General features: G+C 42.3%; 5 protein-coding genes across 10 annotated transcripts; 3 read left to right on the top strand and 2 right to left on the bottom strand.

Annotated features, from left to right (window-relative positions):
- Window positions 1–29,854: 29,854 nt before the first annotated feature.
- LOC105277468 (vacuolar protein sorting-associated protein 28 homolog) lies at window positions 29,855–34,220 on the bottom strand. Of its 2 annotated transcripts, XM_026968304.1 has the most exons (5): window positions 32,771–34,220; window positions 32,481–32,708; window positions 32,391–32,429; window positions 30,917–31,139; window positions 29,855–30,812 (listed from the first exon to the last, which is right to left on the bottom strand). In XM_026968304.1, exons 1-5 carry the CDS (start codon window positions 34,120–34,122, stop codon window positions 30,393–30,395), a joined length of 2,262 nt encoding a protein of 753 aa, XP_026824105.1. In that variant the 5' UTR covers window positions 34,123–34,220; the 3' UTR covers window positions 29,855–30,392. The 2 variants fall into 2 exon arrangements, with proteins under 2 accessions (XP_026824105.1, XP_019886612.1); XM_020031053.2 differs by lacking the exons at window positions 32,391–32,429; window positions 32,481–32,708; window positions 32,771–34,220 and adding an exon at window positions 31,411–31,568.
- Window positions 34,221–35,663: 1,443 nt separating this feature from the next.
- On the top strand, window positions 35,664–55,677 carry LOC105277473 (organic cation transporter 1). 4 transcript variants are annotated; one of them, XM_011335847.3, is made up of 10 exons: window positions 35,664–36,819; window positions 41,564–43,331; window positions 43,795–44,166; window positions 51,543–51,801; window positions 52,044–52,135; window positions 52,687–52,890; window positions 53,085–53,328; window positions 53,502–53,633; window positions 54,378–54,735; window positions 54,957–55,677. In XM_011335847.3, exons 2-10 carry the CDS (start codon window positions 43,206–43,208, stop codon window positions 55,213–55,215), a joined length of 2,046 nt encoding a protein of 681 aa, XP_011334149.1. In that variant the 5' UTR covers window positions 35,664–36,819; window positions 41,564–43,205; the 3' UTR covers window positions 55,216–55,677. The 4 variants fall into 4 exon arrangements, with proteins under 4 accessions (XP_011334149.1, XP_011334147.1, XP_011334148.1 ...); XM_011335845.3 differs by having other exon boundaries at window positions 35,666–36,819; window positions 54,954–55,677; XM_011335846.3 differs by having other exon boundaries at window positions 35,668–36,819; window positions 54,381–54,735; window positions 54,954–55,677.
- A 906-nt stretch (window positions 55,678–56,583) lies between these two features.
- Window positions 56,584–59,902, top strand: LOC105277471 (tubulin beta chain). Its single transcript, XM_020031045.2, has 5 exons — window positions 56,584–57,104; window positions 57,231–58,670; window positions 59,123–59,231; window positions 59,474–59,719; window positions 59,782–59,902. The coding sequence occupies exons 1-2, from the start codon at window positions 56,599–56,601 to the stop codon at window positions 57,838–57,840; spliced, it is 1,116 nt and encodes a 371-aa protein (XP_019886604.1). The 5' UTR covers window positions 56,584–56,598; the 3' UTR covers window positions 57,841–58,670; window positions 59,123–59,231; window positions 59,474–59,719; window positions 59,782–59,902.
- Window positions 59,903–59,959: 57 nt separating this feature from the next.
- On the top strand, window positions 59,960–61,437 carry LOC105277470 (tubulin beta-2 chain). The gene is made up of 3 exons (XM_011335842.3): window positions 59,960–60,139; window positions 60,224–60,458; window positions 60,866–61,437. Exons 2-3 carry the CDS (start codon window positions 60,270–60,272, stop codon window positions 61,190–61,192), a joined length of 516 nt encoding a protein of 171 aa, XP_011334144.1. The 5' UTR covers window positions 59,960–60,139; window positions 60,224–60,269; the 3' UTR covers window positions 61,193–61,437.
- Window positions 61,438–61,443: 6 nt separating this feature from the next.
- On the bottom strand, window positions 61,444–68,608 carry LOC105277469 (tubulin beta chain). 2 transcript variants are annotated; one of them, XM_011335840.3, is made up of 5 exons: window positions 68,275–68,606; window positions 67,039–67,301; window positions 64,389–64,497; window positions 62,731–63,304; window positions 61,444–62,533 (listed from the first exon to the last, which is right to left on the bottom strand). In XM_011335840.3, exons 4-5 carry the CDS (start codon window positions 63,234–63,236, stop codon window positions 61,903–61,905), a joined length of 1,137 nt encoding a protein of 378 aa, XP_011334142.1. In that variant the 5' UTR covers window positions 63,237–63,304; window positions 64,389–64,497; window positions 67,039–67,301; window positions 68,275–68,606; the 3' UTR covers window positions 61,444–61,902. The 2 variants fall into 2 exon arrangements, with proteins under 2 accessions (XP_011334142.1, XP_011334141.1); XM_011335839.3 differs by lacking the exon at window positions 67,039–67,301 and having other exon boundaries at window positions 68,275–68,608.
- Between the last annotated feature and the right edge of the window lie 2,582 nt (window positions 68,609–71,190).

The following is a 71,190-nucleotide window of genomic DNA, read 5'->3' on the forward strand; positions in this document are numbered from 1 at the left end:
TTTTATAATCCACCCCCTTGCCATCGCTTCCCGCTATAATGAGCAGATAACGATAATAGTGATAATAAACGTAATGGTAAGGAGCAGGTTTTTCATTTTCTTGATACGCTAACACGCCGTCGCGTTGGATGTCACTAATATTTATGACGACCGAAGATAAATGCTGATCGCATGCAAGAAGGCTCGCTTAGCGCCGTGTCTTAAAACAACCCTAATCAGATGATTCCGCACGCACTTATGTTCTTAGCAAGCAATTATTGCTTCAACTATTAAATTTAATACTCCGTTGGCGCATATATAATGCGTCAATTTTACGATCGCGATTAAATTAACAGAATATACTATGACGCGTTGGTGCGAATGCGATGGCGAATTATATACTTACCCGTGCATGAATTTATTTGGATCATCAAATACATTAACGATGTCATCAGAATCGCGATGCTCCCCGTAAAATTAAATACTTTGTTCCCCGAGAATCGCGTCGGTTTAATCCTAAATACTGCCGCCCGCGTGCGACTCCATTCGCGAATTGTGAATTATCGTCACAAACGGTGGCTCTGGCTCAGCCCAAATGAGACTCCACTACCGGGAATGCCAGCTTCACACAAGTTCATCCCGCGCGCCAAGTTCACGTAAACGTAGTTAGCTGCTATGATTACGGAACCATTGTCGTAACGCCACGCAGTTAATATTCGTACTCCGACATGTCTGTCCGGACATTATCGTGCGCGGAGGCTGCAGCGAGTGCTCGATAGTGGTTTACCTTTGACCGACGTACCGGGCGGAATTGGCTCTAATTACGTAGCTCTTATGCATTACTTCCTTGGCAGTTGCGTCACGTTTTTCGCCGGTCGGGGCCGGCTACATTTCGCTACGAGCGAGCGATCTAATTTATCACGACGACCGGTCGGACAGTCGTGAAATTGCATTCTCGCGAATGCATGCCTGACGTAACAGCCCTATATCACTGTTGGAACTTGCGTTCATCACTCGCAAATCGCATTAACGTTACGCATAATAATAATAAAAATTATTATTATTACTGCTGTTTTTTATTATTAATGCTGTTGCTGTGCTGCTAGCTTTTACCAAGCTTTTATTGTCGTCTGACGTGACACATCATCGATTATATCCTCGAGAATTTGCAGTACTTTGCTCCTCACGTTCGTGAACTCACGTGAATGAGGATAAAGCAATAGGGCTTTTAATTTAGTTACCGACAATATTGAAAGAAGAAAAGGAGACAAGAATATTCTTAGAAATGAACTTTGACCTCGCTTAACACACATTGTTCGTGCGCCTCGCGCGCGTTCGGCAGATTTACATATTTTAACGAAGATTTATGAGCGCCACGCGCGATTTTGCTCGCGCTGGTTTATATTCATTAGTCTGCCCGTGAAATAAGACACGCAATAACTTTAGCGCGGTCCGTTTAGAAGGCGCTTTATGAAAGGGATCCGCTCGTATTTGGCGTAGGAAAAAAACACGCCCGTGCGTGAGTTAAATGGAGCTCGTACGACGTGGCGTGCAAAAGTCTTTCTATAATCTGATTTATCGTCGTCTGGATATGAAACATCGGACGCACGAGGACTCGCTTTGCATAATTCGTTCTGTTGTACGGTGCTCGTTTCGTGCAGCGATCGCTCGCGGCCTTGCCTAGCTTGAACTATTTTATAAATTACTTCGCGGCTCGTAAACCGGTGCACGTCGTTTACATGTAACAGACTTTGACGTTTAGCTTAAACTTCGGTTTACGGCAAATAAATTTCGACCGTGTGCAGGAACGCGCCGAAATTTCGGTGTGACGAGTGTCCATGTTGTTTCCGAGTAGACGAGAGTGTTGCGTCACATGAATTTTGCACAGAATAAGCATATTTAATTTATGCGGGTATTATGCATAATCACCGATTATCATTAATCACCATATTTAATGACGGCTACGGTGTTAGTAGAAAATTATACTGCTACGTTCCGCTGCACTTAATCATTGTAATGATACGTGATAAGTTGATGCTTTCTCTCGTTGAATTATATGCATTTTAATGAATTTCGTACTACTGCGTACTGTAAAAAACTCTTGATTGTGCTCTTTACGTCATACAGCATCGCGTGCTGTTTGTCCTCATAAATGCCACTGCAATTTTATAATCGCACAATACTCTGTTATTCGGAATTATCAATTTACATCGCTGTCACTTGTAGCGTTGACTATATTGGACTATAATCTAGCGGTATGTTGCATCGCGCTATCGTTTTCGCTTTGCTGCCTTCGCTTCTTTTTCTCATGGCGGTTATTATCGTTTATTCCCGGCGGCCGTCATACCCTTCGCATGCACTTCGCGCAGAGTTCACCACACCGGCAGCACATTTCGCTGCATTCGCGCTGTCTGATTTATGACCGCGACCGGCCATGCAGTTTATGAAACTGCAGTCGTGAGCGCGGAAATACTCCACTCCGGTTACAGATAATACATCCCGTCGTCATCTCTTGACTTCTCCACGCCGTCCCATCATCCGCGCGACAATGCGCGTAATGCCAAAAGCTGGACCGGTGATGGCAGTCAATTCGAGAGCGCGATAAATCCTACGTTTATTCCCACGATGGCAACGAGATTCGATCGATCCTGAAACTCGAGTCGAAATTTTCGCGACGACGGCGGAATTTCCCAACACATCGGGGCACTCTCCGCTGCCTCTCCGCACCAGGGAAAATATTGTTCCAGAGCGATGGAAGATCGCGCAAATTTCGTATATCGATCGTCCCGAAAAATTGACTGTTACTTTATGCGCGGTCGCATACTCGTCCGGTTGTTATGCGGCAGTGTAACCGATTGTAAATAACTCCGGAATTATGCAAAGTATTTTGCATAATTTCCACGATAATGGCGATAATAACGGCTGGCAATGAGCCTGATTAATTGCACGCTCTGTCGACTCTCTCGATTTTCAGCGATTCGCTTTTCGCTTGTTTTTCGTTATCCGCGATGCGATCATTTGCTGTGTTACGGCCCGCGGGCGCGTCGTCGTTTCACGGGCTCGTATACGGCGTGCAAAACGTCCCCGTAATCTGATTTATCGTTACGGACGGCGGAGCAGTTTATAAAACTGGGTGCGCTCGGATACTTCCTATACGGCGTACAGGCTGATTCAGTTAGTACCTCTGTCAAACGTAACCGACTCTGTCATAAAGCTCGCGTCCAGCGATCTAACCGATTAACGAAACCGACGATTGAAATTCTCGTATCGCGAAAAAGGAATGTCTGACCATAGACCTCCCGTATCTCCTGCTGCGTTCGCTTTCGCGCTATACGCGTACCACCATACGAAAACATATCGAATAAAAAAGTAGTAACAATCGCGGAACGTGATAAGTGAAGCGCATTTGGCAACGATACGTATTCCGCGTGCTAGAGAGTCTGCATTTCGAAGGATTCATTTGTAATTATTCATCTGATCTGAGAAATATGCTAAAAGCGCGCGATGGTTTATGCATCCCCCGTATGAATCATTCACGGAGCGTCATGCTTCTATTTATTGCACGTTATAATATTAAATACCATTTTGTGTACATTATACATATCGCAATAATTATTATTCTCGCTGCGTAACGTATTCGAATTACGTGGGAACGGCTGCCTGTGCGTTAACACGCCGCACTGACGAAATTGCGTTCGTCGTTTAACGACAGCTCGTGCCATTGGAATAACTTGCATCCCCACAATCCTCGTTCCCGCTTTCCGTGGCCCCTTTTCTGCCACTCGAGCTTATTTTTCTCTTTTTCTTTTTCTCGTGTTCTCCCTCTCTCTCTCTCTTTTCATCGCGCGAGGCATAGTGCACGATCTCGCGCGGATTTCACGGTGGTGTACGGCGTGCGAAATGTTCGCGTAATCTGATTTATTGTCGCGGCCGAGAGGGGCGAGAGAGGGCAGTTTATGGAAATGGGTCTTCTCTCACAGGGATGTACACTTTACAGAGGGTGAGAACTCAAAGTCACACCAATGCACATTATCTTGGTTCGCGGCGGGAAACCACGCTCTTCTTAATCTTGTTTTTTAATAATACTTCATTTTACCCTGTTACATAAACTGCGTATACTCGTAAAAACTGTAACGTTGCCGCGCGATGATGAACGAGCATTTATTTGGAAAGAATTGAAGCCCTGCCCATAGAAGTCAGGCAGATTAGATTAAAAGTTTTTTAATTCAAAGCTGTCGGTTCCAGTGAAATTGTCGGAAGGAGAAAAGAAGCGGTAAATGAAGAGCGCCCTTGCAGACGCGCATAAATCGCGCCAAGATCTCGCTTTTCGTGGGATCTTCGCTTCGGAACGGGCCGCTTTAAAAGCCGATCGCAGACCGCGGTTCCGATTCCGCGCGAGTTCTGGAATCCTGCATTACCGTTCGCATTACTCCCGAAATGAATTTTCCGCAACCGAGGGCGGAAACGGCGCGCGTCCTACCGCGCGATTCGACGTGCATGCCAATTAACGAGAGGCAGCGACCATAACGGACAAATTCGCCCATGGACGGATCGATCGCAACCGGATATTTACGATCGATCAAACCATGGAGCGCGCGCGCGCGAGCAGTATGGAATCTCGTCTAAATAAAATGACCGGTATTATGAGAGCGCGGAACCCGCTCACGTTACATTCGCAATGAGTTCGTGACGTGAGAAAAATTTATGACACAACGACTCTGACTCGATAGATTTATTATTATTATGCCAATCAACCGTTAAATTATCTTTAACAACGTATCGCATTGACCCGAAAATGCTTTTCGGATTCTTAGAGAACTTGAGACAGTAGCATTACGTAACATAGTATTAGTTAAGTAGTGTTAAAAATTATACACATATAATAAATATTTAAAGGCATGTATCGTAAAACAGTTAGAGAGGCCGCATGATTATTGCGATCGTCATTTCCGCCGGCGACGACGACCGACCACGACGGAATACCGTGGACATTACGGGGTGGGTCGTCGGCGTCGCGGGCGCCCTTCCGGGCAGGTACAGGTGCCGATAAGGGACTATTAGGAGACGCGTTTGGAATCTCGAGCACCTAGGGCTGATCACTAAGGAGCATTATCACTTGCGATCAAGTTCCCTCCGGGATGTACTCGACGCCGGCGAACGCACACAGGGACCATATGCACGCGCCTCCCTGTCCCTCTCCCTCTTCTCTAGCCCTGCAACCCGGAATATGATCCGTATCGTTCACTCACACGCGCGAAACTTGCGCGAACGCTACTAACGAGCTGGCATTTCTTGCGTGTTTCAGCTGCTGGAGCTCAGGCGGAATTCCGTATAAACGAACATTCCCGCGCGAATAAAAGAGGAATATTGCGCGGGAATCGCGCTTATTCGTCGCGAAATAAGGCGCAATCTCTCGACCCGCGAGGTCGAAATATAATACGCGTAAAGCTGCATTATTAATCTTCTTTTTTTTCAAATTTTCTTCAAAATCACTTTATCCATGCACGCAAAGGGAAATTTTATTTATTTATGATTGCTAAATCGAGCTCGGTTAAGATTAAAATTCACCTTGCAATCATCGTCGTTTATTGCGATATGCACGATTTATATGACATATTTAGATGAGATATCCAGAGATGGAGACACGTGGTATCAATAACTTCTATTCTAAATATCCTATTTCGCTTTTATCCTATTTCGTCGAGCGCATCTGTCCTCGGTGGATCTTTATGTATTCAAACTCAAAATTGAAAATATCGCTTCAAGCTGTCGAGTTTCATCATTGTTTGCAGCGGATCCCGTCGCGGTATGCACGCATGTGGATCGCGTACCAGCGTACGGGACAATATGCGATACTGCACGTCGTATAGTTTAGCATATTGATCGCACAACGGCCGCATAACGGTCGAAATTATCTCCCACATATCTGTACAATGGCTGTCCCCCGCTGATCAAAATATTTGCAATCAAAAGCATATAACATGCGATGTTTCAGCCAAGTATTCGACAAGTATCGACGACATATTATTTCCCCTTGTTTCTCCCTCCCGCGCTTGCCCTTCCGCCCGATCGCCGTTTAATGAAAGTTTCGATCGAAATTATCCGTGATTCCGCATAATCATCGGTCCGCGATATACCGCGTAACGGAAAGTATTATATTTGTAGCTACTATGCGTGCAATATTGGCAGGTATTCATTGTCAGAGGTATTATTTTCCGCGCGCGATAGTTATACACATCGATCGAGCTTTCGATAGATATTAGTACCGTGATATCGCACGATAGCTGTTCCTGGATGATTAAAATATCGGCAGCCATAGAATGTAATATTAACAAATGGCTGACAGAACGCACGACCCGTTATCAAGGATATTATTCTGTGCACCAGCGGATATATTGTTCGAAGTTTCGACGGAAGTTACTCCTGATGTTTCGCAGGACCTGTCTTCGGGATGATGAAAACACCCGACAGTCTCGGGACGTAATTGATGTTCGAACAACAGATATTGGGTAAATTTTAACAACGATTATTGCCACCATTATTTTCCATGGGGGTTGCACAAAAGTTACGAGCAGCAGTGCATTTGTGATTCATGCTTCCAAATGACGCATGTATTAGCGCGCATGTAGAGAACGCAAAAATATTAAAAAACAACATTGATATACTAGTTGATATCATTTCTCGTTGCAAGTCGTCAGTGGAGAAAAACGAGTGTAAAAACACGCAATTTTTACGACATTTGTCGTAATAGAAGATTGCAGAACGTAATGCGATATTTCAGAAAAAAGCACCTGCGTGTAATGAAAGATATTGGTACTATTTTTTCATTAGCGGGAACTCCATTAAACCTGAAATCAGCAGACGGCCTGCTCATGCAGAATCCGATACTGCTGGACCGTGAATTTTCGACGATACCCATGCGAGGAGAGCGTTGAGGGTGGTTTTAAATCGCGATTTATTCGCGCGGTACCTTCCGGCGGAAATGTTATCCGTCGAACTTGAAGTTATCATGCTGTATTAAAGTAACCACGAACGTTATGGGTTTCCAGGGCATGGTTTCATTTCTTAGATGTCGTTTTCTTCTTGAATAACTTTCTTCCTAATCTCATATCCGCAATCTATGATTGAAAATGTCGATTTTATATTATCTTATTTTATTGATTACCCTGTCTCATGAAAATTTTAATGCTTAAGTTAAATACTATTTTTTTAACGACGTTCCCTATTATTATTATATTCTATTTTGTTTTCGAGATAAGAATAAATTTATTAAGCACACATTAATTTTCTGTGCTGCACTTATATATTGATCTTTACTGATCATTGCATTCATTGAGTAATCTCCTGATGATTTACTATGTACTCGTATATTCTATCCTAGTATCACCCTCGTGCAAATCGTATATACGTGAATATACAACCCATAAATGGACCGAATGTTGTATGTCGTCGCGATGCAACACTTCGGCAGCTATTCCGAGTGTTAAGTAAAAGGCCATCAGGCTGATGGAGGGCTCGGCTTGCATCCAGCTCGTATTTCGCATTTGCGCTTACAATTAAGCTCGAATTTACATCAGAAATGTAATGTTTACGTGCGGTCGGTCAGTTCCATTTCCTTTAGTTTATCTGTCTGCGTTACGTCATGCAAGTCAAGACCAAATATGTGCATTCATGTGCACATGCACTCGATTACTTAAATCAAACAGGAAACCTAACATGTTGAAAATTATTAATACATATTCTATTAATTTGTTTTCTGCTAAAAAGCATTCATCTATATTTTTCACATTGTATTTCAGAGTTTTTAATTCCTTTTTACTTCATTCCACAATCTATAAAACTCATCTACCTAATGTTGATATACATGGGTTCCAATCTCTGATATCGTGATCTTGAAATCTCAGACCCAAATATATTAAATAAAATATGTAGGGCTTTTCCGAAACCCACTGATATCGCGGCTAATGTCCTGGCTTCGTCACGCTACGTGCGGGCATTAAGTAAAAGCTATCAAACTGATGAATGCGGGTGTTCATGGTCGGCAGAAAAATTCACGCTGTCACCTCGTCGCTGCCGGCTTTTTGCGTTGGCGGTCGCGAATTTTTCACGCCGTTGCCCGGTGCCGCGAAACCCCGTCCGCGTGTGTAAGCTGTGCGAGCGCATGCACGTGCACCCGCACGTGGTAGATAATAGACGATGCCAGAATACGGGCTGCTTATAAAAACCCTGGAAGCGTGCGAGCATTAAGCAAGAGCCCGCGCTGATGAGCCCGGCTATCCGAGCACTCATCCCGTGTCGAATAAATACTAATGAAATGCGAGTACAAGGCAAGAACTCTCCGTTATCCGCGAAACTTGCCTGCGCTGTAAATCTCGAGTTTGCAGTTGTTACAAACGACCTGTTCTCACGAATCAACAACAGCTTTCAACAACTTTTTCATTCTTCTACGCTTGCGGATGTTATATTTTAATGTAAAGAAATTCAAAGAAAAATTGGGGAGGAAAGTTTTAATATTTTTGCGAAGCTACGCTTTATTTATAGATTATTTTTAAGAAAATACAAAGAAAATGCATAATGCAGTTTGCTAAAAGGATTCAATGGGAAAGCAGCAGGTAATGGAATCGTGTCATCCTAGGCGCGACACGGCAGGTCTCCCGTTATTTACTCCTTTGACGCAGCCTGGAAGCCAGGAAAGTGGTGCAACAGTAGACTCGACGCGGCGTTTCATCTTTCACCGCAAAACCGCGCCGGCAGGAAGTAAAGCCCGTCTTCGGAGTGACTTTAAAAGCCGACCGAGTGGTTTCACCATGATACTCTGGTCTCCTGATATTGTTTCTTCTTCCAGCCTTCCCTTTCACGATTCTCTTCGGGCCTGTAAAGCATCAAGAAATTCAATCGTAGTAATTATCTGAAGATAATGAAATGTATAATATAGAATATTTTTTGTATCTTTACGATAAGAAGTATAAGAATAATGAAGTATTAATGCAAACGGACGACAGCATAAATTCTTTATGATTGAGCGCTATGCAAAATAATTCGAGAAAACGATGAAAATTCAGCATGCAACGACAATAAAAGCGTCATCCCTTTTTTTACGATTTGCGGGATCAGAAGCATAATTGACGGACGTAGCAATGGACGCGCAAATCAAACCTCGCGAATTCGCGACATCCATCGCAAATTGATTCCCCTTCAATCACGGAAAAAAATTCTAAGCGAGATGAATGTTTTCGCAATATCGCGAAAATCATTTTCCATCGTGGAATTTGAACCAGCCGTACGCGTTTCCCGGCTACGCAAATATTTCGCGAGTGAAACGGAATAAAAGTACTCAAACAATTTATAATCCGTGCGATTTCGACGTGACTGCTGTCGTTCGACACGCACGTGGCATCTGCAAAATGCTAAAAATCGTAACATCCTTCATGAAGATCCCAGCTTCATCATCTGTCGCAGTACATAACGCGCCCGAGCGATCACGCGCACGTCGATCGAGTTCCATATTAGCGGCAATCCCGCTGTCGTGTCATTACGAGATAACAGATAACGATTACGAGATTGGGTTTCAAATAAATGAGAGAATTAGCTGGGCAATTAGGGGAATGCACGTTTGCGGAGATGCGTCAATGAAACCCGATTCGCTGATCTCTCGAGCGCTGACACGCGCGAGAAGAGATCCCCTCGGTGTCTGATTTCGTCGACGATTGCTCGGCGGATTGTCAGACCAGTAAAATCACACTTTCAGACATGGATATACGTACCGAGATATTTTCTGTAAACCAGATTTAATCACTGCACGTCATTCAAAATTTTACTTGAGTAATTTCCGATAAAATATAATTTCCAATAAAATATACGAATCTTCACTCTGTGCAATATTCTTTTCGCAAATTCCACGGTTCTCGTGTTCTCATGAAATGTTTATTAAATGTTTCTGCGAATCGGAAATTGATTACAAGAAGAAATATTGACAAATACTGATGTCGTCCATAAAGGAAGCTCAAGTTTTATTTTGCACAAATGCCGTACTCATGTCGATGTCAGATGCCGTGAAAAGGTATCGACACTATCCATCAACAGAGTGGTATCAATAGCAGAAGCGTCCACAACTGGTGTCCAAACTGTCGATATCATCAAAGTATGTCGGCAATATATTGGCCACATCTCTAATCACACACACACATGACCGATTATTGCACGATGGATTGGATTCGTCCCGTGGCGTTCCTTTTCAGAGCTTTCCAGAGTTGGATTACCGATTGCGATGCTCTGTCGCCGATCCTAGCCGGGATTATCAGATCTCCGTGTGCGAATATTCGAATATCCGGGCGACTGGATTTACCCGCGTGTTCGATTAAACGCGGCGACGCGATTGGCGCGGATTTCGCGCGGACGTGGCGAAAAACGCGAGAGATCGCGCGGTCTCATACCTTTTTTCGAGAACGTCGCGGTCATTACTGCTTATGGGCTCAATCGAGTGATATTCCCCGTCGGCCGTTAAATTTGGATTAATTAACGATATAAAATGTGATTGAGTCTGAATATCATTAATCGTTTGAACAAATACGTACGTATATTTGTGACTTTTACTAATAATTAATAATTCTATATTCGAAAAGAACGAAAAGTAGACGTATATATTTTTCTCTCTCGTATGTTTATATAGCAAATAAAAATGTTTGCAAACTGATTGTTGAATCACAAGGAGAATAAAACGCAACGCTATACTGAAATCATGAAATCGTCATCGAAGAATCTGGGAACGCGAAAACGCGGATTTTGAGGGCTCCGTAGCATCGGTCCTTCTCCCCTTCATGAAACGCTAGGGAGAATCACGATGGCGGAGCGCGTTTTCCTTCGGGAATAACCCCGGTGAATTTCGGGGGTTCGAAAGTTCGCGTTCGGGGTCGCGAAGGATCAGAGTACACTGGCGGCGACCGTCTTCCGCTTATCCTAGGAACGGTGCCGTGAAATCAGCGCCGGGCTCGTGATTCCAGAGCAGCACAACCTCGCGCGTTCAACCTGACGAGGGTATGTAGTGGTAGTTTGCGCTGTAGAGATGCCAAACCGCCAAACTTCGCCTCCGAAACCATTCTCGTAGACCACCCTTCCTTCAACCCTGCTCAACCTCGCTCCCTCGTCTCCTCGTCCCTTTCTCGCCGTTCCTCGGTGTCTCCGCGCGCCCTTTGTCTATCTGCATTCCCTTCCTGCTTCTTTCTTTGCTTTTACTTTTCTCTCTCTGTTCTCGTTGTTCGTGGTTTCTCGACATCACCGCAAGGCTTTTCCTTTATTTGCATTTCCTTCCTGCGTGATATCTTCCTCTGCATTTTCCATTCTTGCTTTTATCAGCATCCTTTTATCTGCAATCTTTCTTGATCCTGTTGCTGCTGGTGCTGCTGCATCCCTTTTTGTGAACCAAGGTCCGCAACGCATTTCCTTCATCCGTTACTTCTCACTCGGTTTTTTGTGTCGCTTCCTTCTCTAATTCTCGTTCATCCTATTCTCTTCATCTTGTTTACTCATATTTTCTAGTTCGAGTACCGTTGCCACATCTTCGTCACGCTTTCCGCACCAAGACCTTAATCAATTTAACATGTCGGCATTCTGTGCTTTTATTCCGTTTTCTTTTCGTTCCCGTATCACGGTTTAACTTTTTCTTTCTCTGCAGTGTCCCTATGAATTCTTATAAATGTTTAATGTTCTACAAACATAGATATCTCTCTGTTATTTTACTTCATATCCTTTGTTCTTTTATTTTGCTTCGTATCCTTTGTTTCTTGATGCATACGAGAAGACACAGGAATGACAGAGACGTACTTGGAAGAGAGAAGACTTCATCCCTTGGTGTGAACGCATGAATCATCGAAGGAACTTCGAAGTAGCTACGACGCGTCTCGTCAGACTTCCACTTAATACTAATGTAAGCATCGGCCAATTAACGTAATTGTGTTATGGTCCGTGTGTAGCACGGATCTCTGAGCTGTCTGTCGGCTTCTCAACCCGGTCGCTCCGCGGATCGATAACTCCCTCACGCTATACGTTGGGCGACAACCGACTTCGTGCAGACGTGCGATAGCGCGAGCGATAAACGGGAACCACTGGCTGCATCAAAGTAACAGTGAGCGAATGAGATTGGACGATGAATCCAATTAAAAAAGCACTCCAGTTGCATAAAAAATTATTTCGGTGTAATAAAGACGGCTTGTGTTGCCGGTCGGGAAAGCTACTCAAATAAATTGAACCGGAGTTAATTTCGAAATCGAGACACTTTAATATTTTTATTTTATCATTTTATATTTTATTGTATTTTATATTTTCACTCCCAGTAACGGTAGTACCGGTAACATGAAAGAGCAATTTAATTTCTAGCTTCTCGGTTTTTAGTGTTCGATTTATTTTTCGCGTGTATGAGAATTGCTCGCATAGAATTTGCACAAATAAGCATGACTAATAATAAAGCAAAGTTTGTACGGTATTACGATTGTATTAATACCCGCCTGCATCAACATCTTTATGTTCATGAATATTAACGCTCCAGAAACCCAATCTTATACCACCATTTTACTAATTTTCTCATCTCCAGGCTTGGCTGAAGAGGGTCACGACGTGAAAGGCGCGTTCGTTTTCTTGCGCGCGTGTCTTAACAAGATAAAATACTGTGTCAGGTTTTCCTTCGGTATTATATGTCCCCGCGGCGAGGTACGCTCGCCTTTCACCCCCGTAATCCAGCGACATACCTACTACTGCAAATTAGTGCAAATATTTGTCTTTCAATCTTGCTGCGCTTCGCGGTACTTCGCTACGGAAACGTATAATGCCTGAGAGCGAGTTAATCCCGTCCCTCTTTCGCTAGTATTAGCAACAACTTATCGTGTCCAGGCGGCCGAGGATACGTCGACAAGAAGCGGATTAAACGCTGCTCGGTGTGTCGCCTGCGACGTATGCTGGCCTGATAAAGTTGAAGTCGCGAGAGAGATCACGATAAAAAAGACTTGCCACCGGAGCATCCCTCGCCAGCCGGCGATGGTGGATTTAATTTCCGATTAAAAAAGCATCAGCCCGCACCGATGGTCGGATTCGAACTTGCTTACACAGCCACCCCTCAATCCGCGTTACTGTGCCTTTCTCGCGCAGTTTCACATTTGCGAAAATCGCTCCAGCAAATAGAGTTTTTCATACGCAGACTAGCGATTTTTGCATTGAGGGCTGCAAGTCGCAACCTCGAGTCGCAGTCAAAACTTTCCATCTCCTGTCTTTTGTTGTTAACTTTTCTATCCAGCAATAAATTTTTACTCCCGTGCGATTGAATGTATTACATGGAAATCCCTAAAAATTGCGAGACGATCTACCTTTTACGCGACGCCTTGTAGTGCACGCTCGATAAATTCGGTAGCGAACACGGTTCATGTAGCCAGATATCATCCGAGGCTGCTGTAAAAAAAAGGGAAAAAAGAAGAAAAGAAAAGTAAAATATGAGCATCCTCGAACGAGTCCCTCGGCGCGCAGAATTACGTTTCTCAACGACGTCCCGGTCTCTAAACCTCATTTTTCCGATCGGATCGAGAGCTTCTCACCTCGAACATCCGCCTTCGACGACCGTATCCGACGAACCAGGTGCGACATCACCTTCGCTCCCTTATACAAAAGGTATATGCACCCGGTAAAAGTCGCGCAGCTTCTCCCAAGTGCCCGGTACATAAATTTACCGGGGTCCCAACGGCTCCTGCGAGATATTTGAAAACTTCGATAGACAATCGAGACATGCCACTTCGCCTCTCCCGTCCGGAACAGACGAGGCGAAGCGAAGCGAGGCGAGGCGAGGCACCCCCGTCGCGCTCCGTATCCGTTCGAGTTTCTTATCATTTTCCCCTGGATCTTGAGCGGATCACATCCACGGATGTTCGACGGAAGTGCAGCGTGTCTACCTCTCGCACTCAGGTGCCCTCCACGAAGCGGATGCATATCGGACGGCTCTTACAATCCATTTCCGAAGTTGCACGCGCGATACGAGCTGTTTCGCTCGTCAAACTTCAACAGAAGCCGGGAGAGGAGGAACGTCACATTCTTCGTCGTTTATGTAAATAGCGATTACCTGTTATCATCAGCGTGCCTCGTATTCCCGTATCGCCCATCTCAAAATTAAGGCATTTCGCGATGCAAGCGATTGCGCTTGCGAGATACAGAGAGATGCCTGGACATTGTACCCCTAATAACATCACGTCCATAAAAATTAGACACATTTTTTTACAGCTTGAACAAATGTAAATGCAAACGTAACGTTTTATTCGTATCACCGCAGGGTAACTGTAATCAAGGATGCGCGTATAAACGCAACGACACGGAAGCGATTCCGCGGCAAAACTGCACTGCAGACACGCGCACTGCACTCGCACTAATGCTTAACGAGCGTATGCGAGCCACATAGAATACCGAAATTTAAAATTCACATCGAGCGTAAAAAAGTCCCAACAACGAAGCTCGTTAAAAGCAAAACGAGTTAAAGCGGAATCCGTAAGTAAAAATCCTGTTGCGCGCACTCAGGTATGAAACCCATCCGTCCAATTTGTGCAATTAGATGAATCGTCTCTTGTACGAATCGGTCTTGAAAATCGAGAGAATATGGGAAAACACGGAAATCCGGAGAGATGATATCGTTTGGTAAAGATCAAGTTATGCAACATTCACGTGACACTATAATTCGTCGATTATGAGTGATTATCGATGATGATTAGCGTTGAAATTGGAAATTAACAGACTGTCGAAGGATAAAGCGGCCCGGCGAGCTCTCGCGAATGAACTACGCCCGATCGATTTCGCCCATTAATTCATCCCATCGATTAATAATCCGGCGCATATGTAATATAAATCGCGCGCGGTCTACCATTTTTCGCGACGCGTTTCCGGACGCGGATTTGATTTTACATATCGACAGGTCGAAACTGCGTACAAAGGGCACAACCGCGTATAACCGGCGCGAAGTATAACTGACAGTCGTTTAGTCGAAATTGCTCGACTGAACCGACAGTCCGTCAATTGCGATCGAGGGCATTGACTCGGCCAACGACGATCAAAAATTCAAGCCAACGAATTAAACGGATTCGGGATGCAGGATAAAAACAAAGATCCCGCCACTTACAGACATTCCTGGAGCTAAATGCGGCGTATGAACACGTCAATCTCAAGAATCGTCGACTTTTGCTCGACGTGCAAATCCATATTGATTGTGTGGTATGCGCATCGTTTGTGAAACGGGAATTAATCGACGATGGGACGTTGGATATGCGATAGATTCGAATTCTATTGCCGTCAGAAATTCTATATGACTTAACGCGGAGAATCTGGAACAGCGCTGGTCACAATGCAGATGTAATGAGCATCGCACCGAACGGAACAACGAAGCGAGCGTTATGGCGATCGGATTTATAGCAGCGATCGAACGTGGCGTATCCAGTTCTCTCTATCCCATTTGGATTCACGCGGATGAGGAAACTTATTGAAACGATTAAATCGCTCGGCAGCAATTTTCTCTGAGAAAATCGAACATAATTCTACGAATTAGAATGTTAATATCGTTGGAGATACTCTTTTAGCTGCAGGGAATTATTAAGATAACGAAGTAAAATAGATAAATTTGGAAATGGGGGCTTAATGGAGAGATATATTAGTAAAAGTTATACATACACACGGCGAGATAATAATAGAGTTTGTGTATAGGAAATAAATCAAATATCTTTATATCGAAATAGGAAAATAGACTTTTAAAAATAATTAATTCATGGTAATAATTAAAACTTAATTAAAACTAATGATCATTTTATTCCTTTATATTTTGTTCCCTCTTATATAAGCTACACCTAATTATATGACGCATATTAATGCATCAATAATGAAAATGTAACCAATAGCAATAATTCCCGCGCAAATAACGGTATAGAATGCAATAATAATCATAAATAAATAATATTGATACAACGATATCGCAGATATCGGCAATGATATTAATCTTTCAAATCGGTTTGCAAAATTCATCGAATAAAGCATTGCTATTACTTTCGCAGCGAATATATGCGTAAGCGGATATTTTCGAGGAATCAAGGATCGCGAGAGCGCGGGAACGAAATGGGATAAACTTGAAGAAGTGGTTGCCTGTCACGCTCACAAATATCCACGATTTGCGTGGCGTTGAGCGCAGAGTTTCCACTTTGCGGGCCATCAATATTTGGATACAATGACCGTCGGAAATTTCGTACGACTTGTCACGTGGAAAAATAACGCGGAAGAGACAGCACGTCGCGGTGGACAATGCAATCGCAACAAAGGCAGACTCGTCAAACAATGAGGCGGCATATTGCAAAAAGTGCGCGAGAGACAATCGGCGGAAATTGAATGTCAGATGTCAAAAAGTTTATTCCCAATATTCGTTTAGCCCCGAATTAATTGTCCCGTAAGGAACCCGATTTGCTTTGTGAATCGGGAGACTGTATTTTCAATTGCAAATTACATTTGCTTATAAAGTCAACCTCGCTGTATACAATTCTTTTCTTGCAAAAGTGCATTTATGGAAATAACTGTACTTTGCAGGAACGACTTTCGCCGTTAATTCGTTATGCAAAAGTGGAGTCAGAGCTTCGACACACTTTATCAGAACATCGTTTCCTCTAATGTTCATTTTCTCCGGCTCACCGCGTATAGAGACGCCGATCGAACGCAGTCATAGCTATGGGAAATGCCGCGAGACTATGGAATATGAAATCGCGTTCTTCCGGATGCTTTCGTTCGCCAATAATGTCGGAATGATAAGCCCCCATGCAGCGTGGAACGGCGTAAGTGCAATGACGCGTGTGCATGCGACTTATGCGTTACCTAATACGGTATCCGCAGCGTCGGGGATCCACACCCCGCTGCGTGCGAAATCGAATATTGTCCGTCAAAAATTCATCGGCATGAGACGGTGAACGAAACGTCGAAAATAATATTCCTCGTTTCTGGATTGCAAGAGACCAGGTTTATTATCTCCGTATAAGTCAGCGTAAAACGCGATAAATTAAATTAATCGCGTGCCCCTTTCCCCGAGCGCGTACGATCACGTACGAACAATTATCGCGATATTAACGATAATACCAGCCGACAAGAAAATATGGGCTTGTTAAATGCATTTTCGACTGAATACGAACGAAGAAAAGCGTTACCGAGGTACCAAATTATGATACCCTGATTGAGTAAATTCGATATGAGCAAGCGGATTCTCGTGCGATTGACGGAAATCCGGTTTTACTCGTTCTACAATTACGTAGAAGTTAAAAGCGACATGGAAAACCCTTCTTTCATTCGTGTAACCGAACACGTCGCATCACTGATCCTTTTCGCCTCCCATTTTTTCTCCGAACGTTGTATCAGATGTAATCGAACGCCTTCAGGATAATACGTACCCTTATTATATTTCCGCAAGTGCCATGCGAGACGCCGATAAACGCCAGCGTGCGCGTCACGGTATCTTCCACTGAGAGATCTTCGTATCGAGCAAGGGTGGCTCGAAGGGGTGGCGAGGGGTGGCTTAGTGCCCTGCGGGAGAAAAACGCGAGGTATCTTTACGCCCTCAATTCCGTACCGATACGCGCCAATGGGGGTTGCGAGCGATGGCTGGGTGCCTTAACTTCGTACGCTTTCGTGCGCTCTCTCTCCGTGCAGGGAACGTATAAGAAGGAACGTTTTGCGAAAAGAGGACGGCACGGCGTCCTCCCCGAAGCAACCCACTCTCCGGCCAGCCACCCGTTAACCCACCCCCGTTATATCAAGTTGCACAAAACTCGTTAAAATTCCGCCGGTCTGTCCGTCCTTACAGCCTGCACAATGCGGAAATCATTTGACGGGTTGGAAGGCGCGGGGGTTGAAGGAACAGGGAGGCGAAATCGCGGCGCAGCCGCTCGATCCTTCTCCCGTTCCCGCGTTTTCCTCCCTCGACGGGAGGGTTACTGCAAGGGAGGCCTGCGCCACCGTCTGTCGGCCGTCTGCCGCACGGTGGAACGAAAAATTGTTCGTCCATGTACAATGAGCTCGATATGTATGGAGACGCGTAACGCGGAAACGCGCGCTCCCGCGCTTTGATACCGGATATCGCTCGCGCGAACGATGCGGCGCGTCAAAGCGTGGTTGAATGCGACACGACTAATAATGCACGGTTGGTATCGGTATCTCGCATTCTTTTCAACGCCCTCAAGAGTGACGCACGATATAATGAGGCGCACTGTATATGAACGTGTAATCTACCAGCAACAAATTAAACAGGAAGCGTAAAAATAAGAGAGAAAAAAACATCATTACAAAAAAGATAAGAAAGGATTTTTCAGTACAGGAATAATATCTCACAATATTTTCGACATTTCCTTCGACAGTTTCCAGTTTTGCATGTGTTCAGCGTGCAGATGCGGGCGTCAATAGTCGTGGCGCGTCAAGCCGGCGGAATTGCAGTCGGAAGCGTTTTGCGTGCCGTTCAACTCCGGCAAACTGATAACGGGGTGGATCTCTCGGAGGCGGACGCGGTGATTAAGATGTTAAATACGCGTCATAAATTAGCGACGCTCGCGCGGCCCGCCACCCTCTCGGCGCGAAGGAAATCATTACGAAGGGGCAATTATCGCCGCAAAATCGGTTTCCCTATGCCGGGCGAATCTTTCCGTGGCGATTGGCCGCGTCGTCGCACAATGCCGCGGCACGAGGGTGGCAATTTTCCAACCGCGGGAATTAATTTCCGCGCCGATCTCGTCCGACTTTACGTGAGCGTGCGCCCGTACGCGCGGGCATTAAAGTAACGTCTCCTCCTCCCCCGCGTTCTCCCGCATCACCACCGCTCACGCCGACGTTTATTTGCGAGGGGACGAAAGAGGGAACACCCCGCCGGGACGGGCATTTCGAGAGATCTGACATCTCATGCACGAATTTTCGGCCGATTTCATCCCGTAACACCGAACGTGCTAAAAATTCCAACGGAGTACGATGGAAAAATTCCCTTCATCGCGCCCCGACCGTTAATCCATTTTGTTGGCCGTCGCGATTTTGGATTTACTCGAAAATTCCGGGGAACCATGAAATCCGAGAGATCCAACCCTCGGTAAAGAAAAGAAAGAATAGTGGATATCCGTTTGTAAAAAAGAAATTATTTCTTTTTCTCCTCTTTTTGCGAGAAGAAATGCTTTCAAAATTGTACGTTCGCTTGTTTCCAGTGGAGCAGATATATTTCGGAACAGTTGCAAGCGCAACAAATCTTGACGGCGATGCTCAAAATGTTCTCTCGACGTGTCCTGGCAGATTAACGAGGGAGGAAATCCCGTACGTCGCTTCGTTTAACGGTATCGAGGAAGCTTGGATCCACGCTGCGCCTCGCGGAAAAAAGGGCAGAAAAATCTCAAGCCGCGAACATCACAATCAGAATTCGTCGCGGCACTAGCACGTACGAAATTGCAGAATCCGCCAGATGAGTGGCGTGCGACGCCACGCATCTAGATTTCTTCTTCTCTCGGGAAAATCACCCTTCTCATTTTATCGCGACGGAGTCATATAAAAACTTGTGGTTATTTTGAAGCTTCTTGCGCAGCATAGAATAGCGATTACAATTAAATCGAATCAAAATGTGATCGCGAGCAACGAAGTTTTCGCGGGCCACGAGAAATCATATGTTGTTATTAACATGAAGGACTTATGTATAACTTACATAATTATTAGAATAATTTGTTGTTATCTTTACACGTTGAAATTTGTCGGAATACAGCAGAAATGTTCTTCGTAACTTTAATAATTTTTTGATTTCATGAATCAATATTTCATATAATGTATTTCATATAATGTAATGAATTTAATATAGATACCGTTTTATTTGTTAATATATTTATTATACTGTTTCTCTCTGCTTATAATATTCATTGCAGTTTCCTCGAAAAAAATCAGATGACATTTCGTTGCAAAATAGACGATACATATGTTATTCATCGCGTGTCACGTAGAAAAGCGCGGTACCCACGCTGCGTGCTGAGCAGTCTGGAATCTTAACTTCCATACAGATCCCTTTTCCTCCTTTGCACTTCGTTGCTGGGAATATTGATCAAGATTATATTAAATCTCACGTATTCGCGAAGACTGAATCGTAATGTGAATTAAATTGGAGAACATCTCTGTGAGATGGCCGTTCGAAATTTTATTTACCATCGATAGTCTATGAAGATTACATTTTGAAAAATCAACATCTTGGAAAAGAGATGTTCTGCAAGTTAATAGAAGCGAAAGAGGAGACTCAATAGTTCTCAAAAGCGAATAGTCTCTTGAAAAGAACAAGCTATTATATCTTACACAATAATTATTACACAATAATATCAGCATAAATCTATACTGAGAAATACGTTATTAAGAGAATACATTTATGACATTTTTTCATATTGTTCTATTTAATTTGTGTCAGTTGTCTCATGCTTCCGCGAAGCCATATAAACTTAAAAGGGCTTAAGCGTATATCCTTAAATAAAAGAGTTCGTCGTAATCCGGTCGCAATTGTATTCTGTAGGGAAACCAGAAATTCTCAGTGTCCCAACATGCGACATATTTGCAATTTTAAAACGGTTTTATCCCGCGTCACACACGAATGCCATGCGAGAGGGCCATGATGCGTGGCGAGGACTCGCCGTGAATATCCCTTTCCGCCTTTTTATTCGCTACCGGGAATATTGACGTTATATTAAATCTCGCGGAGTCGGGAAAGTGATTTATAGGTAGCTCCGGCGAGAGGAAGAGCCGGTGAGGAATAGGCGGAAGAGAGCGAGGTTCCAGACGGGAGAGAACCTCGTAAATTCTTCCAATCACCGACAAATGTTACCAATTCCAAGACGTACGGTGCTGCTGGAAAGCTGAACACCGCTAGCGTGTTCGCCTTCGTGCTTTAAGCTTTAATAATAAAACAGTCACGGTACATGGCGTCGAGATTAATAAATTGCCAATCCTGTCATTCATGAACTCCTAAAAGATACACGTGTGTATCTCATACACGGAAAAAACTTTTTCTATAAATATTTAAAAAATTGTATAGAGAAAACTTTTCATTTTACATACGTATCTTTTAAATTGTTATAATGCATAACATATTTCTGTTTAATTGAAAAGGATTATTAAAAAAGCTATCATTACGTTTTTACGGCTTTTAAGTTAAAAATTCAATCTTGCTTCAGTATCACGAATGAATCAAGAATGATAGGAAATATCAACGGAATACGTACATGTACACACACATGTATAATAAAAAAATATTTATTAAAATTCCCAGAAACTCTCTAATAATAAGTATTAAGATGAATGGTTTTTAGAAAAAACGTAATTTGCCGATAAAGATTTGTCATGAAGCAATAAATTGCCGTATCTTTTATTCTAAAACTATTTTATAATTATGACTTAATTTTTTTCTTTAACGAGCATTTAATCGATGTTTAACGCGTTCTCTAATATATATATGTCCGATCGATATTTCTTGCCTTTAGTCGAATTTCTGAAAAGAATCCAAAGTGAAAAAAACATCTGGAAATTTTATTATTTTCCACAATTCTAACCATGAAAAACATATTTTTACTTGGAGTTATTGTGGTCTTAGAAATGATTGGTGCAATTATGGGTGAAGCTAATCCTAAAGCTGATGCTGATGCGTATTTTTATGATTATTATGAAAACTTCCCTTACTAATTACTCTTACGTCTGTATAAAAGCTGAGATAGGTAAAATATTTATTTAAAAATTAATATATAAATTGATTCCTAAAAATTATCCTAAGTATTCCTTTTATTTTAAAATAAGCTTAATTGGATGAAGGATAACTTACAATAGATAGATTTCTATTTCCATTAAAATTTATAATAATATTATTTTTACAACATATGTATGTCATTATGTTAGATATATAAAAATATGTTATACGCAAAAAACAAAATTAATTATATTTTCTTTCAGTTGACAACGATATATAAACAATGAAGCGATACAAATGTTTCCTAAGACCTCTAACAGGATGTTATCTTACAGTACACAGTATTACAGCGTTACTTTACAAGAATATTTACTCTGTTACAAAAAAGATCTTGTCCATAAGAAATAATATATCAGAATAAAGAAAAATGTTATAATTTACATATTACAATAAACGAACATGCATTATATTACACGTATGTTTTATTTTCATCCAATAATAATTATAATACATAATATAATAATATTATAATAATATTATATAATATTATAATAATTATTATAATATTATAATAATAATTATAATACATAGTTATATTATACCTCCTTTAATTTTTATTGTAATATAGATATAAGATTCAGGTGTAAAATTCTTTATTAATAGAATTTAAACATATAGTAGTAAAGGCATCGCTATTATTATCTACTTTATGAATATTGAAAGATAAAGCAAAGAAAAAAAGTAGTGTGCATAACGGAATGTAGTGTGCATGAAATTATTTAATATAGCTAGCGTAGCGTAGAATTTTTCGCTTGAAAAATATTATCACAGATTTTACGGTGTTACTTAAAAGCTTCAAATGTTTTACATCACAACACTAATGATGTATCGTACATTAGGATAATCTAAAAAAAAACAATCTCTTTCACTTTATCTGAAAATGCAAAAATATATATTCGAGGAGATTACGGCAATTACTCGTCTCTTGACATGTGAAAAGATAAGCTCAAAATCAGAATGACTCGTCTGCGTGTGTTGCGGGACATTTATCTCGTGTTCGCAATCGATAAGCCATAAATTTATTCGAGCTTATACCGAAATATGTTCTCGGGGAAATTCCCTGCTTCGCATAAAATTCAGAGAAACAATGTCGGTTGAGATATAATCATTCGCGAAGTTGGTGCGTTTTTTTATCTTTTAATAATATATTGTAAGTAAAAAAGAAAGATTTGGATAATAATATTATAATTTCCCGATAGACATCGTTTCTTTGATTTTTGTGCAAAGATTTTATCGAAAAAATATAAATAAAATATAAGTGAATAAATTTGTGGCTTGCAAACTCGAAATATTCCGCGATTTTTACAGACTTATGAACCATTTTGATCTCGCACATTATTTCGTATATTAAAATTGAAGCAATTTCGAAATTCTATATATAGTTTTGTTTTCTCAATATATTGAAGATATGAAAAATTGCAAGAAATTATTTATCAATATGTTTTTACCGTAACGTTCAACGTATATTTCATATATTTTTGTAGCGCAAAGTTGCAACGGCATCACAGTTGTGGCGCTAAAGCTACGAAGCCTTTCAGCCCCGTCATGAAATCTACAGCAAGCATTTTTCAACCGGAAAGTTTTGATGCCGCGCTGGCTATTTTGAATAATTTCACGAAAATCGCATTTTGTAACTTTTTATGAGAGATGCTTATAACTTTTCTCTTCAGAATAGATTGCAGCGATGCCACTACTGGCTTGTATTCAGTTAGCAGAAAATTTACGAAATAAAAGTTAACCAAAATTAACAATCAACAAACGCATTTGCGCAAGTAATTTAGTGGCAATTTCATTATCTTTTCTACATTTCTGTTTTTAATCACTTTTATTGCCTCGAAGAAAATATTCATTATCATATGAAAGAAATTCCAACAGTACGAAGTTTATCATACAGACTATAAAGTCGTTTTATCTTCTCTCGCATTTACATGCACTCGCGAGTCCTTATTTGAGTTTAACAAATTGTTCCTCGAGCTTTCACTGCTGACGGAACATAGCGTGTAAGCTAATTAGCACATCCGCCGCGGGACAAACACAGACGCGATATACCTTCTTGCATCCCCCGTTCTCCATCGGGTGTTCCTCCTCGCGTGTGCCATTGGATTAATTCGTTCGCCCGTGCTTTGTATCGCTCGACATCAGAAGTACACAGCCCACGGCAGAAACTTTTATTGAATCGAGCGGACGAACAAACGCGCCGACCTAACATTCACCATCGATCGCGCCGATGCCTCTCCCGCGTTTGGCATGATCGTTCGGCATCGTGTATCTCCTGCGAGAACGCATTATTAAATCCGGCCTTTTGTTTCGGAACGCGCGTGCCGCTTACATTTCTCCGCTCGCGGAGAGCGGCGGATCGCGCGGAATGAAATTTTTCCCTTCAAAATGTTACCTGCGTCCGCCTGCTTGCCAGCGGCGGCTCGGTACCTGTACTCGGCCGATTACAAAGGAATCAACGGCGAGCAATTGGATTTCTCTGACCGAGCGGCGCCGCATTCCCGAGGGCGAAGTTCACGGGCGCATCCAGAAATTCGATTGCCGCATGAAGAAGCATTGCAGCATGCGGGGAGAGAACGGTTCCGCGGTACTTTGCCGCGACGCATTGTCAAGCAGCATCCTTCGGTATTGCGTGTTGCCGGTGCTCGAGAATTTTGTAACGCACGTACGATTTCGCTGCAACGCAAGCAAGTTGTGCTGCTTCATTTCATCAAGCCAATTCCTGAGTGAGTATCTCCGATAAAGTGTAAAAAATTGCCAGCAAAACCGCACATTTTTGCTACTACGAGATGTCTCTGGTCAATTTATAAAATATCTTTTATTGAAAAATTCCTCGATATGGAAATAAACGAAATATTTTTGTTGCACCTGTACGTATTATATTTATATTTGCACAGAGTGTGAAATGGGGACTTCATCTCCGCTTGGCGTTATTCGTTCGACGCGATGCAGATCACTTCAGCTGCAACACAAGCCGGCGTCGTGAAACGCTAATTGCCACGTAAATTTCACAGCAATGAACGAGGGGCACGGTGTATCACGCACCCCTTCCTCATTATCGTAACGATTGATTCGGAGTTTTTCGTCCGTGTAATATTCGATATCGCGGCCGCCAGTGTCCGAAATCGTTACGCCGAGCGGGAGTTTCGATCTCGATTTTTGTCCACCCCCTAGGGACGAATAATCCTCCCGGCTGGAAACGTTAAAAGCTAACGGGCGGTGTGTTGCGACGATCGGACGATGGACCCCGCGGCACACGAATAGCTCCCTGGTGGCCCCGTTAGAACTGTATTCATCCCCGAGGCAGCGAGATTGTGCGGAAACCCCCATGGGCGAACGCTCGTTCGCCACCGCGCGTAATTTCGTCATTTGGTCGACTTTACGAAATTGCACTCTTTCTCTGTGCGCGATTACGTTACGTTATGCGACGAGGAGTGTGCGGAATGACGCAGAATCGGTGTTTTCTTAAGAGAACATCAGAGGAATTAATCTAATGAGCAGCGTTGCAATACATTACATTTGTTTCACGAGAGGAAAGTATGACATTTTTTTTAATGTAGAATTTGTTCGAATCGAGAATCGAATCTTTTGGGGTAAAAATTCTCTTAGACGATTATTTGAAGTGTTACTTCGTGTTTCTCTTAAGTCACCGAATTTAAGATTTGTAATTATATTGTTTCTAGTTTTTATTTAATTTTACTTGGTATTTACATCATTAAAGCTTTTATGATATTTCCTTAGAATGTCGTGTCCAAAATTTTCGTGTGGAGCTGACACAATATCTCGAATACATTCTGCGAGAGGAATAAACATCCCGTCCGTCCCTTTCGCTTCCAGCGCGTCTGCAAGCGAAAGGTGGTGTAATTTCGGTAATTGCCACGATGCGTTACACGCAGCAGACACAGAACGGCCGACACGCACAATACGTAAGTGTGTAGATGATTTTTCATTGGTATTGGTTCTGCGGCTCTTTATGCCGGGCGTGGCGTGGCTCCAAGAGTGCATCTGCAGCACGCGAAGTTGTCCCTCGAGGTTTCGTCGAAGCGCTGTCCGGTCGCTGCTGGGACTGTCGCGCGAAAGCGCACCTTGCCCGCGTACACCTTTCTGTTCTGTAATCTCGATCATTAGCCACCCAGTGGCTTTGTATTCTCTCGTCTCGAGATACAATGTATTTCTTTATCATCAAGCCATTCTGCGAAATTGCTGTAGATAAAGCTGGAAACCTGGCGCTAAAACATATTTTAACGTCTACGCTGAACATATTTTAAGTACACGGTAAGTAAGGATGATGTATACCGCATACCATAAAGAGATAAATTATGAAACGTATAATTTTAATAAGCGTAAACGTGTAATATTGTAACGACTGATCACAATTAATATAATTATGCTAAGATTGATAAAGTTACTTTTATACGTTTCTGTTCAAATTGAAAACACCGTGACAGAGCCTTTTCATCACGTTTGAAAGTTTTGTAAAATTAGGCAATATGTCGAACTTGTATAAGCAGAGATTTTCAGATGTTTCGCCAGGAAATGAAAAAGATTTCGCTTCTACGGTTGATCTTTGCTTATCCGGACTACGCGAAGCTCCCGAGGAACACGACAGTACGGCGAACATCGTAGTGTCGCCAAGAGTACATTCGAATCAGCAGGTACATGGAAGTCGCAGACGGAGAATTCGCAAGAAGTTTGCGGATCGGTAAGCTGCTCGCCGACAATTTTCTCCGAGGTCGAAGCACGGAGGCGCGGAGATTTTGTGATTCAGTCAAACACCAGAGGCGAGAGAATTTCATTTACATCGTTCCGTTCCGTCGCTCATCCGAGCGACATGAAATTTTCGAGGAACGAGCCAATCGCGCATTTGCGTATCGTGCAGGCAGGCAGAATCGATACGTCGTCGCGTCGAAGATCTGCAAAAAGCACAGGGGATATCGTGCAGCTTCTCTTTCGAAGCAGCTCTCTTTGAAGTCGCAGGATGGGCGCCGAAGATTTCGGGATTCCGGCGAAGAGGCTGAAAGAGCGAGAATTTCACTTACGCCGTCGATCTTCGCTTATCCAGGCCACCGTAAAATTTTCGGGGAACGAGCACACGCGCGCGTCGCGTATCCGAGAGCCCAGGTGCACCATCGCCATCGGAAACGATCGGCGGCGTGCGCGCGCGAGAACCCGGGCATTCCGCCTTTCTGTCCAACCCTCACGTGCCGTCCCTTTTTCTTCTGCCCTCCGCCGACATATCGGGCACGATTTTTCAAAGCGACTCACGTCCTCTCAATGTGTGATATGCTTCTCAAGCGACACGAAAGTCCAGGGAAACACGCGAGTACGTACGCGCGCGGCGTGCGCGTATTCATGCTTCTCTCACACACAGCATCGGTGCCATATATTAATGCATATATATATATATATATATATATATATATATAATATATATTGTATATAAAGTGTCTTATATTGGAAAAAGAGACCATTTTATATATAGCTACGGATTTTTTGAGTGACATAAAGCTGAGGTTTTCGCAGTAAAATTGTTCGAGGGATTGAAAAGGGACTACGAGCTATTGAAAAGAAAGTTTATGATTAAGAAATATGAAGAAATAGTCAAGTTATATATTCTTCTCATTTTTCATTTTTAACTTTGAAAACTTTTCCTTCCTTCCTTTTTTCGATTACTTAAAGGTGAAAGCCTTGCCACACAAATACACGTATGTCCAGGAAACAATCTGCTTGTTATCTATATAACTGTGCGATTCTTAATATTTAAATAATTACGATTTTGCAATTAATAATAACTACATTTATTCATTTATAAGAATAAAGTGGAAACGGAGGAAGTAATATATATTATCGTTGCAAAATTTCAAGACAAATTATAGGGGAAGGAGAAATGTATAGCAGAGCATGTCCTCAAATGGAGTAGTACAACTTCGCCTCGCGAAGTCACGTCTAAGCAAATATTGCTCGTGTTTGAAGCGTGTAATTCGAGCGACAATGCGATCCCTCCGAGTCATAGTAAATGCACATAACCGGAAGCTTTCGTCAGTACGCCCTTTTGTCAAGATCATTGTCGTTCAGATGAGAGAGAGAGAGGCGCGTACTGCTTTCAACAGATAACGCCGACGTCTACCGGATAATCCAGTGTTGAATGCCGCCGTCATTCGACATGGAAAAGCGTGAGAGTATATCCATGCTACTCCTCTTGAAGATTTTCTTTTCTCCCTGAGAGCACTGTTACACGCGGTATTATGCGATATATTACGCTGTTATCCCAGGCGCCGACGACGTAGCAATGCTTTTTTGGGAGTAACGCAACGAGATCCGCGAGCGGGATTACACCGCGCGAATATTCGCTCGGGCGATAATTCTACGTAACGATTAATAACAGTCGCCACACAGCGTAAAAACGGTTTTAATATAAATGCAAACGATTGCGATTTCCTTCGTCGGCAGGGCTCACGCGGCACGCCAATACGCGCGGCTTCGTAGCGCGCTCACGTGATGATGCATACGCCTTTTTTCAGGCGTTGCATGGCAATAACGGGCGACGATGATAAATCTATTTTTGCGACTATGTACACGCGGACGTACGTGATGCAGTCGGAAAAAAAAACCGTACATCAAAGTCTTTGATTTGCCGCAGCTACCGAATCGCTCCGCGAGATCTGAATTTTTATACGAAGGCAAAAGTGAAAAGGGGCCGAAATCACCCTGTCAAAGGCAAGCATATTCGCTCCAGCGGGGCCGAGTGATTTATATTGAAATAACACCGTCAGATAAACGAACAGATTGACGGATAAGCCGACGCGTGCGTATCATATACTTATGTGCGAATTTCGTCATGATGCACGGAGGATACATCCTTGAAAGAGTGAAAGAGTGTCTTCGGCGAATGCCTCGACCCCGCTGAGATAGCACTAGGATTGCCTTGAGAGGATCATCCCTATAACATGGAAGTTGGATGAAGGTCTCGTCTTCAGATCGCGCCACCGCGCGATGACCTGAGGTCTCCGGGGTGGCGTTGATAAGCCGCAATCTCTCTCTCAAACCGGAAGACCACAAGGCGGAAAACGGATTTAGACTGGATCCGACGTGACATATTTAAAGATACGGCTCGATTTATCTCGAAGGGTTGGTGAAATGTAGCCGAAATCCTGCGCCAGATCAGCGGTGATGAAATATATGCGCGTGTGCATACAGGACAGTTCAAAATTCCACCCCTCGTAGTCTCTTCGACTAAATGTTCGATTTAAATTTTCAAACCGAGCTTTAATCAATGACATGAGAGGATGCACCTCTTGTTCGAAACGTTTATTCGTTACGTGCGCTTAAAAGTGGACATGGATGCGTTACTGGACGAAAATAACTGCGCTAAAACGGTATTTGATCTCGCTTTGATCGCTGCGAACGGCGGGGCTAATTTTAAGAGGCGTTTCTTCAACTGTCGAAACTACCCCTGGAGCTTTTCACCGGCGCGGGCGTGTAATAGCATTCCTGTTGCATGTAAATTTCTCTCTCGCGGTCGTTCGTGTATGTAGAAAATGACACGGGGGGGTACGCGCGCGTGCACACGGATACGAATGCGTCTGCTGACTAGTATGGCTGCAGTAGCAGATACAAGCTGGCTGTTAGTTTAGCTCAGTTTAATTTAGTTTAGTTTAGTCAATAGTTCAGAGCTGTTATTGTGCTCCGAGCTCGGCGTGGCGGCGAGTGTCGAAGAACCACCCTCCTCATTTGCATACCGGGTGTGCCCGCGTAAATACTCAACTCGGAAAAGTCTGCTCTTGGCACATCAAAGGGACGCGGCGCGAATTAACCCCGCCGCGTTACCATTCCGTCCGCAAACAGGACCGGTGGAATATCGGCTTTGAACGTCGGATGTCATTGTTGCCGCGCTAAACGCGCTGCTCGCTCGGGGGTGGGCTGCATCTTGGCATGCGATGATAAAACGCGGCTGTTGTCGTCGTAGCCTTTGGAAAGCTTTGCAAGTCTTGCTTGCGATGAACGAGCGACACTGACAATCGTCAATTAAATAGAGCGAACTTTACAGGCAATCCTCAGGGATTCACGAATATACGTATAATTATTATAAACGAAATATTATTTCCATCAGTTACATTATAACTGCGTACGCATTTTTATTAATTTAGTTGACAATATACATGGCGCGATCGTCGCTCGACAATCTATCGATTTACAAAGGGTCACATATAAAATAATATTAATTTTTTTACGCGGTTATAAGTATCTGTGTATACATATATTCTCATGATCGCACACGACGCGATCAAGTGCAGTGCGTGCAATGGATTTTACTGCAAATCTCATATATCAAGAAAATAAAGTGACTGGCATAACATGATAAATTTATCAAGAAATCAGTAATTGTAGGCAGACCGTTACTGCTGTGACTGGATAAATCAACAGTATCTGTAATAAAACCCTCAATGCGTGCTTTGTGTACACGATACTATAAAATTATAACGCATAATAATAACAACAGTGAGTATAACAATGGCTCTAAATTATTTTGCTCTACTACAAAGCCTTATAATTTACACGCACAATGAAAGGCCTATACAATAGGTGATATTATCTCATATAAATCCAATTTGGCTTAACGTACGAGACTTACGAAAGATTAGGAATTATGGAGTATCTTGTTGAAGGCATTGTAGGACGTCTCTAGATCAAATATTAGCTGTCTGACTTGAGTATCGGACAGCTCGTCCGAGGCAGACATATTGTCCAGAGTCTGCAGCCACTCGGCAACCTTCTCCTTGCCGTCAAAATCGCTCGGCAATATGCTCAGGCGATTCATGGTGTCCATGAGATCCCTCAGATCAGGATGCAACTGGTCCATGGCTTTGATCTCCAGCCGCAATTTGTCCATCAGCGTGATAAACAGAGAAACGATGTCCGCGATGCATTTGGAGGTGTTGCCCTTGTCGTCTTTTATCGTGATCGGTCGATCCTCCTTGATTCTCTCAAGAGCGGCCGGACAATCCAGTCGGAATGCTCTGGTGAAAGAGTCGATGGTTGGAAACTGATCGCTCTGTACCTAGAACATAACGTGGCAGTTGTTGGAGCAAAATCTTCTCGTGGAACTCACCTTCTAACACCAAGAAATGCTAAATTCTTGATAAATATTCTGTATAGACCAACCTGCTTAAATGCTGCTCTGTATTGCACCAATAATTTGCTGCACGCTGCCGTGTACTCCTTCGGCGTGACGCAGTCCCTGATGTAAGCCTTCTCCAAGTGCTGCAATGTATTCACCACAGCGTACAGGTCCGCCTGATTGTCGTGCTTCTCCCTCTCACGGGCATTTTTATAAAGCTTCACTTCCTCGTACAACTCGGGGCGATCCTGAGCTATCGACATTATCCTGAAATTTTGAGGAAACAAAATCTAACCATGTTCTCGGTTTTAGGTTATGTATATGAAATATACGCTAATTAAGGTTAATAGCTGCTGAGACGCTTGTCATTGCTTCGAGGTTTCGACACAAGTCAAACTTTAAGACTTGAACTTTATCAAACTGTAATAAAGTCCATAATAAAGTCGACAACACATGATTCAGAATGACTCAAACAGCAAGTGGTAGCGTATATAATCAACGATATAGTGATTTAAATCAAACATAGGAAATTACATACTTTTATGTAACAAACAATGTTAATTTCACTGGTTTGTCCGCAGCAATCAAGATATTTTGAACAACAAGATCACAAATCAATTGATAACTGAGCTTTTCGCAGCATATCAGAGAAAACAATGCTCAACACTGATAATAATTCGTATGGAATTCAGAGCCACCTGTTGAGAAGCAGTCAGCAACAGAATAAAGCTAGCAAAATTCTGTCTTACCCTGTGAATCGATAACTTCAAATTACTTACTTTTATTTTATTCCACTATTTTTTGCAGATGACATGATAAAATAGAGAAAATGCTTGTCAGGAAAATAATTTACTGTAATTTATTAACAATGATAACGTAAATACTATAAACGCTATAAACATGAATTTCTTATCACTAAAAATAATATTGCGTAATGTAAAACGTGGCTAGGTACGTTGAGTAACGATAGCTATCTGTACAATTGCAACAATTGCAATTACACTCGTGTGCGCTGTGTATCACTGAAAAAAGTGAGAAAATAATTCTAATTACATATTACAATAATTATCACAGCTATTTTTGGTCCAATTTAAATGATGGCCAACGACTTCAGAAAACTTAGAGGATATTGTGCTCTGCGTAAGCTGGAGCTCTATAACAGCATATATTATTTATATTATTTAAATATTATTATTGTATTAAATTATTTAAAATATATACTCGAAACAGATATATAACATTTTTTAAAAATCAAATATCCGTTGGATCACGTCAGGTTTATCGCCGCTAGGCTTCCTCGCACAAAACGGCAATTCCCTCTGCTCTTCTATGCAAGGGCAATTAAACTCCTTGATAACCCGTCTCTTGCGTTTACGCGCATTATCCTCGTCGGGGATATCAGGTACCTCGCAATTCTCGTTTATGCTAATGTAACTTGCTTCTAAAGTGAGGTCGTCCCTGTTCAAGATATTCCACGGAGGATAAACGTTTATCACAATTTTCGACATCATTTTTAGCCTGCCTACTATATCACAGACTAACATAACTGTTACGTTCCTGCGTGGAGTCTCTTCCGGCCGAGTCTTCGAGGCTTGAGCAGTATGAGACTCCGCTTCCTCGATCTCCACGTCGCCCTGCAGAAGATTGAAACGATCCTCGATTAGGACACCGTCCAGAAACTGATTGCCGAACTGCTCCCTACAACCGCGTATTAGCACGCTGATGAATTCCGCCGACGCGGCGTCGTGGAGATTCTTGCTCATACGATAACGCCATATGCGAATGTCGGAGATCTGCGCGTTGACCAGAGACTGCAGCTTCGCGACCATGCTTCCTCTGGAACAGGAATGCAATGTTAGATATTTTCGTTCATCAAGCTATTCATTCAGCATACTTACTTCTTGGCCTTGCGACGTTTTTTACCAGAATCCAGAAGGCGAGCATACATGGTCCTGTTCGGTGACTTCTTTGACGGAGTAGTTATGCAGCTGACAATTGCCTCGCTCTGGGTCGACTTGTTGCCCGTTTTCTGTGTGTTCTCCTTGGAAGGCACTTGAGAAATCTTTGCGGACGGATGCTCACTCAGCATCATTTCCGCTTCGGAGCAGTAAGTTTCATTTAAGTTGTCGGCCAATTGTGAAGGTGTAAATAGTTGTCTCGAAGGGATAAAGGATTTATTTGGCCTGGAGAGCTGAGATGTCTTCGCAACCTCCTGCGTATCAGTATCTTCTATGACATTGCTGAGATTATTGTCGCTGCCGCGTGTGCTTGAAGTTTCATTGCATTTTTCGTCGTTGCTATCAACTTCCTCGTCATCGCTTGTGCCTACTTCTATCTTGGGGCCATCCATATTGGTGTCGCTACTCGAACTGTCTCGGAGGCTCAATCTCTCCTGCAATCTGCTTTCTGGCGACGAGGACGCTACTTGGAATTCGTCCGGACTTTTCCTTGCTCCAATAGAGAACAAACCTGCTGTAACTTTTGTATTCAAGTGCTCTTCCACCTCCTTGCGATCTGCAGGTACTTCTTCCAGTAGAGTATCAAGATTATTGTCAGGTTCTGTCATCGGATTTACATTAATATCTGCCTCGTCGAGTAATTTCAGGTGCTTCGAGGAAGCGGCAGTCTCCAGTACACGCGACGACCTTTTTCGCTTTCTCTTGCGGGAGGGTACGTACGCACCGAGCACAGGAGACGATTCCCTCTCGTTGCCGGCCACTTGCTCCCTGCAAGATGGCGTGAGATGGATCTCACTCGGGCGTGCCTGCTCGCTCTCGCTCTTTCCTCTGTTTTCGCAATCCAGCTCAGATTGCACCCCGCGGCTTGCCGTGTGCTCTGCATTCTCCTGGCGATCCGCGTTACTCGCGGCTTTCACCGCGGCGCGTCTATTTATATGGATCCTTCTCCTACGTCGTTTCCTGCTGCTGCCGATTATCGGCGACGTCCCGGCGATCTTAGTCGCCGATCGTTCCACAACGCAGCCCGACTGGGACGATTCATCACTCGGACTGCATCCATTGTTCTCGTGAGTCTCGATCCACTTGCGCACGTAATCGCTTTTGCTCGTGCACGGTATGTGAGCGACGTTCTGATCGACTACGAGGCCGCGGTTTAACGTGGACGACTGCTCCACGGTCTCGAGCTCGAGGATGAAAGGTGCGAAATTCAAGCGCCTCACGTGCCTGGGCCTGTCACTGCACGACGCATTCCTGCGAGAATAACTGCAGCTCGACTCGACGTAATCCGACATAGTACGTCCAGATATAAATAGCCCGTCGGCACAAAATTGCACAATCACACGCGTGGAAACGTCCAAACCGCACAGCAGTCGCACCCGCACGTGCACTGAGTGTCGCCATCGGCCATACCACGCTTACAGCGTTGCCATGACAACCGGCGAGTCACCCGCTTGCGCATGCGCCACGAGCGCGGCAAAATCAGTTTCATCGCCGTCTGCTTAACGTTATAATAGCTTTTATTATTTTAATATGAATACAAGAGTTACTATATACAATATCGTAGCAATATCAAATAAAAAGGATCCATTTTATATAGTTGTAATCGAAAATGCAATTTGGATGTGATTTTTGTTCGTAATTTATAACTAGTAAGCTTAAACAAATAGTTTGATGAGAATAATTAAAATTTACGATGTTCAGGAATAAATCTCTTTTATGAAAACTTGTATTAAAGAAAGGTAAGCTTATTAAAACAATTAATTTAAAAAACTTAGTGAATTAATAAAAAAATATGCGCATCAGATTCATCAATATTACAAAATCAAATGATACGTTTATATCCTTTCGCTCCGTTCCGTTCCTTCTCGTTTGGATGCCATGCCTAAGTGTACAAATGCGAGATTTAGTGTGATGACATCCTGTGCTCCGCGAACCTTCCTCAATAGCATCCGCTGTAGCCCTGATTTGAGCACGCGGATGTGATACTTGGACATCTATCTTACCCTGATAACCGAGTGCTCTTATTCAAATGGAGCGACAAGGTGTTCCTTTCGACCCAGTTACGGTTCATGCAAACCCTTTCGCCGTTGAAACCTTCGACGAACATGTTAAAATATAAATATTTCCCAAAACCCAATGCAATTTTTTTCCTTTGCGTAAGTGAAAGCGCAAAAGAAAAGTATGGGTTTGCCGTTTCAAAAATCTAGTGAACTTATTCGTGGATTATTCGAACAATTATTTTTTCGTTTTTCATCTATATGTTACGCACTAACAAACGATTATGTCGAAATTTGTCTAACATTGTAATGAATTTCAAGGGAGATACTTTTCCATCAAATCTCTCTGCAGAAATTAGTATACAGTATAGTATGTAGTTTAAAGTAGACTCGATCACCTTTGCGATCACTGAGATTTGATGACCGAGAGGTCAGCAATAGCGAAATAGAGAGAGAGGCAGAAAGAGAGAAGGCGAGAAAGGGTTTAGGCCGGTGTGGAAACCTAAATCGGCGAGAGAGCACCGCGCTGTGCTGGTCGCGCGGACACAATTACCGGGCGGCGAGTGTCGAGGAACCCCCTTTTATATATTAATAGTCGAGATAGCCGCCTGTGTGTCGCGTTATACTGAGAGGGCCACCTCGGTTGGGATGGCGAGAGCCAGGGGCGAGGGGTCCCGGAGGATCATTGTTGGGAAGTGGAAGGGGTTGGGAAGGGGGGTCGGTCATACGAAAGCGAGAGGACACGAATGCCACGTACGGTCGATCGAGAAAGATCGACCGATCAGATTCGCGGGACGACAGAGGGGAAACCCGGGGGGGGGCCTCGAAATGATAGACGATAACGGACGGGATAACGCGGCGGACCCCTTGCATCTATACACGGTAGCTTCAGTTCCACAGTTCGCGATGGAGGCTACTTGCTCCTTCTGATAGTAGTGCACTCCTTACTAGGGTGAGACTGACAGAGCGTGACTGAGAGAAAGAGAGAAAGATAGGAAGAGAGAGAGAGAGAGAGAGAGAGAAAGGTCGAGAGAAAGTGGAACTTGGAATGAGAAAGACAGAGGAGCGGTAATTAAAAAGAAAGAAAGAAAGACGATAAGAGGGAACGCACAAAGATCGAGGGAAAAATCGATTTCCGTTAGGAAGGCAGAAAAAATAAATAGCAGAAGAAGCGTGAGAGAGAGAGAGAGAAAGAACGAACGAAGGAAAAGACAAAGTGGATCTGCTTAGCGAGACTGCCCACGAAGCAACGACGGTAATCAAAGAAATCAGTGACAGAGGAGAACTAAGTAGGGACGAAGGAAGGTCGAAGGGGCGCGAGATCAACGTCCCGTGGACCGGTCCCCCAAAGAGAGGTAGCGGGCGAACAATCTATCTCGATCTCGATCCTACATCGAGCGATCGCGATTCTCCCTGAAGGGTTGTCGTCATCCCTTCAGCAGCGCACGCGTGAAGAACGATGACTCGGGGTGGTGATCCAAGACAACGGACATCGTAAAGCGCGATTATTTAACAGGGAAGCGTGCTGTTACACACATACACGTCGCCGTTGTCATGGCAGAACGGAGGTGAACCGGATGCCGGGCGGTGCAGTGATTCGATTGATTCGCTGAAGAGTGTTCGTGGCTTCCACCGAACTTCCGAGTGCCGCGTTAAGTGCGCGTACGTGTGCGTGCGTTTGTGCCTCTCATTGCGTGCGTGCTTGCGTGCTTGCGAGCGAGCCTATACCGATCGAGGCTATACAGTGACACCTTGGGCGTTCTTGTGTACGTGCGGCTCGCGAAGGAAGACAAGGCGGCGGAGTCTCGCTGGTCACCGAGGTGGTCCATCCAAGTGAGAGCATCATCGTCATCATCCTCGTCATCAGCCCCATCTACGCGCTGCCGCATTTCAATCAGCACAGCGCAGAGGAAGCTGCGGCCGGACGCGCGCGCCTCATCGAGCTTTCTTGCATCCTCACGGCAGGAAATCGCAGAGAGTGAATTGGTACCGGTAAGATCGGACGACTGATCGTTCATTGATGGGGTTGAAATTTTTGCTGGCGTCTACTCGACCGTGCACTGATATAAAAATATAGTCGTTTAATGCCGATGCTTGACTTAACTTACGGAAACATCTCTCTTTTCGGAAACATTTTGAATAGTTTAATGCGAATTGCTGGTAACGAATTGCATACACAAATATATCCAATGTAATTTTATTATATTATTAAGGTATTTAGGTATTTACTCTTAGGTATTTTTTAAGAACCAAAACGAATTGAAATAAAGTGGAATATTGGAAGATAATACATTAGAAGATACTAGCGCTTTGCACTCATTTCATTTCACGTCCTTTCATCTAAACTCGCTTGCTTAGAAATTCTTCAAATTCACCCTTGTGAATCTCTTGTGCATTTGCTAAATGCATGTAAAACGTGTGATCGCTTGATCGCGTCAGAGAATTCACGTCATAGTAAAGCACGTCATCCGCCATTTCTCTTATCAGGCGAAGCTATTATATTATCGCTGGGGTAGAAGTGATCACATCCTTAATTTCACCAGGTGTAAGAGCACATACAGATGATTCTTGAGAGAAGCTATCCATTCGTAGATTGACGTATTACTTCTCAAGATTTTACATCGATATTATCAACATTTGATAGTCAAATAAAAGGTTTTATGAATTTTCCGCAGCCAAACATATATATATTTTTTCATATTTTTTACATCTTATGAGACTAAAACATAATAACAAGATACATCATTTAGACTTGCATCAAGTCAATATAAAAGTTTGGCCGCTCCGTTGTATCAAGTAAGACGTTTCCTCAAAGTTTCGTAAACTATAATAAATAATGTTTTGTACATGCTATCTTTGCTAGATATTGCTATTATTTTTATCGGATATTGTAATGCGCATTATTGTTGAATACTTATTTTCGACAATAATAATTTTCTGTAGGCGTAGAACATTTAAACAGGATCATAAGACGGTAAACGTCACTAAAAGTACTTTTTTCAATTTGTTTACGATATTTATAAAAAATTAACGAATTTTGTACTGAGGGGGGAACCGAAAAAGAGTATTCTACTTCTGTGGAATTGAGAAAGATACTATCAGGGACAGGTCGAATCTAAGAAGAATCACGTAGGCGCGCAGATAGTCGTGCATCTCGAACGCGCAGACGGAAGGACGATAGAGACGACGAATGGGAGATTGCGCTCAGGAAGGAAAGAGAGGAATGGGCAGAATGCGAAGGCGTGCGAAGCGGAATGACATTGTTTGTACCCGTGACGTCACTCGTAATTGTAATGAACAATGAGAGAGATGCGAGGGCACGCGTGTGCGTACGCGCTCACGAACCGCGTATGCCCCTGAGGTCTAGGGTTACCCGATGTCAGTGGTATGGTGAGTGAATAAATAGAAAAAACTTATACTAGTCAACTTTGTAAATTGAAGGACTACTCACGTATGGACTAAATTATGAAATCTTAATAAATAAGAACATAATTTATATTTTAATTAATTGTCTACTGTTCTTCCATTTTTGGAAAATAATCGCTGATATCTCTTGAGGAAGTTCTATATATATATATATATATATATATATATATATATATATATATAGTTTTTTCTATGTATTTTCTTTTTTCTTTAAGTATTTTCTTTCGATTAAATTATTAAATTATCGTAAATATGATTATGTTAATTATAAGTTAGCATTTTCTATTAATACTATGCAATATCAAGTTGAACTTGAAGCTTTTAACCAAAAGTCTAATGCACGAGATTTTGTTATTTGAAGCTGAATACAAATTTACGAAACATACAAATTTGATTTACTGGTAAAGTCAAGTTGGATTGCTTACTGTGAAACAATTGTCATTACTCAAGTTTAATTATAATCTTTCGCAATTAATTATTGTCACAATGCTGCAAATATGGATTATGACAATGCATACAAATGGCTCGACTATTTTCGGGGCAATTGTCATTATCAGCAGAAATAATCTCGACGCAAAATTACACAAAAACGAGGCATCTGGTTACGCGAAAAATGTATTCTCAATGCATTATCAGATTATAAAATTGTTAGCTCTGTCTTACGGAATTAAAAACATCAACGTTTCGTATCATCAAAATTTTCCCAAACTGCTTATGCCAGACGATCACGCCACATCTTAACAGAATTCTGATTGGTCGCTTCCAAAAAATCACAAACAAAATGTTTGAAATCTGTAAAATTGTTTGAACAACGTTTAAAATTTCTGGGCATTTTTATTTCATTATTTGATGGAAAAACAGACAATAACAGAAGGAACTGAATCATGAGATAGATGTATACCACGCGACAGCATAATCATTGACGATTTCGTGACGATATTAATTTATCAACAATCACGTGAATGTGCACGATCTTGTCTGGCCATAATTCGTATGATATTTATCTTCTACGTTTTACTGTCTTGGATATATATCGCTTCCAAAATATCAAAGGATCTTTAAAATGACGAAAAGAAATATTGAAGTCTGATTCTGTATACTTCAGAATTGTGATTATTTTAAATTATACACGAAATTATATTATATTTTATACATAATAAATATTCATTAATAGTGACATCGCAGCAGCCACTTTTGTATATCTTACATGTCGATAAGCAGAACGTATTAGACACATACACACAGATTTCTTAGCAATAGAAACTGCATAGTTTACGATGTACGGTAAATATATGTATAGACATCTTTATATAGACGTCTTTACGTTATTAGCGGTTTGCTACACTGAGCATTTTACCATTTAGATACACATGATTATATAAATAGCATTACATGCGCTAGTGTAAGAGGTTCTTATGTCTATACAAAATTATGTAAAGATGCAATCGCATCGCCGGATGATCGTAATTTACACGACAAGTTACTGGGAAGTATGTTTATTCTTCTCGACTTATCAAAGCCTACATCAGATGACGTAGATTCGAATTATTGCATGTTATAATCCCGCTGTTGCTTAATAGGAGAACTGCTTTTTTTGACGCAGTTTGTTGCAATAATGTTTACTTATTCTAGTTATTATCGCGCTTATTCAGCATGCTTCATTTTTAATATTTCATTTTTGAGGGGAATATATCTGGATACATACTGATAATTTGCGTTAAGTAAATTCTGACTACATTACTCCGGATTAACTGAGCGTCAAATTAATTTTATGTTATTCCCTAATTTTAACAAAAAGGAAGACATCAAGCTTCAATTAATATTAATAGTGATTTTTAAAAACTACAAGTTGCTAATGAGACTGCTACTCTTCTTAGATTCACTTGAGATGTTAAGTTCATTCTTTTTTTGTTAAAGCTGTAATTTATATCTTTTATATTTAAGATAACACTAAGAAATATAAATGTTCTTCGAATTATGTTTTAAAAATTACCCAGATTATATTTTCCATTCTTTTGCAAAATTAAAAGGTAAATTACTTTCGTACTGTGTTTAAGATACCAAAAACCAGTGGTTTGAGAATATTTTATGAGAAGAAATATTTGGAATAATTTTTTAATATCAAAGTAGTTAGTTTAAAAGGTATGGCAACTCAAAACTTAAAGAGACAATAGTGTTAGTATACTGGCAGATCTTCTAGTGCCTAAATGCGAGATTTGCATCTTGCACGCGTCGCTACACCCGCACATCCTAACGCTGAAAATAGCGGAACATGCCGCGGAGATAATAGGAGATATGTACCTACTTTTGTCGGGTGAAGCCACATCGCTGCTGTTTACCTCCACCACCAGTGCGCGTCCACGCTTATTTATCGCTCTTCCGTCATTTCCTCATTTTTCCCCGACACGTGCCTGTATTCACAGAGTTTGCGTACTTCGACGCATAGGACTGCGACAATGATGATCTAATTGCGGAAGCTCCATCCAGCCACACAACACAATCGATTAATAAATTCAACCGATTAAGGCTGGAGCGCGAACCTTTTAGGCATTATACATCTATGCACTGCTAACTTAATTATAAAAGATTAGAGCCTAAGGATCGATTAATGTCATTTATGCATTCGTGGTTATTTAGAAATTTATTTATTTCATTTATTTTAATCATGGAACCTTGAAACTTCAAGGATTTTATCATGCAGTTGAAAACGCTTGCATAAATGCAAGAGAATAACTCATAAAGAGTAGGATTCTTGCCGACAATAAAAGTGCCGACAGGAGAAGAATGATTATATAATAGAGTAGGCATAAGAATTAAAACATACAGACTTTTAGATATCATGCACAAGTCTTAGAAATTCTGAAAAATTGCACGTCCAGCAAAAAATAACGATCTTATTGTTACACTGAAAAAATGAAATAGACTGAAGAAGTATCTTCGAAAGCTATATCGCTTTTATCAATAAGACACTTTTATTTTTTCTTGAGGAAATGACAAACCGTTGAGAGCTTCTTTCATCCTTAGTGTCGGAATAATCTCGCACGCCGTCGTCCGATAATATCTACAATCTTCTTTAGAGCTTGACATGTTTTCTACAGACAATCGTCCCGTGAATCTTTGATGTTTCCAACGTTTCCTTTTTTTTCTAACATAATTCTAATAAGCAGAATCAGCTGATCTTTACATCAGTCAGCCGGCATTATCGCGTGCGGTTAGTCGCGACTGACCGCGCGCGTCACACGCGGAAACTAGCGAATGGCAAGGCACTTACGATGGACAACGTGCGCTATGAAGGGAATTTGATTTGCAGAGGAGGAGACAGAACGAGAGGAGGACGGAGAAGCGGCGAAGCGAGCGAGCGTCCGGAGACTGCGGCGACGCGCTTGGCCGAGGAACGACGGCAGCGGCGACTCTCGATCGGCCGCGAGAGGAGGTGGAGAGACATCTCCGACGAAGATGATGTTCGGTAGGATCAGAAGAGAGGAGGTCTTCTCCGGCAATGGCTGATCGTCGTGGCCGCGATGTCCGCGGCGTGTAAGCCGCTTCTGTCGCGAGGACGACGTGCAACCGGAACCAGCCGAGATCTATGCGCTCGTGATCGCGATCGTGACGTGGCGGACGGACGCGGAGCGTGAACGAGGATGAAGGGACGGTCCCTCGAGCCGCGAAGAGAGGAGCCGCTGCGTTGTCGCGAATGAGTCGCGAGCGGTGAGGTCGGCAAGTGTTTGGTCTCGCGACGAGCTGCGGGAGAACACGCGTTGCTGAGCAAAGTGCGCGTACATCGCGAGCGAAAGAGAGACAGAAAGGAGAGGATAGATCAGGTGGACGCGCGTCACTTCCGTAAACAGTTCGCGGAGCGAGGGTGAGCGAACGTCGACGGACGTCGCGATCGAGTGAATCGGATCCTCGCGCGATCGGACGATCGACTTGGGAGACCGGAGTCGCGAGTGCGTCTCGATGGCGCTTGAAAGTGCTCGAGGTGTTCGCTTGGAGTGATCCCCTTGCCATTGGGAAGACGCAGTGAACAGTATTTGCGCCAAGTATTCGCGAAGGGGTTGATGAAGACCAGAGACTAACTCGATCCTTTCGAGACAACGGCAAGCTGGCGGAGAATGTAAGTGAAAACGGACCGTGTAGGATCAGACTACTTGACGAGCGAGCGAGTAATTATTACCTACCTGCCGCTTCCCTTTCTTTTACCTTATATCAATCTTTCTCCTTTTGTTCTCGTGAGTTTCGAGGCGCGATGTCTCAAATCTAGGCAAGTTTAAGCGGAAGAATCGAACTGATCGACGCATCGTCACGTTACGGAGAACTTTCGAACAGATTTCGTTGACTTTACCTCTCACCTCGGATCTCACCTGCGATATGAGACATGAGATGCGACGTCATTGTATGATAGATGTCGGTCACAACGCTCGTTTCAACCAGAGGCAGATCGGTATCCCTATACCGTTCAGTCACGATCCATTGGGTTTAACCGTGACCTTAGTAGCATTGTACCAAACGCAGTTCCGGTTGGCGCAGTAGCACGCGTGTGGAAAGCTCGTCGCTCTCGAAAAAAACGGTCCGATTCGGGGATACATTAAAGGGAGGCGAGCGGCAGCAGGAGGACGAAAGGGGGAGGCGGAAAGAGAGGACGGGGAGAAGGAGAAGGAGGAAGAGGCGGGGGTGGAGAAGAGGAAGTAGCGCCAAGGAGGAGCAAGCTTCCTCAGCGTTGGTGCGCGAAGTCGGGGCGAGAAAGAGAGAGAGAGAGAGAAACGTGCGTTTGTAATTCGGCGTGGCTGCCTTCGAGGATGAGCGACGGCGGTCATGCCGTGTAATTCGAAGGTGTACCACGCCACCGTTGCATCTTGCACGTTCGTCATCGCTGCCGCCACCGCCGTGGTGAACGTCCACATCCTCGCGGTCAAGCTGTTGAGACGTGGCAGAGTCGCGGCACCGCCGGCAAGATGAGCTCGATCGACTTCGACGAGGTGCTGGTACACGTGGGAGAGAAGGGCCGATACCAGAACTTAATGTACTACTTGCTGTGCATACCCGCCACCCTACCGGCTGCCTTTCTGGCGTTCTCGCAAGTAAGCATCACGGCTGATGACGATGTCGTTTCGTAGGTATACCACTTGTGACCGGATTTCCTTGGATTTCCAGAGATCATTGTTGAGATCGGGACTGTTGCAACAGCAACAGACTGATGGATAAAAATTAATTGACGCGATTTAAGTGAAACATGTTTTAAAATTTTCTTTTTCACATTGGAGACTGACTTTAAATACGTTTAGAACGTTACATGTCTTATATAAGTATTTCTCTTGATAAATTAGAACATACATCGGATTAATAATCGTCATTTATAAATTCACCAAATATTCAAAGTATCAACTATACAAATCCTGCATTGTTCTATAAAACCGGCTGGTACTGACAATCGAGTTGTTTCATTGATAACATTACGAACGGTGAAAGGCAAATGCGAAGGTAATCGAGTACACAGCGTATGCAATTGATCGATCTAACGAAGATCTCGCGATCTCGAAACAGGTGTTTGTGAGCGCCTCGCCAGACCACTGGTGCCGGATACCGGAGTTGGAGAACCTGACGGATGTGATATCCCTGGAGGAGAGAAAGGCGCTCTCGTTGCCGTACTCGGTCAGGTCCGACAGCAGGAGGGTTTACTCCAAATGTCACATGTACGACGTGAATTACACGGAGATAATTGATTCGTGGCTGCAACGCGGCGTCCCGCTCAACGTCACCGACGACGAGTCGTCGTCGACCACGTCTTCATCGTTGTTTCATCTATCACCAAGCCGATTACCGCCGCCGGTCAGCAACCCCGACTGGCCGGTCAGCAAGTGTCGATACGGATGGAACTACGACACCAGGGACTACGACAGCACTCTCGTCACCGAGGTAAACTCGACTTTCTCTCTTTCACCGAAAACGAGAGCCGCATGTCGTCGCTGTCGAGGCGACTGTTTCCTTGATAATGAGGCACTTGAGGCACTCACGTCTCATGATGCAGTGATTGCGAGTGGGCAATGGTAGCTCTCGACGATTGCTTTATGCATAAAGATCCAAGCGCCAGTTTTAACTATTCTAAAAGCTAACGATTGTTTCCGATGCGACTATCAATAACTGCGCGAATAGCTTTCATCATACGGGGGTATACATGTGGATTCATGTGAAAAAGTCGAGGTGTGTTTTCGGATATATGTCATTGAGAAGCGAATCTTTCGATATTCGAGATATTTGAAAAATTTATTCAGCATAGAGATGAGAATATATTCTCTTTTTGTCGGTCGGCATGCTGCATGTTTGTTTCAGTAACTTCTTAATGACAATGTCGTCATTAAGCTATGCGTCGTTGCACAGTATAATGTTCCGCAAAAAATTTTAAATTGTTGTCGATGGGGCTGACTTTACCAAGACTCAAAGCGAGTGATCGCATAATATATTTGTTAGGTGTCACAAAAAATTGTAGAATGGCGCGTAATGAAGCGATCGTTCAGAGATTGCAAAACAGACGTCCTGCGAGGCTACTTTCCGTAATCATACTATAATTTAAATCTTTTGTACGGTAGATTAAATTTCTTCACGCTACTGATTAAGATCTCATTATTTACGCTCAATTTTACAGAGTCAAGTACTTTTCTTCTGCAGATTCGCGAAAAAAGGGATTTTTGTGCGAGTTAAGAGTTCTGATATAGTCATGGCGAAATATGACTATATCAATGCTGCAGCTCGCGCGATTTGCTTAATATTTCTATTAACGCCTTAATCGTCGCCGGCGAATTTCTTCCTCGCGTAGCGTCAGATTTCACGACCCACGTCGCCTTGGCCTTTCGCATCTTGTCCCGGGTTCGCGCGTTGCATTCAGCGATGCAACGTAGCGAACCTCCCGTAGCGGTCCCGTTCGCGGAACGAAGTTACGTGTTCTCGTGAATGATCTCGCACATACAATCTCGCTTTCCGTGAAATATTTGCCGGCGATGAGACGGGAACGATCGACACGAAACGAATTAAACGGCGGAGCGCGGATTACGCGCGATTAGGTCCGATTAAGCGCGGTATCGCGGAAACGGCAAAATGTTGAGACGCGAGGTTCCCGCGTCTATTATACTTCGCGGTTCCATTGTCGTAAAATATTAGCATTATCTTTGGCAACCTATGTTTTTGCAAATACATTTCTGAATTTCGAAAGATAGTATTTGTCACGTGCAATTGCAACTGCGATTAAAAATATGTAGAAATGATTATCGAAATGAACGTCGAACAATGCTTTAGCGTGATAAACAAGTTTTATTGTTAAGATTTTTTGGTAGAAATCAAAGTTGACAATTTTCTGAGTGGGGAACGTGATCAGAAGAAAATCGTTAAATTTAATCGATGGCGTTATTAAGGAAGAGCATGTCAATTTAGCATGTAAATATGTAAAGTAACTTTTCCAACGTAATGCGACTTAAAAAGGCATGAAATTAACATCTTTAACCAACCGCGGCTGTGTATGGATATTCTAAATGATTCGTCACATCCTCAGTCTACGACGAGGTCCAGTCATCTCGCTTTCATGAAATCTTCGTCGCCGTTCGCAAGCATTTCCGTTTCAGAGATCAAGTCCCCGTTGCAGAACGAAATGACTTACAGAAAAATACAAAATACGCATATAAATAATTTCGGTTTATTGTAAGATTTTCTTGTCTGCGTCTATGAATATATTCGCGCTTTTATACACTGCCTTCGTCTCTGCAAACAGCGATTCGAGAATGCGATACGAATTAAGTCCGCGCTAATCCGCGTCAAGTCAATACCGTATCGCGTTTCCGAAAGAAACCATGGGAATTTCGTGCCGTATGCAGTATTCGCGAAGAAAACAACTAGACTGACAGCTAAACCTCGCGGTCACGTGGCAGCGGTCGCAAGTGTCCATTAAGACATTATTAAATTGCCACAATTAGACAACGCAGTGAACTGTTGTCGCAACGGGGATCACGATGCACGGGGTCGAGGATCTAAGCGTGTTTTCCATTTTTTCAAGTCCTTCTTCTTCTCTTTGATTTTACCGACTCTGCTGTAATGTGCGTAGCGTAATTTAAAAAGTTTCGTAGACTATAATTTTTAATAGAGATATTTGTGAACTAATCGCAAGATAACTGCAAACAAATTTGCACCATCGCCGAAATGCTAGAAGCGACAATTGTTCAAGAAAAAGCATGCTCGTACATGGCTTGAATCGTCTGTGTTTATTCTGCATATCTAGTCGCGCAAATATTAATATCTTCGAACAATTTGTTTGGCCCGTGACACCTGATAAATCAGAATTACCGCATTACTCGCGCATTCGCTAAAATAAATCTGATAAGCGCAAACATCAAGCCTATCAGTGCCTCGCGCAGTGCTATCGCACCTTTTTCATTGTATATTTGCACGTGCTCTGCCCGCTCTCCGATATTTGCATGCTCCATTAGACTTTTATTCAGTGCGATCCGCGATTACGTGAATTACAGCCGTGCATTTCCGTCCTCTCAATTAATCATTCGCAAAATTTATTTAAGTGACGTGAAATACGACAACGGCCGAATCCAGCTCTGTTTTTCAAACGGATCTAATTTAATGCGATAAACGCGAAAAATAAATTCAATTCTTGTTTGTATGCACGTTTCTCTACACTATTGTCGAATCAGCGAATTAAAATATTACTGGAACAGAGGTATCATTGCTCCCGGACTTTATTTTTCACTACTGTTGCGAAAAATCGATACGATCGGAACAGCGGAGAAATTTAAACAATTCCGCGACAACAAAGCACGAAATCACAAACGCGATGACGATAATCGATCCATCAATGTCACCGGTAATGAACGACTCATTCTCTCGTTCGCCGAAAATTGCAGCGAGTGACGTAACGCGTTGCATTGATCCGCATTGACGCGATTTCGACGCTTGACGAAATTTCTAAGATCTCGGTGAGGGGCCGTAATTCGCGGAATTCCAGCAACGGGAATCATCAACAGGTGAACAAGGTTGATGAGCGACCGAGTGACTGGCCGATAGGTTGCAGCTCTGGTGGCGTCAGCAATTGCCGACCAATTTACCTACCCCCGCATCCGGTCATATGATATGTCACATCAAACGCCTCGCACAAACTACTAGCTCTCTTCGTGCAGAGGGTATATATTCCTACGTACTTAGCCACTGCCAGATTCAACGTGACAAGCTTCCGTTTCTCTTTTTCTCGTCTTTCTCCTCTCATTTCTGCACCTTTCGCGCGTCTCTTTATTTTTTTTTATCAGCAACGCGGTTTTTCGAACGTCTCTCAGATGCAATTTGCATCTCTAAGGATGATTGTTTACGAGTGTAATGCGACATGCGTGCTGTCTTTAAAGTAACATCTTCATAAATTAAGATTCTGTCGGTTACTCATAAGAATATTTGCATTAATTAATGCATTAATGCACATATGCAGTTTGTTAAGAAGTAGCGAAGCGGTCTTTTAAATGCTTGTTTGAAATACTTATCCTTATGGAAATACTTGAGAAATATTATGGAAATCTTATGGAATATTTTTGCGGATGTGTTTGTCAACGAGCCAGGGGCAAATAAGCGTGTGGGTGGTTGCGCTAGCGTACTTTACTTCCGATCCGATGATTTATCGTGCTCGATTTAGGAGCTTCGCTCTGATGACAGCACGCCGCACGAGATCGCGGAACAGGTCATTGTCTCTTCCGTGTCGACATGTGACAACCAACCTCGCCGAAGACGAATACATCACAATATCCGCCTCTCCCTGCCCGGATCTAATTTATAGCAAGCCGAGATGATTTATATTCATATATTCCATAATTTATAAAATTAATATAAATATTTAACGCTGTGATGCTGCCACAATTATATTTGAATTAACTTAGCTGTAGAAAATGGTGCTTGTCCATGTCTTCCAGCAATTCCACCGATTTATCTGCCGTTGGCGCTGTTTTCCGCAATTATGTTTTGAAAGCAAACAGGAATTTCCATTGGCTTCTGTGGTCTCTTGAAAATTGCTTTGCCTGGCTTATCGCTATATGCAGTAACAAAACAAATATTTTATAAAGTTGTTTCTTGCTTGTTTCGCGAAGTGCCGTCATTCTGAATATCACGCGGACCAGCGAGCACAACTTAATGAATCATGAATATGCATGAACACGTGAGAGTGCTTGAAAATCGTTGATTCTGTAGATTGACGTGCAAACTAAATAGAAACTCCAAGAGTTTCCCCTTTTATATTAATTATCGGGAGAGCAGAGCGCGAATGTCATCGGACTCATTATCTCATAAATTACGTGAGAATAATTCCCACTGGAAAAATTATAATTGTTGAACGTTCTGCTCAAGAAATTTGCTTAATTAAGTATCTTGATTGATTGACCTAAGAGAACGAGAAACATAACAATTTTTCAGACCAATGCTCAATAAATGTACCATTCAAATATCTGAATCGCCGTTACGAAAAGCATCGCGCGAATTTTTCGCGACAAAACGAGCGTTCTAAAAATGATGGAAGGGAAGAATGGAGAGCGTTTAGCGAATGGGTGCACACGGTAGAAAGCGATAGCGCGATGAAGAACGGAAAACGGAAGGACAGGATTTGCCTCGATGGCACTTTGCGTCATGCGTCTGCGTAAATCCGGAGCGTGCAGTAAATACGCGCGGCTCGTATACCCGGAGCGCATAGATAGGGCCGTTGCAGTCCTAGATGAATATCGTATAGCGAGCAGAAACCCGAGTCATGCTGAACGTTGATGTTAGTCGCGAAAATTAATTTTCGACTAGCCGAATGTGCAATTCGCTGTAATTCACCTTCCGACTGCGAAACAGCGACTACGATCGAAATTTTCGTGCCAGTCTTCGTTTCTCTATATTCCTCTTTCACGTTCAGCGTTTCAGCACTTTTTTCTAGATACCATTTTAGGATGTTGTCACGGCTGATGTAATTAATTTCGAACCTGTGCGAAGTTTGTGCAACGAACTGCATAAACAATCGCGATAACGAATTGCACCGCGGTCATATCAATACTAATTTCGAAGTGTGTCAGGGTGACGAAATACACACATGCTATTAGTGTCCTTATGGGCGCGTGCACTGGCCTTGACAATAACTCGATAGCATCATCAGCGGGCGCTCTTTCCACGCAATTTATCTTTTGCGCGTTTCGCGCAGACCTCAAAAGTCCGTGAGTGGCAATTTGCTTAAATCAGACTTCGTGTCAAAGCCATTAACACCCACCCGGGAGACTTTATTTGCCGAGGCTAATAGGCACTCGATTGAGATTTCGTTTGTACGAATGCGCCTATCGACACGGGACGGCACTTCGCCGGCACCGTTTTTACTAATAACATTAATTGCATCCTCGTCGATACACACAGTCTGATGCGCAGATGCAATCGCCTCCTCGTTAGGAGAGCTTCTCCGTGAAGATCGTCGAGGAAGATACACCGAGCGATATCTACGTTTATCCAAACTTTATTATTGTGCGCGATGTCGCACAAGTACGGACGCTGACGGATTTCCTGACTCGAGAGTTGAATTATATAATGGTCTTTATATAATTATATATAATGGTCTTTACATCACACTTTTATGACTCTTTCGAAGTAGATTATGAATCATAGATATCTTGTCGATCTTATTTCACCGGGGAATTAATCTTCTTTCACACAATTATGTCTTCACATATCAATTTTATTCGCCTTGGACAGAGAAAAAAACCGATGAAATAGTCTATTCAATGTTTCCGCTGATGGTTCTTCTTAATTCCTTAATTTATCAAAATGCGGTTGCATAAAGTGTAAGCATTTATCATCATCATCCGCATTAACGAACGCGCGCTCATCGAGATGCTCGCGTCGATTTCGCCGCGGCGAGATCGCTCGCAGAGATCGCGCTAGAACAACAGGCGAGAGAGAAAGAGAGAGATAGAGTGAGAGATGGGGAGAGGGCTTTAAAGGGCGCAGGGGGGCCGTGTTCCTCCTGTCAAACGAGGGTGATGGACACCTCTCACTGTGGGAAGCCTACCAACACACCTTGGTTCTTCGGACGCGCGCACACGGATATGTGCATGCACACGCGCACACACGCGCGTTCGTCGAGCTTGCGATTTACGTACGACGTGCGCTCGCACACGTACACGCACGTGCCCCCCCTCGCGATAAACACGAGCGCGTTTACGTCGGTAGCCTCCTGCGTAAACGCAACGAGATGAAACGCATCCCACCATCGCGCCGCTGGTCCAGGCAGCATCACCTCCCTCTCGGCTTCCCCGTTCTCTTCATCCTCCAACGCGCGCGATGCTGGATTGACGAACAAATGACGATCGGCCGAGTGACGCTGACGCGTGTGTTCACACGTGCATGCACTCCGCTCTATCGCTGATGTCGGCGCTCACGTACGCCATTACGGGGGTGTATGTACGCGGGGTGCATTCGGGGCATTTACCGAATCTGAGGTTCTGCAAGTAAGAAATCTGTAATGAATTTTTTTGATCAATCTCTTTCCAGCGTGACCACAATTTTCCAAAATTTTATTAAACATTTGGAAATTATCTTAAAATTTATTTTATATTCTTGAGAAAAGACATTTTCTTTCATGAGGAAATCACGTTTATTAAAGCTGCGACGATTGCAATTATATATTATTCTCATTACGGATATACACTTATGTAGGAAAAACGATAGATAGAACGATAGGTTGATCAGGGCAATGACTTCTTCGATTGCAATAACATTCACCCTCTAGCGCGCGCGAACAGTCAATCGATATATTTGTAATCTCATTAGTAGTGTGAGAATTTTCCATGGCGAGACTGTGTACAGTAATTTTTCTTTGACTTTCGCGCTTGACATCCCTGGTGACAGCTCGGCACGGCTAGCTGCAGTTGCCGATTAGATAAAACAGATGCAGATAGCTTGAAAACGCTTCAATTAAAGCACGCACGCGCTTTCAGATCTTCCCTCGCACAATTATTATTAATTAACGACGCGCGCATTTTTATTTTTATTATGATGGATGATACATTGAACGAGAAAACTCTGATAACCCCCTAATTAAGATAACTCGGACATAATGTTACGACGTCCCCTATCTCTTATCTTTTTTGTTTCCGTATTTAATATTCCTGTTTTCATTCAAATATTCATTATTTAATTGTCACTATTTCGTATTAATTCATTTCTCTGATTTAGTTTCGCCTTATTTTCGCCCATACGAATTGTCTATTGGCAAAGTGGTTTAATGGCGTTCTACATCCACATAGCTAGATCTCGTATGTGACAACAGCTGGTGGCCTTCCACGTCGACGACGTTCTTTTACGTGGGCAGCCTCTTCGGCAACGTCGTGTTCGGTTGGATCGCCGACAAATGGGGCAGAAGGACCGCCTTCTTCGCCATCCTATTCCTCGAGGTGATATTCTCCATCGCCACGAGCTTCAGTCCGAACTACGTGATCTACACGGCGCTGAGGACCGTAAACGGCCTCTTTTTTCCTGCCATTTATCAGATACCCTTCATACTCGGTACGTTAGATACACGTAAAGACTATCTCCGTACCCCAAATTTCAAAGAAGAAAAATAAAAAAGAAGCTCATAAAATACAGAAGGTCGTGAAACGAATTCTTTCCGAAGAATGTTCAGAAGGAGCTTGAGCGATCAGAACGATTTTTTCGTTGCTTATACAGACGTAATCTCAAACAGAAGTGTTAAGATGGATGATGTTTTCCCGCGAGATGACGTCTAATCATCGTAAATTTCGTTACAGCTCTTGAGCTAATGGGGCCGAGATACCGAACATTCGCTGGGATGGTAATCTGCATGTTCTTCGCCATAGCGATGTCTCTGCTGGCGTTGCTGGTAAGTACATACCATCGTCCGCGAAGCAGCAGAGGAACGAAGGGATACGACACACCAACAATTGCGAGGAGTATCTCGACGTCGGCAAGCCCCCCGCGTTACCGCGAGCCGGCTCGCGGCTCGCATGCACACAAATAAATTCAACGCGAGGGTGCACGACGCGGATCATTTTGCGAGCGATCCATCAGCGTGCACCGTACGATGCGAGCGTATGCAAATGCGCGAGCGTTCGGTCACGTTCGCCGCATGCAAATAGAAGAAGCATTCTACATTCAGATGTCTCCGCAGCGGCGCGCGAAGATAGATAAATTCTAGGTGAGACCTTCGCATCGAGTCTCTCTCAGAATATGTATACTTTCAGAAAAATCCGAAAAATTATACATCATAAAGAATGACATTGCGCGTCAGAAAATTTTATTTTGCAGCTAAATTATATCGTAGTCGTTGGTGAGACACATGAATGAATTCTATGAATGCAAGAGAAAAATTTTTAATTATTACTTATTTTTCTCTGTCCACCGAAGTGTGCTTTCATTTTCTTCTTTCTTCAGGGATACATGTTGAGGGACTGGTTCTCTCTGTCGTTAGCCACGTCGGTGCCTTTTATTTTTCTCTTCGGATACTACTGGATCATTCCCGAGTCACCGCGGTGGCTTCTTAGTAAGAATCGAATAGACGAAGCGGAAGTGATTGTTCAGAACATGGCAAGAATAAACGGCAAGACAGTGCCTACGAACTTCCTCAGAAGGATGGAGGTACAACTCTTTTGATATTAAAATCACGAATGCGAGTTATATCTTTATTATATTTTATGAAGATATTTCTATCTAAATGTTTCATTTTTTTATATCTCACTTTTCTAATTATATATTGTATATTAATATCAATTCTGTATTTTCTAACGTAATCAGGGACTATATGAAATTATGGCAACTCGCCATATTTGCAGATAGAAATATTAAAACGACAAGGGGTGTCGTGCAACGGGAGGAACTCCAATGGCGGTAACATCGACGTGGAGGACAGATCACCGCCACCATCCGCGACGCCCATGGACCTGATCACGAACCCGAACATCCGGAAAAAATTCTTTATTCTCGCTTTTGATTGGGTGGCGAACGCAGTGGTGTACAACGGACTGTCCTACAACACCACCAATCTGGGTGTCTCCGATTACCTGGCCTTCTTCATCGGTAAAAGTCCTATTACTCTCTTTCCGACTGATTGTCATTAACACGAATGAGAGCTCTTCTGAGCTGATATGCACGCTACAGTTTTGAGTATTTTTAAAAGTCCGTCCAGATAAGGGAATAATAACATAGTGGAAATTTTTAAATAAAAGATTTTTGTATACTTATTATTACAGGAGGCATCGTGGAAATCCCGTCGTACTTCATTACATGGTACGCGATGGACAGATTGGGCAGGCGATGGGTATTGTGCGTGACCATGTTGCTGGGTGGACTCGCTTGCGTGTCCTGCATGTTCGTGCCCGAAGGTACTACTTCGTCAATTTTACGTCTTACTCCGGATTGAAATTGCATTTACGAGCGAGAATGTAATTTTATCTATCTGAATAATTTTCCATCGGAAGAAATAATTTTGGACGCTCCGTATCTCCGATCATTTATTAAATTTAATTAATTTAATTAATTTAATCTAATTTATTTTATCGCGCTTTACTTATTGCGTATACAAATACCTTGAACTGCGGCAATTATAATAAAAATGCACAACAATGAGCATTCCTGTCCGCGGTTGCTCGTTTCATAGTGTATTTTATGTTATTTGATTAAATAATATGAAATATCCGCGGGATTGAATAAAAGTATTAAACTGCATCGTGCGCCTCTGCGTCACGGCGGCCTGAACGTCATTAGCTTATTGAATTCGTCATGATGTTGCCACACACGTTCAACGCGAGCGGGAATTACCATCGCGCCGACGTCACGACGTTTATGAGTAAACGTTCGACCTGCTTATAAATTAGTTACTATCACGCTGCGTATGCACGACTTTTCTCATCGAAAACAGATTTACTAGGAAATTGATACGTACAGTTTATGCAGTATTCCAATCTCCGTTTTCGCCAATTTTTGTCTTTAAAAAAAAATAATGAATAGTTTTCGAGATAATAAAAATATCCGAGATATTTAGTTGTTTCGTTTACGAAATAATTAAAATCTAGACACTCGCTTGTCTTATTGGATACCTTTATGCATACGATTGATTTTTGTCGTAGCAGATGCGGTTTGGGTGACCGTGTCTCTGGCGATGATCGGCAAATTCGGCATCGCTGCGTCTTTTGCTGTGTTTTATGTCTTCGTGGGTGAGCTGCTGCCCACCGTGCTGAGATCGCAGGCGATGGGCATAGCCTCCTTCATCGCCGGCATCGGCCTCCTCACTTTTCCCTACATCGTTCATTTGGCGGTCTACTCGAGGGTCCTTCCACTGATCGTGATGGGATCGCTGAGCGTCGCTGGTGCCCTCACTTCCGTGTTTCTGCCGGAGACGCTTAACATCCATCTGCCACAGACGATCGAGGAGGGCGAACTCTTCGGGGCTGACTTCAAGCTTTGGTCCTGCCCGACGACGTCGAGGTATTGATTTCATTGAGAATATTTGTAAATTTTTCTAATAACTTTATAAGAAATAATTCTCATGTAAAATTGATGTGAATTGTGCAATTTCATTATTAAATAGGTATTAATAAACGTTTTTAATCGTCAGTTCTAGTGTACTAAGAACGATCATATAATCTTCTCAATTGTGGTCTTTTTATTTAATTAATTTTATCAAAATACATAAAATGTTTCAGAAGAAAAGAAAAGAAGACCGAGAGCGTGCCGATGAGGTACTTCGTAAACGGCGGACCGGGTAGTCGTTCGTCTACCTCGAGGATCGCGTCGCAGGAAGTCGCGACTACGCCGGAGGGCGAGAAACTAGCTGTAGTGCCGCCGTCAAAGGAAGAAGAGGCGAAGAACTTAAGCGCGTCCAAGGAGGAGCTGTCAAACGTCGTCGTTGAGCCGAAGGCGTTCAGCGTGGTGGTGGAGGTGAACGTGTGCCACAAGTCGCAATGAGAGAAAAAGAGAGAATGTGAGAGTGAATGTGCGTGAGAGAGATCGTGATAGAAAAAGAGAGAAAAAGAGAGAGACAGAAAAAGAGAGAAAAAAGAAAGAGACAATCTTACAGTTAATTGTTTACGACGTTGTATTATAATTGCCAGTATAGACACGCATTGTATTTATTTTTCCATTTATTATAATGTACTTTCTTTGTAAAGCCTGCCTTTGTCGACTAGCACGGTTCTGTTCTGTTTGCTTACTCCCAGTGCTGTATATTTGCGTGTGCATTGCATGATTGTTACGCGTGTGGGTTGTGGACCTGACGCCCGAGCTCATCGAGCGCTCCAGAGCGTATAACGCAATACTTTTTTATGTTCTTGATTTAGATTTTGCATTTTGTTCATGCGTTATTAAAAGAGGAATCTTGTGTGTGATTTCAGTTAGCTTAAATAAAATATCTCAGTATCTATTGACGGATATGTGATGATCGCCTAATGATGACACCTTGTTTCCTTACTTGATAATATGCTTCGTCGATTGTACGATCGATATTTTGCGCCCAAAGTTGTCAGCAATCGCGAGGATGTAGGTATATTGACGGTTTTATTAACAAAATCGATACTACGATGGAATGACAAGTAGAAAATTGTGCAAGCGGCCTAACAATCACCAAGGAGAATCCAGCAGTCGCCTGTTACTGTAAATGACATTTTAGACAAATTCGTGATATTCTCGTTCCTCAATCTCAAATTTCCCAAGAATTTCCCTCCACGATTATTTCGATGACCGTCATTACATTACGTATAATTATTTTGTTCTAAAATTCAAGCATTATTCGATGCAAAATGCGTGAAATTGTTCACATCCAAGCCGGTCAATGCGGCAATCAAATTGGCGCCAAGGTTAGTATTTATGGAAAAATGAAACGTGCAATAATGTCAATTACAATATACAGAATAAATTAAATAATTAACTTTTTAAATATTAATTATATAATATGGCATCGTTTTTCAAATATCTTTCAAATTTATATTAAATATTCAGCAGCAATAAAATGTTTAATATTCTAAATCATAGATTTTACATATTTTCTATTTTCTTACATAAAAATAGTTTCTTTAAATTTTCTGTTAAAATAAGCGAGAATAAAGCAAAAATTACTTTTATTTTTCTATGTATATATTTTCAGCTGGAACGTGGAACGCGAAATAATTAATTAGTTCTCTTAATGATTTATAGTTCTGGGAGGTAATATCAGATGAACATGGCATTGATCCAACGGGTACGTATCACGGTGACTCCGACCTTCAACTGGAGAGAATCAACGTTTATTATAATGAGGCTTCGGGTGGCAAGTATGTGCCGCGTGCCATCCTCGTCGACTTGGAACCCGGTACCATGGACTCCGTGCGCTCGGGACCCATTGGACAAATTTTCCGACCGGATAACTTCGTGTTCGGACAGTCGGGAGCCGGCAACAATTGGGCCAAGGGTTTCTATACCGAGGGCGCCGAGCTGGTCGATTCAGTGCTCGACGTGGTGAGAAAAGAAGCCGAGAGTTGCGATTGCCTGCAGGGTTTCCAGCTCACACACTCGCTGGGAGGTGGCACGGGTTCTGGAATGGGCACCCTTCTGATCTCGAAGATCAGAGAAGAGTATCCGGATAGGATCATGAGCACCTTTTCCGTGGTACCATCTCCTAAGGTCTCCGACACCGTTGTAGAACCCTACAACGCCACCCTTTCAGTCCATCAATTGGTGGAAAACACGAACCAAGCATATTGCATCGACAACGAAGCGCTCTACGATATTTGCTTCCGTACGTTGAAATTGACTACCCCTACCTATGGCGACCTCAATCATTTGGTCTCCGCTACCATGTCCGGCGTGACAACTTGTCTAAGGTTTGTTCATATAAAATTATTTTATTATTGAATTACAATAAATAAGGCGACATTAATTTTAATATAATCATGGTGAAACAAATGACCGACACTGTAAAAGCTATTTTTATGTCAATTAATCTTCAGATTTCCTGGTCAACTGAATGCCGACTTGCGGAAGCTCGCGGTGAACATGGTGCCGTTCCCGCGTCTGCATTTCTTCATGTCCGGCTTCGCGCCTCTCACATCCCGAGGAAGTCAACAGTATCGTGCTCTCACCGTGCCAGAACTCATCCAGCAAATGTTCGACGCGAAGAACATGATGGCCGCGTGCGATCCCAGGCACGGCAGGTACCTCACGGTAGCCGCCATCTTCCGCGGCAGGATGTCGATGAAGGAGGTCGACGAGCAGATGCTCAACATCCAGAACAAGAACAGCTCGTACTTCGTCGAGTGGATCCCGAATAATGTAAAGACCGCCGTCTGCGATATTCCGCCGCGCGGCCTCAAGATGTCCGCTACCTTCATCGGCAATTCCACAGCTATTCAAGAGTTGTTCAAGAGGATCTCCGAGCAGTTCACCGCTATGTACAGAAGGAAAGCCTTCTTTCACTGGTACACCAGTGAGGGTATGGACGAGGTGGAATTTGAAGAGACAGAAGCAAATATAAACGACCTAGTGTCGGAGTACCAACAGTACCAGGATGCGACAGTGGAAGACGACGAGGAAGTGGACGAAGAGGAAATGGAGAAGTAGGAGATTGCGGAAGAGAAGAAGATCGCGCGCATTTACTATTCTTCTTTTAGACGATTATACCTTTTACTCTTGTTTTTATATTGTCATTTTACATGCATTTTCTATGTTGTCCGTGTACACGCAATTTTCGAGGAAGTTTTGATCGTTTGTATTGCGCTTTCGTTTGAAGTTTGTAATAGACGATATTACAACAGACAAATGGGCAACTAAATTGGTCTTGCGCTTTAATGTCGGCGGTCGTAAACTAACTAGCTGTTCCGAGCACGTTGTTGCTTGAGCGTACACGAATTGCACGCGATCGCTCCACGCCGTGCTAACAGCATCATTCGCGTCAGTTAATGGCACAGCAGCCGTTGTTATAAATATACGCGCCTCTTAAATAAGACGAGTAATCGCAGGCGTTTAGACGCGGCTCTCGCTATCGAACTCGCTATCGTCCTTCTGGCCAACTGGCATTGATGAAGTCAAGGCCTCGACGAAAATTGGCGATCGCGCATCATCTCATCGGTGCCCCGAGGGCAAACGTTTTATTGTCGCGTGCAATAACGAAGAACGCATGTTATTGCGCGAGGTACGGCGAGTTGCACAAGCGACAATGCCTAGTGACCTGGTGCGTTCGCGCGTGCCGATTCTATTTAATGCTGCCGGCGTACAGGAAATCATCGTGGCGATGCCCAATTTTAATCATGATAAAAAATATAATTTGATGTGATTGTGGAGACGATTTGGTGGAGGAAAGATGAAACATCGTGTGAACAGCATGTTGTAATTGATGAAGAAGGAATTTTACGTGTGGCAATTTGACAGATTCGTGAAAGACAATTGAAAAGGTAGATCTGATTTAGTGCTATTAGTTGTTTTATGATCGATATGTGTACGTTGTCGATATTAAGTGACAACGTATTTGTTTAACATGCACAATGCTAAATTACTAAATTCCTATATTTATCCGTAACATCATAAAATTAAAGATGTAATCGCTGTAAGAAATTATAAACAGATTTTATATCTTCCTAATTAATTCTCAAAATTGCCCGTATTCAAAATGGGTGAAATTATACATGTGCAATTAGGAAAATGCGGTAACATTATTGGAAAAAAGGTAATCATGTATATTAATCTGTCCCACATCATACAATGACTCTTTTCGTCATTTTGTATATTATATCAGTCATCTTGTGTGATATTACATGTCTACAAAATCTGATAAATCAATATTACAGTAAATAACTCTATACTATGATACATATGTATGTAAGCACTCTACAAATTTAATTTACAGTTTTTAAATACAATTAAAGACGAACATAAATTGAATACGGTAGGTTGCTACGAGGGACAAAATCCTAATCTTCATTTGCAACGTATTAACCTGTACTTCAGGGAATTAGGTAATTCAAGCAATTCAATGTACAAAAGCAATGCGAGAGTTTCAGCAATGAATAACACAATTATGTTTCCGTTCAATTGCGTATTCTCAAAAATGTACAATACTAATTGCGAGAGTTGACTATCTTTTCGTGATGGATTCTAAAAGTAGCACAGTCATGATTAATGATCTCTACAAAATAATACAGCGATTATTTTCATCAGTCTCTATCACTGACAGTCACCGTCTTATTTCTTTTTCTAGAAACCCAACCAAACAGAGTCAGATACGTACCCAGGGCAATTGTGGTTGATTTCGATCCCATCGACCTAGACATCACTTTAAGCCACTGTTTCCAACAATTCATCGACGAAAAGAATGTGGTGTGTGAAGAGAAAAGTGCCTACAATAATTGGGCAACGGGTTATTATCGCGCAAAACATAATAAGGTCATAGATAAAATCTTGAATATTGTGCGAAAAGAAGCCGAAACCTGCGAGTCTATGCAAGGTTAATATCTTGCGCAGTTTAATTAATTCTAAAAAGAATTAATAATAATTTTTATTACAAAGGTATACAAATCGTGCACAGCTTGGGTGGCGGAACTGGAGGAGGTTTAAGCAGTTTGCTCGCTAAGCACATGAGCGGAGAATATTCCAACAAGATCCTACAATCTTACAGTGTGTTACCGGCTACCAAAAGTTTTAGAATCCGAGACGTCTACAATTCGGTATTAACGCTTACGTACTTGGATGATTACATCCACGAAATCTTTTGTATGGATCAACTTACTGTCAAACGCATTCACGAAGAAAACACAGGAAAAAGAAACATGTACGATTGGATCTCGAGCTTCATGTCAGGCATCACGTCGTGTCTGAGGTCAACAGAAGCTAAATATAAAATAATATTATATAAAAAATAGAAAAAGTATACATATATAATTTTTATTCTTTAGAAACCGAGATATTTTTATTCTCTGTTGGAATAAATCCTGTGCCTTTCTTTATCTAGATTCCCATGCTCATTAAATATAAATCTCAGAAAACTTTTAGAGAACATGGAGCCATATCCACGACTACACTTTTTCGTGCCCGGATATGTGGAAATATTTCTGAGAAGCCGTTTTAAAGTTTTCTCAATGACACAAAGATTGTTCGATAATAAAAATATATTTCTCGACTGCAATCTTGCACAGGAATATTTCTTTACTGCTACAGCGATTTTTAGAGGCCAAATATCACCTATGGTGTTTATTATTAAACATTAAAAATATGAAATGAACATTTTATTCTAATGTTCTTTAAATATTAAATTGTTGCATAAATTCTGTCGTGTGCTTATCTTCAGCGTGCAATAAATTATTATTAGATTTGTTTTTGAACTGTACTGCTAGGTAGTATGCAAAGGTAGGAACTGCGCAACTTTGCAGGCAAACCAACCTAGCTGTGCAGTTTAAAAACAAATCTAACGATAATTTCTTGCGCATTAAAGATAGGTGCACGAAATATGACAGAAATTATGCAACAACTTAATAAAAAGTCTTAAATCTGTGAAAAAAGGTATAAAGTATCGAAATTGCACATATAAAGAAATATATACATAAGGAGTAAAATGATTTCTGTCAAAATAATACAATTTAATTTTTTGTTTTAGCATTTCGAGGAGGAAATGCGAAACATGCGAGTGAAATATAAAAATAATTTTGTTGAATGGATTCCGCATAATACGCAAACTACTGTATGCTCAGTACCGCCAAGTCGTGAGAAATGGTCCCTTACGTCGGTATTGAATACGACCGCAATTCAACAACCGTTTCAGACACTATTAAACTTCTTTAGAAAACAGGTCCATTACAAAAATTATCTTCACTGGTACACACAGGAGGGTATGGAAATATCTCAGTTCGAAAATGCTCAGAACAAGTTAGACAGACTCTTGTGTGAGTATAAAGAAAAGCAGAGAACTGGGAATAAAAACTAAAAATTAACAAACTGTATAAGCAATTTACCGAAAATATTGCGAACATATCGACTCAATGAAAAAAACTTCATGAATTTATTAATGATATTGTGTATATTATTAAAATGTATGAAATAATATTAAAAATATGTAAATATAATATCAAAAGCTTTGAAGAGGGAAAAGAATTTAATCTCAAGAATCTCAAGCGAAATAAGAATTTTTGCGGCATTTTGACATTTCGGAATATTATATTATAGATGTGATAAAAGAATTTTCAAAGATTTTTATTGCAATCCAATTCACGTCACGTTCGTCTAAAGTAACATGTGTAAAGATCTGTATAATTATCACTAATAAAGCTGGGTGTAATACAGGCGTATCTGAGATTAGCAAATCAAGTTACATTGCTTCCTAATTATTCTACGTTATTATCCGCCTAAAACACGATTCCATCATTCATCCATCCGAGTATCTCCGTGCTTATAAAATATGCTTTATAAATATTCTAATATTACAATATGTTAAAGAAATTAATCTCAGTCGCTTGTATTACACTTGGCTCATTGATTACAAAGAGCGCATCACGTATAAAAGTATCAAAAGACGGCCCCTCGCGAATACGCGGTCGATTGTGCAGACTCCTACGATGACAGGATACGGATAGAGAGAGAAGCTGAAGGTAAATCAAATTTCTTTTTCGAAAGAGAATCGTCTTTCGAAAGCAGCTTTTAGTTCTCCTGCTCGCATGTCTCGAAGTCGTCGGCGCATTCTTCCGCCTCGAAGTCCTCCTCTGCCGTGGCTTCCTGATACTGCTGATACTCGGACACCAGATCGTTCATGTTCGATTCCGCCTCGGTGAATTCCATCTCGTCCATGCCCTCGCCGGTGTACCAGTGGAGGAAGGCCTTTCTCCTGAACATCGCCGTGAACTGCTCGGAGATTCTCTTGAACAGCTCCTGAATCGCGGTGGTGTTGCCGATGAAGGTCGACGACATCTTCAGTCCCTTCGGCGGGATGTCGCACACCGCCGTTTTTACGTTGTTCGGTATCCACTCGACGAAGTACGAACTGTTCTTGTTCTGCACGCTGAGCATCTGCTCGTCGACCTCCTTCATCGACATCCTGCCGCGGAACACGGCCGCCACGGTGAGATAACGACCGTGGCGCGGATCGCAAGCAGCCATCATGTTCTTCGCGTCGAACATTTGCTGCGTGAGCTCCGGCACGGAAAGCGCAGAGTATTGTTGCATGGACCTAGACGTGAGAGGCGCGAAACCTGGCATGAAGAAGTGCAGACGCGGGAACGGCACCATGTTCACCGCGAGCTTCCGCAGATCGGCATTCAGCTGACCGGGAAACCTGGGTAAGTCAATGGGTTATTCATGAATTGATGCTTATCACGAAAACGTTATTACACCGTTAAAATAATAAATTATTTTACTTCCTCTATCATTGTATTTTTTAATGAGAATTATTAAATCTACTAAAGTCTGGATATACTGATTCTGATTATTCTACGAGTTCGCGTTATTCGTGTGATCAAGTTTTTTACACACCTGAGACAAGTCGTAACTCCGGACATGGTGAGGGAGACCAGATGATTGAGATCACCGTAGCTCGGGTTGGAAACCTTCAACGTGCGGAAGCAGATATCGTACAGAGCCTCGTTATCGATGCAATAAGTCTCGTCGGTGTTCTCCACCAACTGGTGCACCGATAGGGTGGCGTTGTAAGGTTCCACGACCGTGTCGGATACCTTGGGCGACGGCATCACCGAGTACGTGTTCATAATCCGATCGGGATATTCTTCGCGGATCTTCGAGATCAGTAGGGTGCCCATTCCGGATCCGGTACCACCACCAAGTGAGTGGGTGAGCTGGAAGCCTTGAAGACAATCGCAGTTCTCGCACTCCTTTCGTACCACATCAAGAACAGAGTCCACCAGCTCGGCGCCCTCGGTGTAATGTCCTTTCGCCCAATTGTTACCAGCACCGGACTGCCCGAACACGAAGTTGTCTGGCCTAAAGAGTTTTCCATAAGCGCCGGAACGGACGGCGTCCATCGTTCCTGGCTCCAGATCCAGCAGGATCGCACGCGGCACATATTTTCCTCCATTCGTAGACGTCGCGACTAAAATTCAAAAATAGAATCCAAATATTATGCAAGTTTTGCTAATTATTCATACATTCTGGATAATTCAGAAGTCTAAAAAAATCGCTAAAAATTTTTACAAGAGCAGTTCGTACATAATAATGTTATGAAAGATAGGTGAGATAGTAAAATCTTTAATTCTTTCTTGCTAAATATATCCACATAAGCATAGAAGTAACGTCAATAGAAATGATTGTTTGCGATAGCTGCTATAATATTCACGGCGAGTTAAGACGTCAGAGAGCATTCATATTAAATCGGTCGCTATTGTCATTCTACCGAAAACTCGTGTCGACTTTAATAGTCGACGGAAATGCGTATACGGATGGAATCGTGCCTGCGTCGTTTGCAAATGACTAGCTATTGTCAGGACAATATAATAATGCGAGGACTTGCGGTTTGAGATGTGATTAGCGTTCTAAAATAAGGAAGATTCTACTTTTAGTATTGATAAGCATTATCAGGAAGTTACTCATAAAAATATATTTGTTTGTTAATTAAACTGTTTCAACCGAGCAGCACACGCCGCGCCTTCCTGAAAATAACTCCATTTCCGCGACACGTACGAAAGACGTGCGGAGAGAGGACCTGAAAATGTGAATCGTTGCAGCGGCAAACTTACAACCTCTAAGTCCGACCGTACAAAGCGGTTATTTTCAGCATAAATGCGTGTCCCAATGCTCCTTTTCTCCATCATCCCATCGGCAAGCGACACGCGCTTTTCTATCTTCCTCGTTACTGCTATTTTCGACGCGCGGACCGAATCCGCCGCAGCAATCTCCACTTGGAAGATCTCTCCCGTGGACCGAGAAATGTGTCCTCACCCGTTTAGATGCGACTTATTGCTTCGTACTTGCATAATACGTACGTAAATTGCACGCACGCATCACTTTATTGTAAGTAATTATCTTCCAAGTTTGATTTATAAATAATAAACGTTGCTATTTATTGTAGATACATCTGGTGACATATTTTGAGAAAATATAATTCAGATATACTTATATATATAATAAAACAAAGGGATATAACGCAGGAGAACTCATGATATTTAATATGCTCTTACCGGATGCTTCATTGTAATACACGGAGATTCGCTCGAGCTGCAAATCGCTGTCCCCATTATAAATACCGGACTGGTCGATTCCATGCTCCTCAGAGATGACTTCCCAGAACTGCAACGTGATTCGTCAACGTTAATACTGCAGATTAACTATTTCAAGCTTTCTAATTCCAGTATCTATTTCTGAATATGCATGATAATCAGGAAGAGTAGTTCAGAGTAAAAATAGTAGGTAGCGTCTTATCGTTTCCTAAGTATAACTCGCTGCAGGTTTATTCCATCGCGTTTTCGGTTACACTTGGAGCCACTCGAGAGAAGGACGACTTCCCTTCCAAGCGGAGCATGTACTTCCCGGACAAGGATAACGTGCGCGCGACATCCAAAAATAAGCACCTACGGAATTAACGGCCTGTACTCCCTGGCTCATCTTCACCATCCCCCTTAAGCATTTCTCCTCCCTCTCTCCATATTTGTCTCGTCTTTACTATTTTCCCCGGCTATTAATAGTGCGCCAGTTAGCCAGTCGCCATGGCGTTTCGTCGCCCCGACGAAACGCGACCCTCTGATTATTCTAAATGCATTATTCGTATGTATATAGCGTTCACCAGCGTTCATCAGATACGCGAATTGAAGCGAATCGGCTATAATTGCCGTTCGTCACGTATAAAGCAATAAAGTCGATAAGGAATACGTCACATAAATGTCAATTATTACATGTTTTTATACATTATATATTAAAAAAGTGAAATTTGCTAGAGAAATTTAATATGATCTACTATATTTAGATCATAAATAAATGAAATACGAAATTATAGTATAATTATATGCCTGATTGATTTGTTGTATGCGAGATAACTTTTGTAATTTCTATTGTTCGTTCGGATAGCTCGAGGAACATCGTTACACGATCACAATTGTCCGTAAATCTCACAGAGGCTTCAGTCTTGCTTTCAGCGATCGTTAAATTCTTTCGAGCGGAAAACAATGCCGCGGGACCGACAGTGAATCGTATCTAGAACGAAGTGAAGGGATCCTTTCCGAGGAAGACGGTCGTTCAGATGCTCCACTTGCTGGACCGACAAAAATGATGCATCCGATTGTTTGAAGAGGAAGATAGATTTTCTTGTATTACAACTTACCTCTGTCAGCCATTTATTGTCAGATTTATCATTATATTATCATTATATTATCATTAACCGAGTAGTTCTGAGACTTTTATATTGTTAATTGGCATATTGCCAAGATTTCTCGACTATTGCAAATCCTTTAGATTTAGAAATGAAAAAGTTATCGAGCTTAAAAGATTTTTCTTTTCTAAGAAGTTCTGTGATATATTGTTAGTTGGTATATTGCCTAGATTCCTCGACTATTGAAAATTCTTTAAACACGCAAATGAAAAAGTTCTAGCCCTTAGAAATTTTTTCTTTTCCGAGAAGTTCTGGGTTGATGATATCATTATTTTTTATATTGCCTAGAGTTCTCTGCTATTGAAAATACCGTAAACTCAGAAATGAAAAAGTTCTCGAGTTTAAAATTTTTTTCTTCTCAGAGGAGTTCTGAGTTGATGATATCATTATTTTTTATATTGCCTAGAGTTCTCTGCTATTGAAAATACCGTAAACTCAGAAATGAAAAAGTTCTCGAGTTTAAAATTGTTTTCTTCTCAGAGGAGTTCTGAGTTGATGATATCATTAATTTTTATATTGCCTAGAGTTCTCTGCTATTGAAAATCATTATATTATCAAATTTCCAATTATTTATGTCATGATTTATGTGATAACTACATGTAAAAATGTAACTGATCAGAGATTTTGTAATATAAGCGTTTTTAATTGCTAAATAATCATTATTTTCTTATCGGTACAATTCTACCATTCGATTGTATTGCCTTTATCTCTTGTCTTGAACAAGATTTATATAGATTTTACTATGTTATCAGCAAATGTGTTTCTGACTCATTAGGTGCTCCGTATTCTGGTTCACAATCTAGCGTGCGTCATTGCGCGATGAGCAACACTACGTAAAAAAATCCTAATTTGCGACAAAGTTACACGGAAATTCGATAAGACACCGCTTATCAAAGAAAAATAAACTTCGATAAAGCACGCAGGAAGTTTACTTTCGGATAAGTTAAATGCGACTGATTATGTTTATACGTAAAAGATTCAATTTGGTGTCATTAAATTAATAAATCTAATTGTTGTCCCCACGCTGTCACGCCTATGGACACGATCAATGTGATTAGCGAATCGAAAGTACTTCTTCTGCGATAATTCCAGGTTTACAGCATACAATAAGTTTTTCTATGAACGCTAATAAAAAGCGACAAAAATATTCGTTTTCATTTTTAGCATGCCTATAGCAGTACAGATATTTCATCTATTTCGTCAAAGATTTCCCTATAATTATATTATCTTTTTTTATTTTACTATAAATTTATGTAAACTGGTTTTTCTAATTTTTGCAAATATTTTGCAATTGGTTTAATTTGGATAACCGATTTCAAAGTAATTGACCGCGCGTCCACGCATTTTCACGCCAGTGGACAATGAAGGCGATTACTGCAGAATTTTAAGTGCTCTCTAAGTATACGATCGTCGTTTCCTGTCCCTGCGCGTGCCAGTGTGATTAAAACTTGGATCACTTTACGCACTTCGACCGCACGAAATAAATGGAAGGCCTCCGTCAATGGCGAGCACGGTGGAGAGACTCTTTAAATTCCGTCTCGTTGCTCGTTGCCTTATCTTCGACTCGATTACAGCCACGGTCAGACGATACCGTTGATGAAAGGTTGCCACCATGGGTTTTTTATGGAACGACATAAAGCTCGTGTTTTCTCTCGCCGGTTGCTACTACGAAGACCCACCACCGAGCGTATTGATCTTATCAGAAAAGAAGAAGAAATCCGAGAGAAATCTGCAAGATAGCACGCGATCAGAATCACACTCAACAATGCTGATTGTTTCTAGTTATTAAATATTATTATAGATGCACATTTTCAATATCGTATTTTTTGAATTATTACAATGTAATGTTATCATTCAATAATAAGAAATAAAATGGATGGAATAATTTCTTTGTTATAAATTTGTAATGAATATGGAAATGAAAATAAAAAGAGGACAGCTTTTCCGGAAATCAGGAAAAGAAGTGTTTCAATCGAATTCTGAGGATCGATACACCGAAGATGGTGAGTCATAATGCCTTGTTTCTTCTCCCTTTAATTGACAACCTGTCATCTTTCAACACGACATAAACTGGGTTTACAGTTAATTTCCCGACACCGTACTTTCGCGAACAGAAGTCGTTCTTGTTTCTGGCGATCGCTTCTACTTCAAATCTTGTTGGACACATCCAAATAAACCGCGACTTCCATTCATGCTTGCGGCTTTTGATACCGAGATTATTAGTAACCTGCGCTTCTTTACACTGAGTTTAATTTTGTCTTGAAAGTTTCAAATAAGTTCTTTAATTTATTGCAAGCTTCAATTTTGGAAATTACACTTAATATTGACATTTTTAATATTCACGTTTATTAGAAATTTACACTTAATATTGATCACATTTTAATTATTCTTTACTTTTGCCGATAAAAATTTTTTGATGAAACTAAATAAAGATAAGATCAAGAATCAATCACTCATTCATTACAGAATTCTAAAACCGTCATTTAACAAATGATGTTCTATCATCGAATTTTCACAAAACAACCACTAATGTCAAACGTGTTACAGATTCTGCAACCAAAATATGTTCAACGCTTCTCTTACATCCTTTACGGAAAATTACTTACAAATTCCTTTACAGAATTACTTAGCGTTTATGAAGAATATTAACATTCAAGAGAGAAGAGAGAAAGAGACATTCCTTAGAATCACCATCGACCTACCTTCGCACCGATCTGGTTGCCGCATTGTCCGGCCTGTAGATGCACGATCTCCCTCATTCTGCTTTTCTTTTGGGGTGGAAAAACGGTGGCTCGCCGGGAACAGCTGATCTCTCCTGATCCTGAACTCCTCTTGTAGCCGGTCGGTCGATCCACTGGAGCCGTGCGTGCGCGCTCGACGCGTCGGAACGGAGTGCGGTGCGTGTGCAGCTGAGTGCAACCGAACCGAGGAACGCAGCCGGCCTTCGCGAGTCGAGCCTGTGAATGACGACGAGCGGGATTCGTGACGAGGGAAACGCGTCCGTGTCGGCGTCCTCAGCTCCACTCTGCCGAGGAGCCGCACCGTACCCGGCAACGATGGGGTTAAAAGCCTAAGAGAGGAGCGGGGAGCAATCTTGTCGTCGCAATGGGGAGAGAAAGAGAAAAAGAGAAGAAGAAAAAGAAAGGAGACCGACGGGAGACGGACGGGTGATAAGCGAGAATGTAACAGGGAGGGAAAACGACGGAGCTGGTTTTACACATCGGATTTTGCAACCCCGTGGAAGGGGTTGCGAAACCTGGTGGCACGGAATTCGCATCCCTGAACACGCTTCCATGCGTGCACTCGCGTTTGCTCGCGCACGGTGAACGCTTGGCGTGAGATTCCTACCTTTCACATAGGGGAGGATGTGTGCAAATGCGAAACGAATTCTTCGAATAATAGAAATTGATCCGGGCGACTTAATTATGATTCGTGCGACTTAATTATGGTTCGTGCGGATGTAAAATATTATCGAATGCGAAAAAGTATTATTTACTCTTCGTATTGAGTTACCTTGAAGTGCATTCACCGGAACTGTAACAGGAGACGGGACTTTTTTTCGGAAAGTACTTCCTCCTGGTTGAATGGCGAAGGTATCATATTTAACGGACGAGTTTCGGTCATATGAATTCTGGGGCAGAGTATGCGTGCTGTTAATATCTGTAATCGTAATCAACGCGTTCAATTGTTGAATTGTAATAAGTAAAATTGACGTTAGGTTTAATTATTTTTTATTATATTAACTTCATAATTTAATAAATCGTTTCCTATCTTATCCAGACTTGTATTCTTATAAGAACGTCTTTCGGTTACTTTTTAACTAAATATAATATTATATCAACTGAATTATTTTCATTCTCAATTATTTAATGAATAAATTAAAAATATCTTTTATCTATAATAAAATTTTATATTATTTTTCTAGGTAGTATAATTAATGGACAGTGAAAGATGCAAGTCTAGATATAGATATAATATACTTCCGACACGCATTAAACATTCGTATAAAAACCTGTATAATTAATCGTCTCAAGTTAATCTCAAGTTAGTCTCATGCACAATTAGCTCTAATGCGCGGAATGCATTCGTACAGTCGCATACCATGAATTCTTAGAGCCAGGATGTGGCGCTAAAGAATCTGAAAAGTGCACTTGCTCGCGGCGCGAGAGAAGACGCTGCAAGGCGCTTTATCTTGTGACTCATTCTTAAAGCGACACTCTCCGCTTTCCTCCATCGTCGTCGAAAACGATAATAATCGAGACGATGGCTCGCGTTGCGTCTCCAGCTGCGCTCCGAGCTCCTTCACGGTCTCCCGCTGTTGTAAAAAGCTTCCATCTATTATTGTAACGTCTTTCCTTGCCTCCCGTTAACATCCGTGATCGTCGTTGACAACGTCAACGCGCGGTCACTCGCGCGGAATCGGGAAGAGAGAAATTCGAATCATGCCAGGTTTTTGTTCAAGTAGAACGACGGAATGCATGATTCGGACGATGCGTAACTAACTGAAACGTTGGAATGATTTTCGTAGCACGCACATACGCACGATACTTAAATGAACGTCCCGACGTTCTGAGAGAGTGCCAAATTTTCTCACCGATCTGGAACTACGTCGGAGTGGCTTGTTTCCAAGCGGAAGCGACTGCGTCTAATAGGCCACGATTATTAGCCACCGTTATCGCACATTAACCCGCATGCATTTGTAACGTTACCGAAGATTAAACCTGCACTTTTTCTGACTGCATGCGAGACATTTACGTTTAAGATCGAAATCGCATGGAAAGTGCAATGTCTTTGGAAAAAGAGACCTTCAGGAAATTGAGGTGCAGTTTTGTAAGAGCTGAGTCCGTGCTACCAGACAGGAAGTCATTCTTATTTCTCATTTTTTAATGAGCTGACTATGTATGACGCATGCATGTATCCTCGCGTGTGGCGTCCAGCGATGGATCGAATTTGCAAGGCGAGACGTTCAATACACAGACATGAGTCATGTCTTATCTGCTAAACTCGTTGATCGTTTTACAAAGATGAACGACCAGCCTCAAGTCCGATAATCACGTGCGCAACTGCTGCATTTCACGTAAAATAGAATTTTAATTTATATATCTTCATTTTAATGTAACAGATTAAGCTGCTTCGAAATTAACAACGGCATAGTACAAGGCAATATTTAGCCATTAAAAAATCATAATTAATTATGCGATAGTTCGCGAATCATGTGAGAGAGTCGGCGATGCTCTGAAAGAAGAATATCATCCGCGCATCAAAGGCGGGGGCTAATTGAATGAAATTAGGGGGACGAGATAAGGCAATGATCTCGGTAAAGATGAAGATGACATTCGCCGCTGATGGAAGTACAGGGTCACATACGATCACCCTTAATTCCAATGTCAATTCCAGCATAAGTTCCTTGAGCGTCAACTACTGATTCCGAGCAACAGTGCAACACCGTGCTGCAACTGCTTGCACATTGGATCCGCAAAGCGCGTATCGATCGCAAAACGTGCTGATCTGATTCCGTCGGTTTAACTGTATCTCATTAATCCGTTAGCTCGCTAGCTCAAGTAATGCACTCGACATTCCTTTCTAACTGCGCTGCGTTACAGTCAATCATCGCAGCG

The sequence above is a fragment of the Ooceraea biroi genome, chromosome 3 (genome assembly GCF_003672135.1).
Source record: "Ooceraea biroi isolate clonal line C1 chromosome 3, Obir_v5.4, whole genome shotgun sequence".
NCBI lineage: Eukaryota > Metazoa > Arthropoda > Insecta > Hymenoptera > Formicidae > Ooceraea > Ooceraea biroi.

What these genes read in the sequence shown, in the direction of transcription:
- LOC105277468 (XM_026968304.1), bottom strand. Translation starts at nt 34,122, where the DNA reads ATGTCGGATTACGTCGAGTCGAGCTGCAGTTATTCTCGCAGGAATGCG. An exon ending in AAACGTCGCAAGGCCAAGAA is followed by an intron (nt 32,709 to 32,770) that starts GTAAGTATGCTG and finishes TTCCTGTTCCAG; the next exon opens with AGGAAGCATGGTCGCGAAGC. An exon ending in GTGGAGATCGAGGAAGCGGA is followed by an intron (nt 32,430 to 32,480) that starts GTCTCATACTGC and finishes GACTCCACGCAG; the next exon opens with GAACGTAACAGTTATGTTAG.
- LOC105277470 (XM_011335842.3), top strand. Translation starts at nt 60,270, where the DNA reads ATGGAGCCATATCCACGACTACACTTTTTCGTGCCCGGATATGTGGAA. An exon ending in GAGGCCAAATATCACCTATG is followed by an intron (nt 60,459 to 60,865) that starts GTGTTTATTATT and finishes TTTTTGTTTTAG; the next exon opens with CATTTCGAGGAGGAAATGCG.
- LOC105277471 (XM_020031045.2), top strand. Translation starts at nt 56,599, where the DNA reads ATGGACTCCGTGCGCTCGGGACCCATTGGACAAATTTTCCGACCGGAT. An exon ending in GGCGTGACAACTTGTCTAAG is followed by an intron (nt 57,105 to 57,230) that starts GTTTGTTCATAT and finishes ATTAATCTTCAG; the next exon opens with ATTTCCTGGTCAACTGAATG.
- LOC105277469 (XM_011335839.3), bottom strand. Translation starts at nt 68,331, where the DNA reads ATGAGGGAGATCGTGCATCTACAGGCCGGACAATGCGGCAACCAGATC. An exon ending in GTATTACAATGAAGCATCCG is followed by an intron (nt 63,305 to 64,388) that starts GTAAGAGCATAT and finishes TTTGAATTTTAG; the next exon opens with TCGCGACGTCTACGAATGGA. An exon ending in GGAGTTACGACTTGTCTCAG is followed by an intron (nt 62,534 to 62,730) that starts GTGTGTAAAAAA and finishes TGACTTACCCAG; the next exon opens with GTTTCCCGGTCAGCTGAATG.
- LOC105277473 (XM_011335845.3), top strand. Translation starts at nt 43,206, where the DNA reads ATGAGCTCGATCGACTTCGACGAGGTGCTGGTACACGTGGGAGAGAAG. An exon ending in TCAGATACCCTTCATACTCG is followed by an intron (nt 51,802 to 52,043) that starts GTACGTTAGATA and finishes ATTTCGTTACAG; the next exon opens with CTCTTGAGCTAATGGGGCCG. An exon ending in TGTCTCTGCTGGCGTTGCTG is followed by an intron (nt 52,136 to 52,686) that starts GTAAGTACATAC and finishes TTCTTTCTTCAG; the next exon opens with GGATACATGTTGAGGGACTG.